The sequence below is a fragment of the Rhinatrema bivittatum genome, chromosome 1, assembly GCF_901001135.1.
Source record: "Rhinatrema bivittatum chromosome 1, aRhiBiv1.1, whole genome shotgun sequence".
Lineage (NCBI taxonomy): Eukaryota > Metazoa > Chordata > Amphibia > Gymnophiona > Rhinatrematidae > Rhinatrema > Rhinatrema bivittatum.
The window spans coordinates 364,879,362-364,941,975 of NC_042615.1; the positions used below are offsets into that span (position 1 = coordinate 364,879,362).

General features: G+C 43.4%; 1 protein-coding gene and 1 long non-coding RNA gene across 2 annotated transcripts; one reads left to right on the top strand and one right to left on the bottom strand.

The window, feature by feature from the left end:
- Positions 1 to 127: 127 nt before the first annotated feature.
- On the top strand, positions 128 to 3,763 carry LOC115096088. Its single transcript, XM_029610628.1, has one exon. The coding sequence runs from the start codon at positions 128 to 130 to the stop codon at positions 3,614 to 3,616; it is 3,489 nt and encodes a 1,162-aa protein (XP_029466488.1). The 3' UTR covers positions 3,617 to 3,763.
- A 28,166-nt stretch (positions 3,764 to 31,929) lies between these two features.
- Positions 31,930 to 51,894, bottom strand: LOC115091046. The gene is made up of 2 exons (XR_003856593.1): positions 51,419 to 51,894; positions 31,930 to 32,809 (listed from the first exon to the last, which is right to left on the bottom strand). It is a non-coding gene; the product is annotated as an uncharacterized LOC115091046 (long non-coding RNA).
- Between the last annotated feature and the right edge of the window lie 10,720 nt (positions 51,895 to 62,614).

Here is a 62,614-nt window from a genome sequence, read left to right on the forward strand (position 1 = left end):
TGGTGACGATATCGGGCGAAACTCATGACTAACCAGGGAAGCCCTGCCCTCCGATCCGTTGGTAGAAATAAAGGTTGGGTCTAAAACCTTCAAAGGATTACTAGATTCTGGAGCACAACGATCTGTCATGACTACTGCAATCGCTATTCCCACAGCACAAAGCATCTCCATTGTAGGGGCCTCCGGGAAACCACTGGCAGCCCCTATTCTTCAGAATCGACAGGTTCGAGTGGGAGGACAATTAGTATCCCACCGATTCCTCTATGTCCCTGGATGTCCAGTCCCACTAATTGGTAGAGATCTCCTTTGCAAATTAAGGGCCACTCTACAGTTTGAATCAAATGGTGAAATCAAAGCTTCCTTTGCAGACAACCCTGTTTCCCTTATTTGCCCTCTCCAGGAGGAATGGAGACTACATCTTCCCATAGTCGAACGAACCATCGAGCACCGATATGAGGAAGAGACCCCTCTCAATGTAAAACGAAGGTACCTGATGGATAGCGTACCTTCAGTATGGTCTGAAAACAATCCAGGAGGACTGGCAACCGAGGCTGACCCAGTCTGGATAGAACTGAAAGAAAATGCACAAGTCATTAACCAAGCCCAATATCCTATTCCCTACGTGGCCAGGCAGGGAATACAAATACATCTACAAAGACTATTTGACTTGGGTATCCTGCGACAAGTCCGGTCTGCCTGGAACACTCCCTTGCTACCAGTAAAGAAACCTGGTACTAATGACTATCGACCTGTACAAGATCTACGAAAAGTAAATAGCCAAGTGGCGGACTTGGTGGCCCTGGTACCCAACCCTTACTCCATTCTAGCTCAAGTCAACCCCAAATCAAAGTGGTACAGTGTAATTGATCTCAAAGATGCTTTCTTCTCCGTTCCGGTAGCAGAAGAATGTCAGAAGATCTTTGCCTTCACATGGGAAAATGCGCACACTGGAATAAAACAACAGTACACCTGGACTAGGTTGCCTCAAGGATTCAAACATTCTCCCACGCTTTTCGGGGAACAGCTGGCAAAAGATTTGAAAACTTACCAGAAAAAATATGGGCCAGTAATACAATACGTTGATGACTTACTGTTGTTCAGAGACACATATCTTGACTGTGCGAAAGCTACCCTTCACCTGTTACAGACATTGTATTCAAAAGGGTACCGGGCAAGCAAAAAGAAAGCCCAAATCTGTGAATTAGAAGTAGAGTACTTGGGTTTCCGAATCCGTGAAGGCACTCGATGCCTTGGAATCTCTCGTACAAATTCGATAAGGCATCAGCCTACACCAACCTGCAAAAAAGAACTGCGAGCATTTCTGGGAGCTACTGGATACTGCCGGCTTTGGATTGCTAACTATGCAGTTATTGCCCAACCCCTATACGACAAGCTGCGGGGTAAAGAAGCAGAATCTCAACCCTTCCAGTGGGAAGGACATGAACTGGTACACTTACAACAACTAAAAGAAGCCCTGATCTCACCCCCTGCTCTGGGGCTACCTGACGTAACTAAACCGTTTCATCTGTTTGTAGATGAGAAAAAAGGAATGGCCATTGGGGTCCTAACTCAAACCTTCGGATCATGGGAGAGACCTGTTGCCTATCTGTCAAAAGGAATGGACAATGTTGCCAAAGGATGGCCGGGTTGTCTTCGAAGCATCGCGGCTGCATGCATACTAATTCCAGAAGCAGTCAAGTTGACATTTGGACAAACTTTGCAAGTAACAACTCCTCATACTATTCAGGGACTGCTCGAAACACATGGACCAAAGTGGATGACCAACTCACGTCTTGTAAAGTACCAAGCCTTACTATGTGAAACTCCTGAAATTCAAATACAAGACAGTAAAAACTTAAACCCAGCCACTCTAATGCCAGCACCTGAACCAGTAAGCCATGATTGTGAAGAAGTCATGGCTACAGTACACTCCAGTCGACCTGATTTAAGAGATCAGCCTTGGCAAGGCGCATGGACCTTATTTACAGATGGAAGTAGTCAGGTAAAGGATGGAGTACGAGTGGCTGGCTATGCAGTAGTAACTGAAGATGATATCATTGAAGCTGGACCCTTGCCTTCAGGAACGTCTGCACAAAAAGCTGAATTAATTGCCCTTACTCGAGCTCTTCAGTTGGCAGAAGGGAAAACTGTAAATATTTATACAGACTCTAAATATGCCTTCTTAACCATCCAAGTACACGGAGCATTGTACAAGGAACGAGGATTTCTCAATGCCGAAGGAAAACAATTGGCAAATGCGCCAGAGATCCATGAACTGTTAAGGTCCGTATGGCTACCACACAAAGTGGCCGTAATGCATTGCAAAGCACACTCTGGAAAATCTGATCCTATCGCTCTGGGAAACCAGAAAGCTGATTCTGCCGCCAAAGCAGGAGCCCAAGACCCTTATCAAACAAAAATGACCATATGTCCCCTCTTGCAGTTTCCAACTGAAGTACCCACCTACTCAGCCGAAGAAAACGACTGGGCAAAAGCTGAAAATTTCCATCAACAGAATGGGTGGTGGATCATATCAGACGGACGGATATGGATACCTGATACTATTGCGTGGACAATAGTAAGAGAAGCACACTGTCATACACACCTGGGACGTGATTCATTGGCAAAACTACTGGCAAAAACATACTATATAAACCGAATCACACAATTGACTAAACATGCAATTAATCAATGTGTTACGTGTGCAAGAAATAATCCTCGCAATGGACCTGGTCCTGCACCGGGACACGTTCTCCGGGGAACTATACCATTTCAAGTCTGTCAAATTGATTTCACCCACATGACCCCTGCACAAGGTTACAAAGCCATGCTGGTGGCAGTATGCACCTACACCGGATGGATTGAAGCTGTGCCTACGCGAACAGAAACTGCAAAGGAAGTCGTTTCCCTCTTATTGAACCAAATCTTACCACGATATGGATTACCAAGGCAGATCAACTCAGACAACGGCCCAGCTTTTACAAGCGAGGCAACTCAACACCTCACCAAAATTTTGGGCCTCAAATGGCATCTCCATTGCACATGGAGACCTCAAAGTAGCGGGACTGTTGAACGAGCTAACAGAACTTTGAAAAGTCAATTAGCCAAGCTATGTCAAGAAACAAGAACCAAATGGCCCAAAATGCTACCATTGGCATTGCTTAACATCAGATGCACTCCACGACAATCAGGACTAACCCCTTATGAAATGATGTACGCAAGACCGCCACCGTTGCCCTCTTTCCCCGAATCCTTACAAGTCCAAGGGGAAATGTCACTCAGCAACCAAATGAAAGGACTCTACAATACTGTGGAAGCAATTCGCAAATATACCTGTGAGACAGAGCCACTAATCTTAATCAATCCTATCCATAAATTCCAGGTGGACGACTCTGTGTGGATCAAGGAATGGGACGAATCAGACTTCCTTAAACCTCGATGGAAGGGACCATTCACTGTGCTGTTAACCACACCCACCGCTCTCAAAGTATCCGGTTGTCCCACCTGGATCCACTGGACCCGAGTTAAACCAGCCACCGAAACTTGGCAGGTTTCCAAGACCGGTGACAGCACCCTACGCTTTACTAGAAATACAGCAAAGGTCAACCTACTATAGAAACTAATGCAGTCACAGAAATACTAATAACCTGTTTGTTTCTTTCTTCTCTCGCAGGCATCAAAAGCATATGATCTCAATGCTCTGGAAGTGGGTTATCAGTACCCTCCTGGTAACCGCTCTAACTATCATATGCCCTTCTAGCAGCGATTGGAAATGGTTCATCAGCATCATCTATATCATCATTTCTGCTCAACTATGGCTCATCTTTGCCATAATCCGAGAATCCTATGGCTACTAATGATCCTAATAGCTATAGTATCAACATCAGTTCAATCTTCGCTCAGCCAAAACTGTACAGAATGCATCAAGCAAGTCCGCACTACAACTGAAGACGGGTACCAGTTGGTATTCACAATCATTCATCAATCTCAGCCACCACCATTATGTATAAAAAAGCCTGCTTGTGCCTTAAACACCACTCAAGGACAACAGTCTTTCCATCGATGTATCCTTAACGGCAAGCTCATCTGTCATTCGCCTACCACACCCAAGTACTACAATATAACGCTAACCACCGGATTGCCAAAAGCTTATACTTCTGACATCGTACCAGCTGGAAAAGGAATTCTATACTACATCAATTCAACAAAGGTCCTAATTGGAGGACCGCCCATTGTCTCCATTGACTTTAACGCCTGTGATGCCATCGACAAACATCCAAGTGCAGTGCATTGTGGTTCTCCAGCATGGAAGAAAGCCTACACTTTCAATCACAAATATCTCTGTCCTTATGACCGTTCCAGTAATCCCTCCCGGTGGCTACCATGTGCCGGGGACAAAGAACTTTCCGGATGGAAACTGGTCTGTGACTATACTGGAGGAGGATATTCAGGATGCCCTGGAATGGGTCGACTAAGTAAGGGAGCGGGAAACCTCATTACTCTAGAATGGCCAGTCCGGTCTGAGGGATCCCCATGGCAAGATACTTGGGGTTTTGGAATTGATGGCACAGGAGGAGATCCCATGACATACCTTACCATCACTCAGCGACGAGAAAAGCCGCTCCCTATCATTCATCAAACCACTGTGGTGGGATATCAGTCCTTCTTCGATGAAATTTCTCAAATCAATGAGGAGTTGAAAAAGCATGCTATCTCCAACCAAGCAAAAAATATGTTCATCAACTTAGCTGAGAACATAGCTTTATCTCTGAAAATACAAAATTGCTTTGTATGTGGTGGCACCAATATTGGAGAACAATGGCCATGGGAGGCCAGGGAGATTTTTCAAGCTGATTTGAACACTATGAACACATCCACCACGTATAATCGAAATCACAATCCTTATGAATGGGCTCTACAGACGGATGTCATTGGAAGACAATGTTTGTCACGGCACTTCTCCAAGTCGTACAAAGTGCCCGTCGGTAACTCACCATGCACAGGAGTTCTCACAGTTGCCAGTAACACTCAATCATGGTGGCAAACAGAAAACCAGACCATACCCACACCATTCTGGACTGAGCCTACCTTAAACGCTACGTGGAAAGAAGCTGGCCAATTAACCACGTCATTCATAGCCCCAGACGGCTATTACTTCGTATGTGGACGACGGGCTTATGAACAACTACCTCCTCAATGGTACGGTACCTGCTTCCTAGCTACTATCCGCCCTAGCTTCTTCTTGCTCCCAGTCACAGCAGGAGAAACGCTAGGGGTGCCTGTCTATAGTCCAATGAAGCCAAGTAGGCGACGAAGACATAAGGTCTCTATCGGAGACTGGTCCGATCAAGAATGGCCACCCGAACGGATTATCGAATATTATGGTCCAGGAACATGGGCAGAGGATGGCTCTTTTGGATACAGAACGCCTGTATACATGAACAACCGTATCATCAGACTTCAAGCTGTTCTCGAGTTCCTCACCAATGATTCCGCTCTAGCCCTTAACATTCTTGCCAAACAGAATACCAAATTAATTACTGCTGTATACCAGAATCGATTAGCCCTGGATTACCTCCTTGCTCAGGAAGGTGGTGTATGTGGGAAATTTAACCTTTCCAATTGTTGTTTGCAGATCGATGATAAGAGTAAAGTCATCGAAGAAATCACAGACCGTATGGTGCGGTTGGCTCATGTTCCGGTACAATCCTGGTCCGGAGCCTTGGATTGGACAGCTTCATTACCTTCCTGGCTTACATCTATTCCTGGGTTCAGGGAACTTTTATTCCCTTTATTATTTTTCTTATTATCCTGTGCACTCCTCCCTATGTGTTTCCCTCTTTTCCTCAGGAGCCTTTCGTCTATGATGGAGAAGATCGCTGATCGACGAGCAGCAGCCCAAATTATGATGCTGAACCAGTACGCTTCAATTTCTTCGCTACCCTTCAGTGATTCTTCAGACTCAGAAGATGAATCTTCAGTTTACTATGACACTAATTTTTAATTTAAAACATACGGCCACCTTGTTTGCTCAGGTGAAGTCCGGCTACAAAGGGGGGTGGAGCCAATAGGGCCCATCCGTCTCAAACCGGTGAAGACACCATCGACCTGGCTAACAATTTAGGGCCCTACTCAGTATTATGGTACTAATTATTTTCTTGTCATTTCAGTTACTTCACATATGAAGGTGATACTTACGCCTTCTTACCGAAGTTGAAGTATCAAAGGGGGGAATGAAGGAGTTCAATTTTATGGACTATCGCTGTACGAAAAGATCGGAAGAACTATGTCTAATCATGCTGTAGTGAAACGCACAGCCATCTTGATTTACTAACATTTGCAACGCAAACGAACCCTAACACGTAATGACGTACTTACGCACTAACGTTTAGTGAACGTGACTCCATTTTGGATTCATATTTTGTATTGTATTAATACGAACGCCGTCGCAAATGTCTAACCCGTCAATTAAATGACGAAACAATAATCTGATCATAAGCTACACCTACTAGAGACCACGCTAGCTATTGCTTGTTCAGCAGTTTGTAAAATGATTGTTCAGCAAAACCAGAACGCATGTGCAAAAGATAAGAATTGTAAAGTGCATAAAAGTTTGCTCCTGAGGGGGCGTGGTATGCAGTTGTACTAAGCCGTTGTCTTAGCTGCATCTTGCTGGCAATAAAAGTCTATCTTTGCGGATCAGTTGTCTGGACCTCCTTACTGATTAAAACAGACGGTTACAATAATAGTTAGAGTAGTGTGACAGATATGCAAAACCAGAAAATTAGAAAATGGAACAGCCTGAGATCAGACAAATAATATGGAAAATGTTTTTTTGTTTTTTTTTTTGTTTTTTTTTAAATAAAGCAGCCCTCATCACTTTCCAGGAAAACCACAATGCAGTCATTAGAGAAACCATTGTCATGTACTGTGAATATGATATAATTTTCATTTGGCAAGCCCATGCTACAAGAACATGTAAATTCCTCTCTGCACCTTGGGGGAATTTATGCCACTCAGTCTTTCTTCCTTGCCCAGACCTTGCAAAACGCATGGCGATCCCCCACGAATGAAACATATCTTTATTTTACCGCTTAAACTACTTAGTCTTTACTCTGTTAATTATTTATATACTAGTTCACAAAGTCTGTAGCAATGTGAGTCCAAGGCTCATCTGGTACTGGTAAGGGAAACCCACAAATCAAACAAACAGGGACTTATGCGTTGTGGATTGCACATTCGTTGACAATGAATGCACATCCCTATTAATATGTATGCCTCCAGGAGAGAGCTGGGAAACACTGGGGTAGGGGAAAGAACTGAGCTGGGTACAACTGATTTTCCGCACTGGTGAGGTGTTTAGATGTCTAATCTTGAGCACCAACATTGTTGGCCTAAGTTTAACCAGCTAGAGTTAGCATTTCTTTCACCACACCTAATCGTCTAGGTTGTGGCTGAAAATTAGCTAAATTTAGATAAATTGGGAGCTCAGTATCTTTTGAAAATTAACTCTATAGATTATTCTACAAAAGGCTTTAAATGTAAAATTAACATGGTTAGCCACAGGTATCAAAAAAGCACTTGAGAGAGAATCTCTGTCATCTTTGAGACACCTGAATCAATTCAACAGCTGCATAAAGCCAGCAAACATAAACTGTTTTATTCTATGCATATTTTCACACTATTGTCCTAATCTAAGTTAAAATATCCTGATGACAACATAAAAACCACCTGGGGATTAGTTCTTTTTATTTTTGTGCTAGCAGATTCCTATTGCTGCTTTGGCCTTCTGTCTAAGCTGGAACCTGCTGCTACTTGAGGTACAGTGCCATGCTCCTTGATTCACAACTGCCAGGGGTGCTTCTCCTGCAAAATTCTTCTTGAAAGGGAACCAGTTTTTTTTCCATCTAGCATTTGCTGATTCAGTATTCTAGCCTTCACTTGCATTTGATTTTACTCGCTTTTAATTTCATTAATGAAATATCTGAATAAATCATCCTTGTTGTATCAGGCCTTCAATCAATTAACCGAAGCTTGTGGATTAAGCATCTGCCTGTTTGCATCCTGCCTGCTGAGTGATTGATGCGTAAACTTGGGAAAAAAGTGCCGTTCTGTGGCAGCAAGGCTTTTTTGGCTTTGCATATTCCACCTCACAATCCATTGTGTTTCAAGCAAGGATTAATTTATGCCATGTTTAAACTTAATCCATTGACAACATATATTTCCAACCCATCAATGACCCAGGTGTACAAAATGAATTTCTGTCAAGTGGCTCATCTAAACTCAGCCTACAACCAGTCACCAAACTGATTGTGCCATGGAGTCCAATGAAGCAGATTATCCATCTGTCTGTATCATAGAATACTATTTTGTTTTGTTTCAAATTATTTTTTTTAATCCGGTAAAACATGGCAACCTATACAAATCTGACTTCTGATCCATTTTTCAATATTTCCCTCCCTTCGGGACAGAAAGGGTGGTGCAGTGTAGTTAGCTTTGGTGCAATAGTTTCATTGTAATCCTACCCTCTACATTTTTCAAAAGACTAATGAAAGATACCTAAAATACATTTTTCCTCATTATTTCAAGTTTGGGAATGAATACAAATGCTGGGAATGTGAAGAATTTAATCATGGCTAATGTACCATTTCTATGGGCAAACGAAATTATAATGATGCTTCTTTAGAGAGCTAGCCAAAATCCTTGGTGGCAGTACAGTCTCTGAAGCAGGAGGCTGCATTACAAGCTTTGATCACAGTCCATTAGTAAAGCTATTCTTTAGAAGGGCTTTAAAAAAAAAAAGTATTTGAACTGTATAATATAGTATATCCTCCTACTATGGGAATGATAAATGATCCCATAGGAAGAAACCTGCTTATTATAATGTTCAGAGAGCCAGACTTTTTAAAAGACTTTAATTTTAAAATCACAAAGTGGCAGTCAATTGAAAAAGGGACACTGAACTGCAAAAATGTGTTTTATCAGATTTTCTTGTCTGATCTCATGACCATTTCACCCATTACATACCTTCCTGTGAACACTGTACCTGCACAATAAGACATAGGGTCTGAAACTGCATTAACTGAAGGTTTCAAAGATAAGTGGCAATTCTATTCCTGCTGCACGTTAAAAAAATATTATATATATATATATATAATGTATAATTGTATAATTGCCCTTAAAATTTAAAAAAATGCAGTAGAAGCTGTCTGTAAATTCATTATAGTCACATAAAAGGGTAATGCTTATTTCTTTATACAACAGCACATTATATACATAATTTATAAAACACACATAATGCATCCTGAAATCATCAATAAGAAGGGGGCAGCCTCCAGGAAGTCGGTCCTGGATGTGTTAAAGCTCGCTGTCTGCTCTCCTCAGTCCCTGGGTGGCTGAGCATGGGGTGTTTTAAGATCAGAGCCAGGGATGCAGCTCTCAAAAGGTTACAGGTTTATTTAGACATAGACAAAGGACAATCCTTCATATTGGTCCTTCTAGATCTTTCAGCAGCCTTTGATACCGTCAATCATTCTATTCTCTTAAACCAATTATCTACAATAGGAATTTCTGGATTGGCGCTCTCCTGGTTCAAATCGTTTCTCACTAACAGAGGTTATAAAGTTAAAATCCAAAATAAAGAATCATCACGTTTCGACTCGACCATTGGAGTCCCTCAAGGCTCCTCTTTATCCCCTACACTCTTTAATATTTACCTCATGCCTCTTTGTCAACTCCTCACCAACCTCAACTTAAATCACTTTCTTTATGCAGACGACATACAAATACTGATCCCCATCAAAGAATCTTACTCAAAAACACTTGATTTCTGGGAGTCCTGTCATCAAGAAATCAAAAACCTCCTCAACAGCCTAAATCTGGTACTTAACTCCAATAAAACAGAACTATTACTCATTTCTCCGGAGAACAACAATCCTTCAACTTGTCTCCCAACCAACCTACAAACTACTCAAGTAAGAGATCTAGGTGTTCTAATTGACAATAAACTAAACTTCAAAGCCCACATAAACAAAACAACCAAAGACTGCTTCTATAAGCTGCATGTTTTAAAAAGGATAAGACCCCTCTTCCACACCAAAGACTTCAGAACCATCCTCCAAGCTCTCATATTCTCCAAATTAGACTATTGTAACTCTACGTTACTTGGCCTCCCCTCCTCCTACACCAAACCGCTCCAAATGGTCCAAAATGCAGCAGCCAGACTACTAACTAACACCAGGAAGAGAGACCATATCTCCCCAGTCCTAAAAGACCTCCACTGGTTACCAATTCATTTCAGAGTAATTTACAAATCTATCACCTTAATATACAAAATCATTCACCATCACACTACAATTGACCTACAAATTCCTTTACGTCCACACATATCCACAAGACCGACCAGAGAAGCTTACAAAGGATGCCTCATTGTTCCACCTACCAAAACCACTAACCACAGTACCTTAAGACACCGAGCCTTCTCCACAGCAGGCCCACAATTATGGAACACTATCCCACAAGATCTCAGAAATGAGCCATGCCTACTAACTTTTAGGAAAAGACTTAAGACATGGCTGTTTAGGCAAGCCTTCCCGAACTCCACTTAACACGCCAACCATTAAAGACTCCACTCAGCAACTATATATTTCGGATTATGTATATATACTGTACTATTGTACTATATACTGTACTATTGTATATAATTAACCTCCTCTTTCTCTCTCTATTTTTCCTCCTCCCAGTTTACAGCCCCTGTTAATTGTAACTGCATCTCTTCATCACGTTTAGTTATGTTCTTGGTTTGTTCTTCACACCCCTGTTTCATGTAAACCGGCATGATGTGAACGCTTTCATGAATGCCGGTATAGAAAAACCTTAAATAAAATAAATAAATAAAATTTAACAGCTGCTGCAGTTCCAACACTTACAAAAGTACAGCCAGGATCCAGAGAGAAAAGCAGAGTTAGGGCAACAAAAATTCCTCGTTGAATGGCTCTATGGTTCAGAATAGAGTCTATTAGCCTTCAGGGAGTGAGGAGAAAATTTTTTATATAGGGGCTCTCTAGCCTGCAGGGTCTTCCTGGGCTCTATTTCTCCAGACTGCTCTTGATCTGGCTGTGGGCCTTCCTGACTCCTTCCTTTCCTGTGTTCTTATCCTGATAGGAGACAAGCTCTATAATCATCATTTTAGCACATGATCAGCACCTAAGCAGATTAAGGGAATAATTTTGTAACAGCCTGCGGCTGCAAAACGTGAATAAGTTACACTAGATGTCCATGCGTACATTCCCTTGTGAAAATTATCCCACTAAAACTACCTACACACAATTATATCTGCTGAATCGGGCTGAGACATTTGTTGGGAGAATTTTACATATACTTTTGAAAATGCAAACCCTTCCTGACACTGCCCTCTTGAAGGATTCTATTCAGTACAGGAAAACTTGTATGAAAGCATGAAAAGTATGTATAAGTTGACCCATACATTGAGCAGGCTATTTTGTAGAAGGCCATTTTTCTGCAGAAAATACTATTTATCTGCAGAAGTCCGTTTGAAAATTTCTCTCAAAGGAGGTAATTTCTAATTGCCCACATAGATTTAAAGTCAATTAACTGCAGAGTTTTTGTATCAGTTTTCAAAGGGAAAAATATGCTCATGCTACCTGCACGCTTTTCTACCTGCCAATTTGTGTAGATCTGAAAAGAATCATGCACATACTTTGGAAAATGTAAAAGGATAGATGGAAATGCTAATCCCTTTCCAGCTCCACTCCTGGGAATGACTCTGCTCATTAGTCTGTGTAACCCTCTCATGGAGACACACTTATCCAGTTGGGTTTTCAGGGTCTCCTGTTTATGCAAATGTATCATATGCATACTCATTACAGATATCCTAGAAAGCAGACTAGTTAAATTTGTCTCCAGGATAGGACTGGGAAACTCTGGTGTAAACTTATATCCAAACAGGGGATGCGTGTGCAGGAGGAGGACTTTAAACTGGAATCATTAGGGATGGGTCAACAAAATCCAGAGGTAAATAAAACATTGAATACTTGTATAGAAATGAAAGAAATGGAAAAAAAGTGGCTCATAGTATAAGAACACAAGACTAGTCATACCTGGTCAGACCAAGGATCCATCAAGCCCAGTAACCTGTTCCCAACAACCAACTGGCCTGGGAATGGAAGATTGCTCCCAGGCCCCCAGCTGGACCACCATGGAATTTGGGTGAGTCTTGGGGGAGGTGAGGAGGGTGGGGGGAGTTCTGCTGATGGGTGGGTCAGGGTTTCTTTTTATTAAACCACTTTTTAACCACCCCCTAAAAAATAAAATGCTAGGACAAACCACACAAAATGTCATGGGTTTTCCTATCATTTTTTTTGATTCCCAAAATGCAATCAAATAGGAACTGTCATCTTTATTTCCTATTTCATTGCAAACGACTGCACATCCCTAATCACAAATACCTGGCAAGATCCCAAGAATAAGAAGTGAATATCTGCAATTCCACCTTAATAATGGTTTATGGAGTTTTCTTCCAGGAACTTGTTCAAACCATTTTTAAATGCAGCTACACTAATAGCTTCCACCACATTCTCTGGCAACAAATTCCAAAGCTTTATTATATATTGAGTAAAAACAATATGTTCTCTTATTAGTTTTAAATGTATTAACAAGTAACTTCATTATGTATCCCCTAGTCTTTGTACTTTTTGAAAGAGTAAACAACTGATTAACGTTTACTCATTCCATTCCACTCATAATTATATAAACGTCTATCATATCTCACCTCAGCCATCTCTTCTCCTAACCTCTTTAGCCTTTCTTTATAGGAAAATCATTCTCTTTTATTATTTTGGTCACCCTTCTCTGTTTCTTTTCAAATTCTGCTATATCGTTTTTGAGAAGTGATGTCCAGAACTGCACACAATGCTAAGATGAGATCTCACCATGGAGCGATACAGAAGCATTATGATATTCTCTCTTTTAATCTCCATTCCTTTCCTAATAATCCCTTGCATTCTATTTGTTTTCTTGCTTTTGCACACTGAGGAGAAGATTTCAACATATTGTCAATGATGACACCTAGATCCTTTTCCTAAATAGTGATTCCTGTTGCACTGGAGGTGGACCCTTGGCCTGGTGCAGAATTGGTACGGCCCTCCAGTCGGACCCGGAGAGTGCCTGCCACCAGGTGGCGGAGCACAGGAGGAGACAGAGGCTAGCTGGAGCTTCACCAAAAGCAACCTGGGGTTCCCTCAGGTTGAGCTTTTGGTTACCCGGGCCGCCTGGTCTTAGGTGGGCCTCGCAGGGTCTCCTAGAGAGGAAGTGCAGAGGAGTGCCCTCCATGAACAAGGGTGTGCGGTCGATGTCCAAACCAGAATGTCCAGAGGTCACAGGAGACCAGAACAGAGAGTCAGAATGGATAGCGAGAATCAAGGCCAGCGTAACAGTTCAGAATGGTCAGCCGAAGCAGGGGTCAGTACCTGTAGTCAATCTGGAAGTAGTCAGATCAGACAGAGGTCAAGTTCCAGGCAGCGATCAAGAATAGTCAGAGTTCAGTCAGAAGTTGGTTCCAGGCGGCGATCAGCAGTAGTCAGTATTCAGATAGAATACTGACTACTAGGCAGAGATCAAGAGTAGTCAGAGAACAGGCAGAGGTCAGGTCCAGGCAGCAATCAAGAATAGTCAGTAGCAAGTAATGATCAGTACCGTGAGATCAGTCCGAAGGGTACTACCAGAGATGGAGAGACGAAGGAACAGAAGACGCTGGAACAGGAGACACAGGAGACACTGGAATGGGAGACACTGGAACAGGAGATGCTGGAACAAGAGACGCTGGAAGGCAAATTAGAGACACCGGAGTGTACGACCCAATTGCTAAGGCGAGGAAGTGGTGTCAGACTACTTTCTTTAATACAGCCATCAATCAGGGCGCGCCGCAGAGGTGGGATCCGCCCCAGCCCTTTAAGAGGCTGAGCAGTCTGCGCACGCGCGCCTAGGGGCGGGGCTGACACCACGGAGGACGCTGAGCCCCGCTGAGAGACCTGGACTGGAACCTGAGCGTGGGGGAGCCGGGGACGCCGCGAACTGGCTACGGCTGCGGCATAAAAGAGCCCAGAGCTCGTGGACGGATGAGAAAGGTGAGCAGGACTGGCCGCTGAGCAAATGCGGCCGGGAAGCGCAACAGTTCCTAATGTGGAAGTTTACATTGTGTAGCTATAGTTTGGGTTACTCTTCCCTAAGTGTATCACTTTGCACTTATCCACACTGACTTTCATTTACAATATTTATGTCCAGTCTCCCAGTTTTGCAAGATCCTCTTGCAATTTCTCAAAATCCTCTTGTGATTTAACATCTTTGAATAATTTTGTATCATCAGCAAATTTGATCACCTCGCTTGTTGTTCACATTTCCAGGTCATTTGTACATAAGAACTTAAGAACATAAGAAATTGCCATGCTGGGTCAGACCAAGGGTCCATCAAGCCCAGCATCCTGTTTCCAACAGAGGCCAAACCAGGCCACAAAAACCTGGCAATTACCCAAACACTAAGAAGATCCCATGCTACTGATGCAATTAATAGTAGTGGCCATTCCTTAAGTAAAATTGATTAATAGCCATTAATGGACTTCTCCTCCAAGAACTTATCCAAACCTTTTTTGAACCCAGCTACACTAACTACACTAACCACATCCTCTGGCAACAAATTCCAGAGTTTTATTGTGCGTTGAGTGAAAAATAATTTTCTCTGATTAGTCTTAAATGTGCTACTTGCTAACTTCATGGAATGCCCCCTAGTCCTTCTATTATTCGAAAGTGTAAATAACCGATTCACATCTACTCGTTCAAGACCCTTCATGATCTTAAAGACCTCTATCATATCCCCCCTCAGCCATCTCTTCTCCAAGCTGAACAGCCCTAACCTCTTCAGCATTTCCTCATAGGGGAGCTGTTCCATCCCTTTAATCATTTTGGTTGCCCTTCTCTGTACCTTCTCCATCGCAAATATATCTTTTTTTAGATGCAGCAACCAGAATTGTACACAGTATTCAAGGTGTGGTCTCACCATGGAGCGATATAGAGGCATTATGACATTTTCCATTTTATTAACCATTCCCTTCCTAATAATTCCTAACATTTTGTTTGCTTTTTTGACTGCTGCAACACACTGAGCCGACGATTTTAAATGATTATGCACTATGATGCCTAGATCTTTTTCCTGGGTGGTAGCTGCTAATATGGAACCTAACATCGTGTAACTACAGCAAGGGTTATTTTTCCCTATATGCAACAGCTTGCACTTGTTCACATTAAATTTCATCTGCCATTTGGATGCCCAATCTTCCAGTTTTGAAAGGTCCTCCTGTAATGTATCACAATCTACTTGTGATTTAACTACTCTGAATAGTTTTGTATCATCTGCAAATTCGATAACCTCACTCGTCGTATTCCTTTCCAGATCATTTATATATATATATTGAAAAGCACCGGTCCAAGTACAGATCCCTGAGGCACTCCACTGTTTACCCTTTTCCACTGAGAAAATTGACCATTTAATCCTACTCTCTGTTTCCTATCTTTTAACCAGTTTGTAATCTGTGTACCAGAACAGATCCCTGGGGCATTTCACTATGCACCTTTCTCTATTGGAAAAATGTACCATTTAGCCTTCTCTCTGCTTTCTATCTTTTAGCAGTTAGCAATCCACAATAGGACACTGCTCCCTATCCCGTGAAATTTTAATTTCCTAAGAAATCACTCATGAGAAATTTTGTGAAATGATTTCTGGAAATTCAGATTGGCTCATCTTTATCCATTATTTACACTGTCAAACAATGTAGCAAATTGGTGAAGCAAGTCTTTCCTTTGCCAAATCCATGTTGACATCGTCACATCAAACTATGCCTATCTATATGTTCAACAATTTTGTTCTTTATGATAGTTTCTATCATTTTTCCAAGCACGGACATCAGACTCACTGCTATGTAGTTTCCTGGATCACCCCTTAATCCCTTTTTAAAAATTGGTGTTTCATTGGCAACCTTCCAGTCTTCAGGTACCATAGACGATGGTAATGATAGTTTAGACATTTCTAATAGCAGGTCCTCAGTTCATTCAGCACTCTGGGATGTATAGCATCTGGTCCACGTGATTTGCAACTCTTTAGTTTGTCAATTTGCCCTAGTATATCTTCAAGGTTCACTGAGATTTGTTTCATTTCCTCTGAATCATCATCACTTGTGAATATCATTTCTGACTTAGGTATCTCTCTTATATCTTTCTCAGTGAATACCAAAGCATAGAAGTCATTTAGTTTCTCTGCTATGGCTTTGTCATCCCTAAGTATACCTTTTACCCCTTGATCATCTAATGGTCCAAATGACTCTCTCACAGGCTTTTTACCTTGAATTTACATGAAAACATTTTTATTAGTTTTTGCTTCCACGTCTAGCTTCTTTTCAAATTTTCTCTTTGCCTTTCTTATCTATGCTTTGCATTTAACTTGCCAGTGATTATGCTGTTTCCTGTTTTCTTCATGTGGATCCCTTTTTCATTTCTTGAAAGATGTTCTTTTAGCTATTATAGCCTCTGTATCCTTGCCTTTTAACCAGGCTAGCAATCATTTAGACTTCCTTACACCTTTTCTAATGCATGGAATACATCTGGTCTGGGCTTCAAAGATGGTATTTTTAAACAATGACCTTCATACATCGAGGAGAGAAGCTAACAGGGAATCACCAAAACATAGACCAACTAAATTCCCCAAACCCTGATATCAATGTATTTACAGCACAGCTATCATATTAGGCACTATCGGCTATTGCAACAGTACATTGTAGCTGCTTAACAACTAATAAAGAACAAGCCCCATTAGTAGATCATTGTAAAGAGTTTAAATGTTCATTTAATGACCTTTGTTGAGGCATTGATGAACAGATTTGAAGTTTTCCTAGAGTGAACAAGTCTGGATATTTTATCTCAACAGTGTTCATCCCTATGGACTTAATGCAACTAAGTGGTATTCAGTGATATAATGTTATTATGAGGAGAATATGCCAACTTCCTATAAATACCTGTCAATCAATGTTGCATCAGTTCCGGTGTTTGAAAGACATCAAGAGAAAGCAGTGCTGGTCGAAGCATTAGTGTAAGAATGAAATGCTGTTTGATAAATTGTGAGTGTTAAAGCTTAATGTTGTGATAAGGTGGTCTTTTTCGTGGTAACTAAAATGTTATTTTAATCACACAGAAATGTGGATGACTCCCTTCAAATGAATTACCCCTGATGCAGAAACTGAATGTTTCGAAACGTGGACCGTGTTGGGACTCACAATTAGATTGGAAGCATTCTTCATATAAGTTTAATTTGCAATATAAAATATAAAAAATGGACTTTTGCTCATGCCAGATGATTATCTGTAAGGCAAAGAAGGTGCAATAGCTGGTAGTGCACTGCCTAATATGATGGCTGTGCTATAAGTACATTGATATCAGTGTTTGGAGAACTTAGTTGGTCTATTTTTAAACAACGTCCATTCCTGATCTAAATTCTTAACCTTTGCAGTTGCTCCTATCAGTTTTTTTTCTAACCATTTTCCTCATTTTACCATAGTCAACTTTTTAAAAGTTAAAAACTTTTGCAGTAGATTTCTTTAGTACCCTCCCTCCAATTATTAAGTCAAATTTGATCATGCTGTGATCGCTATTGTCAAGTGGCTAAAACACTGTTACCTCTTGTATCAAATCCTATGTTCCATTAATGACTAGATCTAAAATATTTTCCCTTCTTGTTGGTTATTGTATCAGGTGCTCCATGAAGCAGTCATTTATTTAATCTAGGAACTTTACCCACCTAGAATGTCCTGATGTCATAGTCATCCAATCAGTCAGTACTGGGGTAACTGAAATTACCCATTATTACTGTGTTGCTGATTTTGTTAGCTTCCCTAATTTCTTTTAGCATTTCATTGTTTTTCTGGCCAGGTGGATAGTAATATACCACCATTGTTGTTCACACACAGGACATTGGCAAGCTGGTGCATGCAGGAGGCCTAGCCCACCTGTTGCACGGGATGAAAGGAGTGTGCCCTTGGACCTCGGCAAAATGTGAGAGGAGCTCCGAGGAAGCACCGAGCCAGGTGAGACGGAAACTAGTCTGGGTGGAAATCGGGAGCCCAGACCCCTGCCGACCTGCGCAGCGTCAGGGAGACCAACCATGCAAGGTTGGTCTCTGAGTAGTCCTCCGACCATGCCAAGCCCTTTTGGACCTACTGTTGGGTAACAGCAGAGGAGGCAGGCCAGACATGAGGTAGAGGTGGATGAGGACATCTGGCAAGCATAGGCACTGGAGACAGAAGTGCTGGAGGAGACAAAGACTCAGCCGTTGATGAAGACGAAGATTCTGGAGCAGACGAGGACAAAGACTCTGAAACAGACGAAGACAAAGACTCTGGAGCAGACAAAGATGAAGACTGTGGCAAGGCAAGGCAAGGCATGGCACGACAAGGCAAAGCAAGGCATGGCAAGGCAAGGCGAGCTAAAAACCAGGTAATTAAAACTCAGGATGGAGTGGAATCTGCTTAGCACGCTAACTCACTCAGCCTGAAAGGAGGATCCAGGGGCCAGGAAGGCCTTCAGGCTATCCACTCTGCACAATCTTCCGGAGGCTAGGCGAAGCCAGAGTCCAAGACATCAGAGGCCTCTAGACAAGATGTCTAGGGGATGGTTAAAACAACAGGTCCCACAATGAAGGCTCCCAATATCCCCATCGGACTCCCAGGACACTCATTGAAGGGCAGCAAGGAAGAGCGAGGCAAGGACATCAAGAGGACTCCGGACCATGGATGAGGAAAGGCAAAGAACATGGAGGATCCTCGGCCCCAATGAAAGGAGTTATCCCACTTAGCGCCCTACACACCCCAGCTGGGGTGGCACAGACCATTGGACCACTGCGAGCCCTACACCCCAGCCGGGGTGGTCACAGACCATGCAGGGATGGAATAGCACAGAGCCCTGGAAGATGCTATACAGGACGGACATCAGGACATCAAAACTGGACCATGGAACATCAGGACTGGGTCACGGAACATCAGGACTGGATCATGGAACATCAGGGCTGGATCATCAGGTCTTGGAACATCAGGACTGGATCACAGAACATCAGGACTGAGTCACAGAACAACAGGAACAGACGAGACATCAGCAGAGACCAGGAACATGGAAGACAAGGGATCTCAACACGAAGAAAGGAAATGCCAAGCAGGAGCAGGAAGCAGAGAAGTCCTATGGAGGACTAGCCCCTTGCAAAGGCAAGGAAGGAATGGAAGCAGGGCCCTTAAATAGGGCTGAAGAGGAGGAGATGCCCAGGGAGGAGTTCAGGTGGGGCCCAGGGTATATCTGGCCGCGGGCCCTTTAAATGAGGCAGAGAGACGCGGACTTGCCACTTAGGAGGAAGGGGCAGGACCTTGGACAGCCGCATCCCTGCGGCTGAACAGGAGCAGGAAGAACGGGCCACAGGGCAGGCCCTGACGTGGGAGTGGCAGCGTCCAGGCCACAGAGCAGACAGCTGGGAGCGGCTTCCCGCCGCAAGCAAGGCCGGGGACTATGGCCTTCGGGCCATGAAGTGGAGATGACATCAGCGGCTCCTGCCACTCTGGAACACCAGCAAGGCCCTGCCATACCGAAAAAGGAAGATGGCCTCCGGGCCAAGGAAGGACGTCGGCGGCGGCTACTGCCGCTCTGGGAGATCCAGGGACGACAGCAGCCTCTAGGCCATGAGGTAAGCACCTGCTAGCAGCTGGGCCTACGAGCAGGAGTGCAACAATTGATATTTTATTCTCCTTTTCATCTGGAATTTCTATCCATAAAGATTCACCATTTCATTTTGTTTCCTGCAGAATTTCTATCATGTTTTACTCAATGCCCTCTTTCACATATAGTGCCACCATTCCAACAATTTGATCCATCCTATCATTTTAATATAATTTGTACCCTATCACAATGTTCCATTGGTTATTCTCCTTCCACCAGGTATCTGAGATGCCAATTATATCTACCTATTCATCCAGTGGTATGCACTCTAACTCTCCAATCTTAATTTTTAAACTTTTAGCATTTGCATACTGACATTTCAAAGCATGCTTTTTGTTTGTATTAACAACCTGCTCATCAGTTGACAAGGGTAATTCAGAATCTTTCTATTCTTTACTTAAAGACACCTGGTCCACTTTGGCATTTATTGCAATGACTCTACTGGAATGCCCTAATTTTCCTGTTCTCTTTTTATCCTTCAAAGATATATTATTTATTTATTAAGTTTTATATACCATCATTAAGACAAGCCTGTTGTGCTGGAGGTTGACCCATGGCCTGGTGCAGGATTGGTATGGCCCTCTGGTCGGACCCAGAAAGCACCTGCCACCAGGAGGCGGAGCACACGAGGAGACAGAGGCTAGCTAGAGCTTTGCCAATAACAATCTAGAGTTTCCGCAGGTTGAGCCCTTGGGTTCCCGGACCGCCTGGACTTAGGTGGGCCTCAGAGGGTCTCCCGGAGAGGTAGCAGAGAGGTGTGCCCACCACGAGTAAGGGTGCACGGCTGATGCAGAGAGGATGGATCAGACCTGAACTGGAACCTCCGGAGACCTCAGGGAGGTAGCAGTTCAGGGAGGCTCTCCGGGCAGAACAGGCAGCGCCTATGGGTCTGGTCGGATGAAGGCCGTGGTCAGAGTCCAAGCAGGTTGGTCTGGTGGTCACAGAAGGCAAGAAGAGGGTGTCAGAGTGAAGCGCAAGTGTCAAAGCCAGGGTATCCATCCAGAAGTGGTCAGCCAAAGCACGGGTCAAATCCAAGGTCAGTCCGAGTGTAGTCAAGGCAAGCGAGGGTCAGTTCCAGGTGGCGGTCAACATGGACAGGTAGGCAGAGGTCAGTTCCAGGCAGCAGTCAACATGGTCAGAAGGCAAGCAAAGGTTAGGTCCAGGCAGCAGTCAGTCATAGTCAGGTAAGCAGAGGTCAGTACCAAGAATCAGTCTGAAGGGTACTACCAGGGAATGTGGAGCAGGAACAAGACAGACGCTGGAAGACATGGAGGACCATGGGAACACTGGGACACGGAGACGCTGAAACAAGGATTCACTGGAATAAGGAGATGCTGGAACAAGGAGACACTGGAACAAGGAGACACTGGAACACAGAATCAGGCACTGGAGCAAGGAACAGGCAAATTAGAAACACCGAGGTGTTGACCCAATTGCCAAGGCGAGGTTCTGGGGACAGGGCTTCACCTTATATACTGGGGCTGAGTGATGTCATCGGAATGCATCCGAGCCAGGTTTCCCGCACTTGGCCCTTTAAAAGTAGAGACATTACGCGCACCTAGGGGCAGGGCCGAGGAGATGGAAAATGCAGAGCCCCTACGGGAGCTCCATTGAGAGGCCTGTGGCATGGAAGACGCTGAGGACACCTGGGGAGATCATCGGGGACATCGGGAGCTAGCAGCTGCAGCAAGGCCAGAACTGGTGGAGGGCAGCGCGAGGTGAGCAGGCCTGACCATAACACGAATACGGCAACAAAGCCATCGCAACAGTTCACAAAATATAGCACAAAATACAATAACAAATGCAGTCATAAAACTCCTGTATATAAAATAACAACAATTATAAATAATGAATAAAATGTAAACAAAACAAAAACTAAGCCCTAAAATATACCTTAATAATAAAAAAGAAATAATAGGAAAATTAATGAGTTAATCACTTAAAAAATGCATTAATACTAAAAATAAAAAGGACTAAAAGGCATAAACATAAAGGAATAAAAGCTTTCTAATTCACTCTGTATATGCTTTGCTGAAAAGCTAGGTTTTTAATTCTCGCTTAAGCTTTTTAAAATTGACCTAGAGCCTCAGATTCGTTGGTAGTGTGTTTCAAAGTTTGGGTCCTGATAGTGACACCGCTCTCTCCCTAACTTGATTCAGATGTGCGGAATGAACAGAGGGTAAAGATAGTAAGCCCTTGTTGGCAGAACGCAGATTTCTTTGAGGAACATGCAGTCTAATAGCTGTATTTAGCCAGTCTACTTGCTCTCCATGAATGAGTTTATGCAAAATGCAGAGTGTTTTGAATTTAACCTGTGGGTAACCAGTGTAAGTCTATCAGGATAGGGGTGATATGGTCTCTTTTCCTTTTGCCAGTTAAAATTCTTGCCGCTGCATTTTTCAAGACCTGTAGAGGTTGACTGCAAGAGGCGGGGAGACGTAAAAGTAAGGAATTGCAATAGTCAGTGCTTGCAAAGATTAATGCTTGCAGGACTGTATGAAAATCATTTTGAAAAGGAAGCGGTTTCAGGCATTTCAGTATCATTAGTTTAGAGTAACCCTCCCCTACTTTCGTTGATATATGTTTTTTTAGACACAGTTCTGGATCAATTATGACTCCTAAATCCCTAATATGTTCAGCCAGTGTAAAAGTAGTATTATCTTGGAGAGTTATCAACCTTGAACTTCTGGGGGAAATTTTCCTTTCTAAAAAATTGATTTCAGTTTTTTCAATATTTAATACTAGCTTCATTTGTGTAATTGTTTGATCACTTTCAAATACATTGCCATCATTTCATAGGCTTTTTCAATGGTATCCTGGATTGGTAATAAGATCTGGATAGCATCTGCGTATAGGTAATGGGTTAGCCCGAGCCAGACAGTAGGTAATATAAGGGTAGCATATAGATGTTGAATAACGACGCTGATAAAGTTGGGGTGGAACCAGACTGCTGGCGCTAATCTTTAAAAAGGAGATAGAGCAGCTTTTAAACTAGAACAAAGGGGAAAGCCTACAGTCACTCAGCAGCGCATGGTTCAGAGAGAGGTATCTTCAAAGGATACTAATGATGCATTAGAATTAGGGCATCTCGACAGTGAGGTTCCAATAATAAGAAAAGTAGTCCAAGTACCTGTAACTAAAAACTCACCTGAGCTAAAAAATTCTAACATCCCTATCAATTAAAAAGCAGAACGAAAATACAAACAAAGAACAAACTTTGAAATGTTTGTATGCTAATGCCAGACGTCTAAGAAGTAAGATGGGAGAATTAGAATGTATAGCAGTGAATGATGACATAGACTTAATTGGCATCTCAGAGACATGGTGGAAGGAGGACAACCAATGGGACAGTGCTATGCCGGGGTACAAATTATATCACAATGTCAGAGAGGAGCACCCGGGAGGCGGTGTAGCGCTTTATGTCCGAGATAGCATAGAGTCCAACAGGATAAACATCCTGCATGAGACTAAGGGGTAGATTTTAAATACTTGCGCGAACAAAAGTACGCTGGATTTTATAAGATACGCGCGTAGCCACGCGTATCTTATAAAATCCGGGGTCGGCGCGCGCAAGGGGGTGCACATTTGTGCAACCTGCGCGCGCTGAGCCCAGCGCGCTCTGCCTGTTCCCTCCGAGGCCGCTCCAATTTCGGAGCGGCCTCGGAGGGAACTTTCCTTCGCCCTCCCCCCACCTTCCCCTCCCTTCCCCTACCTAACCCACCCCCCCGGCCCTATCTAAACCCCCCCCTTACCTTTGTCGGCAAAGTTACGCCTGCTAAAAGCAGGCGTAACTTTGCGCACATCGGCCGGCTGTCCCGCTCCGTGGTCCAGTCCCGGGGGCTGTTCCGGAGGCCGTGGCCATGCCCCCGGAACGCCCCCGGGCCGGAACCATGCCCACGTCGCCGCCCCCGAAATGCCGCGCCCCGCCCCCTAAACGCTGCATCATCCCGCCACGCCCCTGACAGGAAGCCCCGGGACTTACGCACATCCCGGGGCTCTGCGCGCGCCGGCGGCCTATGCAAAATAGGTGCGCCGGCGCACGAGGGCCCTGCGCGCCTAAATCTGGAAGGATTTAGGCGCGCAGGGGTTTTAAAATCCGCCCCTAAATGCACAATCAAATCTTTATGGGTAGAAGAAATCCCTTGTGTGTTGGGGAAGACTATAGTGATAGGAGTATACTACCATCCACCTGGTCAAGATGGTGAGACGAACAGTGAAATGCTAAGAGAAATTAGAGAAGCTAAGCAAATTGGTAGTGCAGTAATAATGGGAGACTTCAATTACCTATGATAAAAGTTTCTTGTTACAACGTGATTTAACAATTTTTATGTAGCGTTATTATCTTGTCATACCTTTATATGTATATATTGGACCTTCATACTACCCGCGGTTTGCAAGTATGTAACTTTTAATTTTTACTGCTATGGGTCTTTTTAATCATTGGTCCACTGAGTTTCAATTTTGCAGATTTTTCTTAGTTTTTTTAAATTGTTTTTATAAAAATCTGGAGAAAAGTACTTTCCTTGGCTGGCGCTATCGCGTTTCAGAATCCAAAGTCCGGAGTGTTGAGATGCAAGTCCGACGTGTCCACATTTCGCGGGCTGCTGCTTCAGGGACTGCACAATACAGTTAAGTATGTGAAAAATTCTCCGAAAAAAGAAAATGGTGGCAGGATCAAAAATTAAATTGGACCTCCTGTGAAAGTTGTGTGGAAGAAAAATTGAGACATTCCTGTTAAATCAGTATCTGGAGAATTTTTCACATAATGAACTGTATTGTGCAGTCCCTGAAGCAGCAGCCAGCGAAACGTGGACACGTCGGACTTGCATCTCAACACTCCGGACTTTGGATTCTGAAGCACGATAGTGCCAGCCAAGGGAAGTACTTTTCTCCAGATTTTTATAAAAACAATTTAAAAAAACTAAGAAAAATCTGCAAAATTGAAACTCAGTGGACCAATAATTAAAAAGACCCATAGCGGTAAAATTACAAGTTACATACTTGCAAACTGCGGGTAGTATGAAGGTCCAATATATACATATAAAGGTATGACAAGACAATAACGCTACATAAAAATTGTTAAAGGTTTGTTGTTATGTGATTTATCATAGGCTTATCTAGTTTCATTGTACTATGGACATATTGATACAGGTATATTGAGACTTCAATTACCCCAATATTGACTGGGTAAATGTATCATCAGGACATGCTAGAGAGATAAAGTTCCTGGATGGAATAAATGACAGCTTTATGGAGCAATTGGTTCAAGAACCGACAAGAGAGGGAACAATTTTAGATCTAATTCTCAGTGGAGCACAGGATTTGGTGAGAGAGGTAATGGTGGTGGGGCTGCTTGGCAATAGTGATCATAATATGATCAAATTTGAATTAATGATTGGAAGGGGGACAGTACGCAAATCTACGGCTCTCATGCTAAACTTTCAAAAGGGAAACTTTGATAAAATGAGAAAAATAGTTAGAAAAAAACTGAAAGGAGCACCTACAAAGGTAAAAAGTGTGCAAGAGGCATGGTCATTGTTAAAAATACCATTCATGAAGCACAGTCCAGATGTATTCTGCACATTAAGAAAGGTGGAAAGAAGGCAAAACGATTACCGGCATGGTTAAAAGGGGAGGTGAAAGAAGCTATTTTAGCCAAAAGATCTTCATTCAAAAATTAGAAGAAGGATCCAAAAGAAGAAAATAGGATAATGCATAAGCGTTGGCAAATTAAATGTAAGACATTAATAAGACAAGCTAAGAGAGAATTTGAAAGAAGTTGGCCATAGAAGCAAAAGCTCACAGTTGAAACTTTTTAAAATATATCCAAAGCAGAAAGCCTGTGAGTGAGTCAGTTGGACCATTGGATGATCGAGGGGTTAAAGGGGCACTTAGAGAAGATAAGGCCATCGTGGAAAGATTAAATGATTTCTTTGCTTTGGTGTTTACTGAAGAAGATGTTGGGGAAGTACCCGTACCGGAGAAGGTTTTCATGGGTAATGATTCAGATGGACTGAACCAAATCACGGTGAACCTGGAAGATGTGGTAGGCCTGACTGACAAACTGAAGAGTAGTAAATCACCTGGACCGGATAGATTCTGAAGGAACTCAAAAATGAAATTTCAGATCTATTAGTAAAAATTTGTAACCTATCATTAAAATCATCCATTGTACCTGAAGACTGGATGGTGGCTAATATAACCCCAATATTTAAAAAGGGCTCCAGGGGCAATCCTGGAAACTACAGACCAGTTAGCCTTTCAGTGACAGGTAAAATAGTGGAAAGTGTTCTAATCTTCAAAATCACAGAACATATAGAAAGACATGGTTTAATGGAACAAAGTCAGCATGGCTTTACCCAAGGCAAGTCTTGCCTCACAAATCTGCTTCACTTTTTTGAAGGAGTTAATAAACATGTAGATAAAGGTGAACTGATAGATGTAGTATATTTAGATTTTCAGAAGGTGTTTGGCAAAGTTCCTCATGAGAGGCTTCTAGGAAAACTAAAAAGTCATGGGATAGGTGGCAATGTCCTTTAGTGGATTACAGATTGGCTAAAAGCAGGAAACAGAGTAGGATTAAATAGAAAGTTTTCTCAGTGGAAGGGAGTGGGCAGTGGAGTGCCTCAGGGATCTGTACTGGGACACATACTTTTCAATATATTTATAAATGATCTGGAAAGAAATACGATGAGTGAGGTAATCAAATCTGCAGATGATACAAAATTGTTCAGAGTAGTTACATCACAAGCAGATTGTGATAAATTGCAGGAAGACCTTGTGAGACTGGAAAATTGGACATCCAAATGGCAGATGAAATTTAATATGGATAAGTGCAAGGTGATGAATATAGGGAAAAATAACCCATGCTATAGTTAAACAATGTTTGGTTCCATATTAGGAACTACCACCCAAGAAAGGCATCTAGGCGTCATAGTGGATAACACATTGAAATCATCGGTTCAGTGTGCTGCGGCAGTCAAAAAAGCAAACAGAATGTTGGGAATTATTAGAAAGGGAATGGTGAATAAAACGGAAGATGTCATAATGCCTCTATGGCTCCATGGTGAGACTGCACATTGAATACTGTGTATAATTCTGGTCGCCGCATCTCAAAAAAGATATAGTTGCAATGGAGAAGGTACAGAAGGGCGACCAAAATGATAAAGGGAATGGAACAGCTCCCCTATAATGAAAGACTAAAGAGGTTAGGACTTTTCAGCTTGGAGAAGAGACAGCTGAGGAGTGATTTGATAGAGGTGTTTAAAATAATGAGAGGTCTAGAACGGGTAAATGTGAATCGGTTATTTACACTTTCAGATAATAGAAAGACTAGGGGGCACTCCATGAATTTAGAAAGTTCTTTTAAATTCAACGCACAATTAAACTCTGGAATTTGTTGCTAGAGGATGTGGTTAGTGCAGTTAGTGTAGTTTGGTTTTTCAAAAAGGATTGGATAAGTTTTTGGAGGAGAAGTCCATTACCTAATATTAATTAAGTTGACTTAGAAAATAGCAACTGCTATTACTAGCAACAATAACATGGAATAGACTTAGTTTTTGGGTACTTGCCAGGTTCTTGTGGCCTGGATTGGCCACTGTTGGAGACAGGATGCTGGGCTTGATGGACCCTTGGTCTGACCCAGTATGGCATGTTCTTATGTTCTTCTTATGTTCTAAGTATTAGGGTGCAAGAGGTGAAGGTTCATTCACATGCGAGGGTCCTAGACTTTAGAAAAATGAACTTTTTTAAAATGGAAAAACATCTCAAGAAGTTATTAGATGGATGGGAAAATCCAGGGAATGCAGAAAAGCAGTGGGCAAAACTAAATGGAGATATCATAAGAGCAACAAATTATTTTGATAGGAAAGTAAATAAAGAAAAGAGGAAAAAGAAACTGCTATGGTTTTCTAAAGAAATAGCTAAAAAAGTAAGGGAGAAAAGGTTAACATTCATGAACTGTAAGAGATTGCAGAAAGAGGAAGACAGGTGACAATATCTGGAAAAACTAAGAAAAGCTGGAAAAGTAATCAAGAATTTTTTAGATATGTTAGTGATAGAAGGAAGTGTGAGACAGGGGTGAAAGGAAGGTATACGTAGAGGCTAATGAAGAAAAAGCAAAATTGCTTAAAATATATTTCTGTTCAGTGTTCACTGTGGAAGTGCCTGGAGCAGGACCTCATAAACAGCAAAATTTGAAATCCTCTACGCACGGGGAAAACGTGGGTTACACACGCGGCCGGGCCTTGTGCGCTGCATGCATTTTAGAAGAGGCCCAACCATGCACGTAACCCCTGTTACGTGCACAAGAGCCAGGCCTCTATCAAGAGGCGGTACTGGGGGTGAGGATGGGCAGTCCAGGGGTGGGGAGGGGCAGAGCTGGAGGCTGCTGGTACAGCGGCCATTTGCTGTTGTGCTGGGGGATTGTATTCTGGCAGCCTGCCAGTGTGCGCAATTTACGCCAGCTCAGGTGCTGGCGTAACTTCCAAAATAAAGAAAATTACACAAGGTATGGCCTTCAAAGGGGTCAGGAAAGAGAGGGGAAGAGGGAGGGAGGGTAGGTAGGGGGGAGGAAAGTTCCCTCCCAGTCCGCTCCTTAATTTGAACAGACTGGGAGGGAACTGGTGGAGGCCCGATCTCGTCGCCACACATAAACTGGGGAAATCTACCACCCTGCGTGCACTGACCCGGATTTTATAACATGCGTGCGTTAGCATGCACATTTTATAAAATCATGCGTTCATGTGTGTGTGCCGGTTAGCGTGAGCATTTTTTAAAAATCTATCCAAAAAATTAAAACAAAAAGACTGGAATTGAGATAAATCAATTTTCAAAACAGTATGTTCATGAGGAGCTAACTAAACTTAGACAGCCAAATTTTAAATCCTCCATTGCCGCTGTACCGGGGAAGGGACAAATGCATGCATGTTATAAAACATCCATGTCCATGTGCATGTGCTGGGAAGCGCGCACATGGACGCACACGCGTAAGTTTAAAAATTTACCCCAGAGTGAATAAGGTGATTTGGCCATATGGGATACATCTGAGGGTGCTAAAGGAGCAGAAAGGTCCTGGCAGCTCTGCTGGCTGACCTTTTCAATGCTTCTTTAGAATCAGAAGTAATTCCAGAAAACTGTAGACGGGTGGATGTGGTTGTTATTCATAAAAGTGGAAGAAAGGAGGAGGTTGGGAAATACAGACCGGTTAGTCTGACTTCTGTGATGAGTAAATTAATGGAATCACTGCTAAAACAGAGCATAGTTCCATTTTTGGAATGCACTGGTTTGTAAGAACTGAGGCACATGGTTTTACCAGAGGCAAATTTTGTCAGACAAATCTGATTAATTTCTTTGATTGGGTGACCAGCGGGCTCTAGATGTCATGTACTTGGATTTCAGCAAGGCCTTTGACACTTCTGCACAGCAGATATAAATAAATTGGGTGTCCTTGGTATGGATCCTAGAATGACTGACTAGGTTAGAAACTGCCTGAATGGGAGGCAAAAACGGTAGTAGTAAATGGAACTTTCTCTGAGGATCAGTCTTTGAACTGGTTCTTTTCAACATTATTGTGAATGATATAGCAAAAGAATTATTGAGAAAGGTTTGTCTTTTGGCTGATCATACCAAAATGTGCAACAGGGTGAAAATCCAGCAAAGTGTGGAAAAAATGAAGCAGAATCTAGCAAAGCTCGAGGAATGGCAGCTAAGATATAATGCTAAAAAATGCAGAGTAATGAATTTATGTATTTATATGCTGCCCATAGCGAGACCCTAGGTGATGTACAAGTCAACGTTCATAAAAGTTAAACAAATGACAAGCATAGATCCAGACAGAAAAGTAAAAATATCTAAATGAGGACAATAGCAGTGAGCTTCAACTGGTAATAAAGAAAACTTAACAGAAGGCATTTAAGATCCAAAAACCCAAGGGAGAGGTACAGTATTGGAGGAAAAATTCTTCTAAGCACAAAGGAAGAGCAGAATATGGAGGTGATTGTAACGTAAGGTGGTCAAACAGGTGCATAAAGTGATGGAAAAAGCCAGAACATAGGGAGAGGAATGGTCAGCAGAAAAAGGGAGGTGATATTGTATAGGTCCCTGTTGAGACCTCTTTGGAATACTGTGTACAATTCTGGAGACTACACCTTGAAAAGAATATAAACAGGATGGAGTCTGTCCAAAGGGTGGCTGCTAAAATAGTCAGTGATCTTTGTTCTAAAAAGGCAAGATAGGGGAGATCTGATAGTATCATTTAAATATATCAAAGGTTTCCATGCGAAAGAGGCGATCGGCACCATTTTGAATATTGGCAGCAGATCGCTTTTGCCCTCACTATGTCACAGAGGCCGACCGTCGGTATCTGTGACATAGTGAGGGCAAAGGCGATCGGCGCCATTTTGAGTACTGGCATCGGACGGCCGGCGTGCAGGAAGTTGCTCCTGGACCCCCGCTGGACTTTTGGCAAGTCTTGTGGGGGTCAGGAGGCCCCTCCAAGCTGGCCAAAAGTCCCTGGGGGTCTCGGAGCGACCTCCTGCACTCCGGCCGTCTGATGCCACTACTCAAAATGGCGCCGATAGCCTTTGCCCATACTATGTCACAGGGGCTACCGGTGCCATTGGTCAGCCCCTGCCACATGGTAGGAGCACAAGATGGCGCCGATGGCCATGTGACAGGTGCTGACCAATGGCACCGGTAGCCCCTGTGACAAAGGCTATCGGCGCCATGATGAAACCAGCACCGAGGTGTGAGTGCAGAGGATGGTTCTTGGACCCCCCGCTGGACCACCAGGGAGTTTTGGTAAGTCTTGGGGGGGGGGGGGGTCAGGAGGGTGGGGGGTTGTAGTTAATTTGAATTTTAGCCGGCACACGAATAGAAATCGCCATATTAACGCATCGGGGCGCCATACGGCCGAATGCAACGTATCTGTTCCCCGACGAATCTGAATCACGAATGCAACGTATGGCGTCCCTCTGCACATCCCTACCTATCCCTATTCTAGGCCCCTCCAAAAAATTATTTTACCTGCTGCGCCTGCCTAGGCACCCGTCCGGCACACGATCCTCTGACACAGCGGCAAATGGCTGCTATGCCGGAGGCTTCTGGCCCCACTCCGCCCCTTCCCCACCCCTTTTTCGAAGTCCCGGGACATACATGCATCCCGGGGCTTATGTGTGTCGCCGCATATAGGCCCGGCGCGCGTAGGCTTTTGAAAATCTGCCCCTAAATGAAACGAAATCTGAAATAAAAAAAATGGAAAACTGAACCAAATGAAGATTTTCCTCCTGTACATTCCTTGTAGCTGTATGTTAAGATATGGGAAGGGAGGGTTGCTGGTTCTTAATTATGTGGGGGTTATATGGGGGATCTTGTATGCTTATTTGCCTGAGATGGTAAAGGACAACTGAGGAAGCCAACAAAAGTTGTCCTGAATAAGGAGCTCTATGACTGGCAGCTGGGATATATCTTTAGCAGTGTAGACAGAAAGAAGTGTGCAGGCAGGATGAGCTACTTGGTCCTTTCTCGCCATCATCATCTACTATGTTACTACTATGTAAGCAATTCATGAGGGTGGACTTTTCTTTTAGGTTTTGGTTCTTACTGAAATTATTCTCCTAGTCTTCATTCAGAGCATAGTTAAAAGCCCTCTCATCACCTTGGCATTCTTAATAATTTAATTGGCTCTTTTAGATGATTGAACTCTTCTTTGACTGCTTCTCCTTATGATTGTTAAAATGTCATTCTATTTTCTGATTATTTACACAGAGATGGCAGAAACCTATTAGGTTTTCTTTTCCTTCAGTGAAGCACATATAAATATCGGGCATTTGTACAATGGACTGCAATTTCACTGGTTTTTCTATTTGTATATTGATTTTTAAAATGCTCTACAGCATCCTTTGAAAAGGAAAAATTATTTCACAAGATTATACTGAAGTATTTGGACCTGAAGAATCAAAAGTAGACCATGGGCCTTTAGGTGATTGGTCCAGTGTAGAAAGGGCAGCATACAGTAGGATAGTTCTGATTTATTATATGTGCTGCAATTATTTAAAGTAGTAATGCCTCTTGCTAAAAAAAAACAAAACTGCAGAGATAAGCCATACTCAAAGGTAATGCTGCAACAAAGATTTGTTTATATGCACAGGCAGGTCCTGGGTTATATACTTCTGGCTACATAAAAATACAACGTGGGCTTCAGTTTCATCACTCTCTGCCTGGGGCAAGGCTTTACCAGTTCTATAAATCCAGGCAAGGGTCCAACTACACAGTAAATCTTCACTTCTTTTTCCGAGGACAAACTGCACACCCTTTTTTATTATTTCAATACTTCTTCAAAATCTAATAATGGGAACAAGAACTCACGGGTCTACATCATGTCCACTCAGCTTGGCATCTGAGAATTGATGAGAAAATTGGGATATTTCCAGATGTCTTTCTTAAAGTCCCGAGGACCAACCAGGTTCTCCAGGGACAGGGCCGCTGACATACACCATGATCTGTCTGTAATCCCTGGGCTGAGGGGTCCTTACTGAGGAGTCCAAGGGCCAACATCAATTACAAGGGCTTAGAAAGTCCAAACTTCCTATAACTCCCACAAGCCCCCTGCTTTCCAGGATTCCCAGTCAGGGGAGGGGGGAGTGGAATAATCTCCATTGCCCTGAGCATTGCTTTAATGGTCTGTAAAAGGAGCAGTGATGAAGGGCTGTGAGAAGGACTTACCACCTGCCTCTCTGCCCCCAGGAACATCTCTCATCGCACTATCTGGTGCTGCTCCCGCTGATGTCATTGTGAGGCACCTGGACTTCGGCACATAAGGTGGCATCTTACAAGCACGTAGCTGCCAGTGCACAGCTGAAACCATGTGTCCAAATGGGCATGCCCCTGGGTGCAGATCTTTGATGCAGAGATTTTTCTTGACATGCTGAGTGTTTGAGCACTCTTCTTCTTATTGACATCTATTTGAGTTTCCTTTGAATATGATGACTTGACTCTGAAAGATAACAAAAGGAAAGGGAAATAGATGAGTTTCTACTGCATCTTCTCTTCCTTTACAATGAACTATTTCTCAGATGTTGTCCAGGAAAATAGAGCTATTTGATTCAGGGGAATTTTTCATTGCTGTTAATGCCAGATGGACAGCATTGAGCCAACAAGAAGTCGGAACATCTCTTAGCTCCAAGTGCCATTTACTTTCCATGGCACAAGAAATAGTATTTTGTATGCAGCAGCTATTGCTGGGACTGAGGATAGGGATAAAACAACCAAGCAAGAGGAATACTGGTGGAGGCAGACACTGGAAGATCCATGGGCATCTGCCTTGAAGAGATCATAAGAACATAAGAACATGCCATGCTGGGTCAGACCAAGGGTCCATCAAGCCCAGCATCCTGTTTTCAACAGTGACCAATCCAGGCCACAAGAACCTGGCAAGTACCCAAAAACTAAGTCTATTCCATGTTACTGTTGCTAGTAATAGCAGTGGCTAAGCTATTCTGTCTTAGTTCTAAGTTATATGTGAACCGAAAAGATGTGCAAACGGTTGTCGGTATACAAAAAAATTCTAAATAAATAAGTAAAATAAATAAGTCAACTTAATTAATAGCAGGTAATGGACTTCTCCTCTAAGAACTTATCCAAACCTTTTCTAAACACACCTATACTAACTGCACTAACCACTTCGTCAAACGTTGGCCTGGAGGATTTGTGGCAGGCCACAGTGATCCTTCAAAGAACTGTGAATAAGAATTGGACATTTTTTTCTTCTACTATGGATACAATGAAGGGAAAGTATTCTGCTACTCAAACTGCAATTGCTGCTGAAGATGTGAGGATCAAAGATCTAGAACCTCAATATTTTCTGTCTCAAGAATTTAAAATTTCTTCTGCAAAAGAGAGTACTGTTGTTAATAGATATTTAGAAAATTTTGAGAACAGGTGGAGTTTTCTTAATCTTCACTTGCTACATTTTCTACCATCCTCTTTGATTGGTCCTAAGGAGCTTGTTAAGAGAGATATGAAAGAAGTTTTATGTAGCTCAGAAGAATTTTTGCCCTCTTTATCAAAGGTTTATCATTTACCTTTTTTTTAAAAAAGTTGATAAAGTGTCAGAAGCTTCTCCTGTCTCTTCTGAAAACTTTAAATTAATTAACTGATTTTCTTGTATAATCTGATGTGGTGGTGAATGACTGTGCTACTCTTTTGATCACGTTTGTTTCTGAATCAAATCAAAATTTTATAATGAGGTTGTTCTTTAGTAATAAAGATGCCACATTTTGGGTCAGAAGGTAAGGGTTTTTCCTAATGTTTGTTTGCAGACTCAGAACAGAAGGAGACCTTTTCTTCAATTAGGTGATACTATGTCGAGTTTGGGGAAGGGAGAGTTTTTTCTTCCTTATTATGCTAAGGGCCAGATTTTTAAACTTATGCGCGGGCATAGATTTGTTCGCGCAACTCGGCGCGAACAAATCTACAACTGATTTTATAACATGTGCACGCTGCTGCGCGCATGTTCTAAAATCCAGGGTCGACGTGCACAAGGGGGTGCACACATGTGCACCTTGAGCGCGCCGAGCCTGAGCGGAGCCCCAATGGCTTTCCCCATTCCCTCCAAGGCTGCTCCGATGCCGGCTCCGAAGGAACTTTTTCTCCGCCCCCCCACCTTCCCCTATCTAACCCACCCCCCAGCCCTAACTAAATCCCCCCCCTACCTTTGTTGAAAAAGTTACGCCTGCCCAAGGCAGGCGTAACTTGCGCGCACCGGCTCGCCATCCCCCGGCACAGGCCGCTATGCCGCAGGATTTGGCCCTGCCCCCATACCGCCCCAAACCTCTGCCATGCCCCCGACCCCACCCACGGACCACCGCCCCACCCACGCCCATGGGCCGCCCATTTTTTAAAGCCCTGGGACATACGTGCAACCCAGGGCTTGTGCGCCGCCGAGCCTATGCAAGATAGGCTCTGCGCATGCAGGGGCAGCTTTTCGGGGGTTATGCGCATATGTTACATGCGTAACCCTTTGAAAATCTGCCCCTAAGTGTTTAGTTGGGTTACATGGTAGTAGAGATAAAATCTTTTTTGAACCTATTCATTTAAAACCAATTTTTAATAGTAGGAATGCTATGAATCATGCTTCTACCCCAGAGTATATTTTATTTGCAGCTCAGAACAGAAGGAGACCTTTTCTTCAATTAGGTGATACTATGTCGAGTTTGGGGGAGGGAGAGTTTTTTCTTCCTTATTATGCTAAGGGTTAGATTTTTAGACTTATGCGCGGGCATAGATTTGTTCGTGCATAGTTTTTATTTCTTGTTTTCTGTTTTTCTTATTTGTGTGTCTTTGTAGTTCTTTTCATACCCTTCAACTTTCTGGTCTTGAAAGAAGGCATAGCATTAATCTTTTCCTTTTTCCTTTTTTTGTTGTTTCTTATTATTAGGTTTATGCAATTCATTATTATCTTGCTAATATATGCTTGTTACGTACAAAATATGAAACAAAAAATAAAGGTACAGTAATAATCACACTGGACAAGGAATGTGGTTCCAACATAACAGTAACATCAGATGATAGTTGATTTTAAAATGGAACGAAGAACAATTTACAAGTCTATTGCATTCTCATTTTCAATAAATCTGTGATTTTGCACTGATGACATTAAGTGTTCTTTGTATTTTCATATCCAATCCCAATTTCAGGGGCTGTTTTGGAGCTTCCTCCCAAATTGGTGGATGTGACACTTATATTGATTTAGATGGCATAATTTAAAGTCCCATTTCTCACATCTTGATTGTGATGTCAAGAATAAATGTACTTCTTATCCAAACTCCTTCCAGAATATCCTGATGATATTGAAGTAGTTATTATCAGATTGGTGCTATAGTTCTTCTTTCTCTCTGATCTTCTCCTGCTCCCAGGAATACATGAAAATCCATTCCTTTCACGACCTCTGAAGAGTCACTGGATCTCTCTGGGTGAGATACTCCTCTGAAAAACTCCTCTCCCATTGATGGCAGCTACATTTCCTTGGCCAAGAGGAATTTAGTTAGCTGGCAAAAATAAAACCCAGCCTTCAAGATCCAAAGAAAAAGGAAGAAACACAAACTTCCTTCAACAAAAATGCCACATAAAACCAGAAGGAAATACTGGGGTCCATTTTCAGCCACTGTGCAGCTCGGCTAGATAACCTGATAAACATAACAGGATAACTAGCAGGGTATATTCAGTGGTGTGGTTGTACCACTGAATATACCCAGCTACCTTAAAGTTAGCCGGTTATGTCTACCCATGGAAACCCCCCCCCCCCCCCTTCTTACCTGGCTAAATTCTTGCCGGGTACCTAGTTACCCAACTAGAATGTAGTCTGATACGTGCTAAATATAGTCAGGTAAGCCATTTAGTCAGATAATTATAATGTTATCTGTCTAAATGGCTTTTGAATATGGGCCTCAACATTTCTTAAAATTGGGAAAAGGCAACCCTTCTGCTTTTTCATGCCCAAGTCTTAATCCCTAAGGCCCAAAAGCAAGAAAAAACAAAAACAGAAGCAGGAACAACTGCTCAGAAGTCTAACTAAAAATCCATACTATCTCTAGACATCTCCCCTTTTTATAGCCATAAGAACTTACATAAAAAAAAGCCCAGATGGGGAAGATGTAATCCACTTGGAATGCTTTGTCTCCACCTACCCTAATAATATGCTCTTCTTCGTAGAAACCCAGTAGGTTTCTTTACATATGCAAGGCTGTTTTACCTATATATAGTTAAGCCAATCTGTGTCTCAATATACAAAACTGACCGAGCAGATCCTGGCCTAACTGTTGGAGAGAAACCCACACTAGAATACTTATTTGTTGGTGATGATTCAGAAGAAATTGAAACAAATCCCTGTGAATCTGGAAAAGGTACTGAAGCAAACTGAAAAACTAAATAGTAGCAAATCTTCAGTACATGATGATATTCATCCTAGAGTTCTCAAGGAATTCAAATATGAAATTGTAAACCTCCAACTGATAATCTTTATCCTATCCTCTCTTACAGTGTATAAATAGTAGACAGTTTGTTCAGATGATGATGCTTGTCTGTATTGGGGCTGCTGAGTATGCATGTGTGGCCCTATCTCTGCACCTACTAACTCTCCTGGCACATATTGCTCCTGTAAGGTACCATCTGCAGTGCTTTCCTTTTGCTAGCTGAAGCCTTCAATGGGCCATGGTCTCAGTTGCATAGACCTCCAAGCCCTATAGCTTGGAGGATCTGCTGGCAGTCATGATCACAGCAGTGACTCAGAATTTAAGCATGCCCTACCCTGAGCTCCTTGCCTCATCTTAGGGTCAACTCTTCTCCTAGATGTGGCCTCCGTTGGTCCTAGTGCTTGTAATCTAGTACTTCTTCTGTGTTACTCTGTGTATTGGCCATGTTTGTGGCCTTCTGCTACTCTGTGTTTGCCTTGCTTTGTATTTTGTTTGCTTAGTTTGCTTGTCCTGTGTTTGGCCGTTATTGTGGTCTTTTGTTCTGTCTTGTATTTGTCCATTTACCTTGTTTCTTTTCCTTGTCCAATCTTATTTGAGGTGAACTTTCTGTTCTGTATTCTATTTATGGGCACCTTTCTGTTCCCTATTTGTTTTCTGTAGGCCTGCCCAGTTCTGTTGCTCTCCTCTAACCCTGTTTTTTCAATACACGTACAAGTTAAGACTTGCCAGCCACCAGAACCTAAGGGCTCAACCCGAAGGAGAGGTGGATGGTCCAGGCAGAAGACCCTGAACCTGATCAGCATGTTCCTGAGTTCATCCTGCTCCTGTCCTGGGGGTTACCCATAACTGACAGTAGTACCCTGACTGCTTCCTGCATGCATGCATACTGACTCCTCCTTACTCAATCTGATTGAGGTCTGAGCCAAATCCTACAATGGAAAGGCCATGTCATTTTGTTATGGCTTCTTTCAGCTGGTTTATTTATTTATTTATTTTTGATTTTTATATGCCGGTGTTCCTGTATGACATACAAATCACATCAGTTTACATTGAAACAGAGAAAAAGAATTCGCCCAGAGGCGGTACAAGGAACAAGGGGTACATAAAACTTGGATAGGGAAATAGTTACAGATATTTGTCACTGCACTTGAGAATGGAGGCTATGCAATGAGACACCAGTTTTAAAAATGGTGCCATGATGAAGCAGGAAACTACAGATTAGTGGGTCTGACAATGGTGAAGGGCAAAATGTTGGAAGTTATTGTTAAAAATGGAATTACCGTGCCTCCTATATGGAATATGATGCCTGAAGCCCTAAGACTCAGACTTTTAAAGCATTCCTTAAATCATTCTCGCTGGGACTAGCCTTTGCTTGAACTTTCGGATTATAATATCTACTGGTCTGCAAAATATTTTGATTACACTTACAGTGATTGCTTCTTTTATATTTAAGATTTGAATATTTTTTACTTTTGTTTTTGTTTAGTCTGTTCTAAGTGTGAGTTCAGTGTATTTATTTTAAGTATATATGGGCCTAGGCACAAGTGATTAATACATTTTAATAAAAAAAAATACAGCATATAGTAATATGGATAAATATGACTTAATGGAGAAGAGGCAGGATTCTTTGAGGGTCTAGAAAAGCACATGAAGAAGAATGAGCCAATTAAAAGATTATCTAGATTTTCATAAAGTGTGAGAGACTTCTCTGGAATTTAGAAGTCATGGAATAAAAAGCAACATACAACTGGTTAAAATATTAGAAACAAGGAGTAGGACTAAAAGCACAATTTTTGAAAAGGCTACATAAGAATATATGAACTGCTATACTGGCTCAGACCAGTGTCCATCAAGCCCAATATACTGTTTCTGAAAGTGGGAAATCCAGGTGTTAAGTACCTAACATGATCCCCTATAGTGGATATATTCTGAAAGGCAAAATATAATTCAAATAAATAAATAACACCCAAGGACAAGAGGTGGCTGTCTCCAAGTCTATCTAGCTAATAACAGTTTATGGACTTTTCCTCTAGGAACTTGTCAAAACATTTTTTAAACCCAGTTATTTTAACTGTCTTTATCACATCCTCTGGCAATAAATTCCAAAGCTTTTAATTGTGCATTAAACATTGGTGTTACATTGGTCACCCTCCAATCTTCAGAAAAATGGATGTCTTTAATGATAGATTGCAAATTACAAGAAATAGGTCTGCAATATCATTTTTGAGTTCTTTCAGAACTTTCAGGCTTTAGCTGGGAAAATAAGTAGATAACTGTCTAGATTTCCCTGGGTAAAACGTGTCCCCCTCACAGCAGCAAAAGTATTTGTGGGCTTTCACAAGGTTGCTAGTTGAGTTTAGAGAAGTGCAGGCTGTGAAAAACTTCAGGAAAGGGGTAAAAACACACCTTTTCAAGAAGCATATGGTATTATTTATTTATTTATTTGATTTATTTATAGAGTTTTAAATACCGTCATTCGGTTTTGCCATCATAATGGTTTACAAGTTTCGATGGAATAGAGTACATTTAGGAGTTAATATAGACATTATGATAAAAGATACAATTAAAGATATTGAAATGTTAAAAATGCCAGTTCACATGGTTGAGAGAGGTAAAACATAGAAACATAGAAATGACGGCAGAAGAAGACCAAACAGCCCATCCAGTCTGCCCAGCAAGCTATGTACTTTATCCATTTTTATTTCCCTTTTTCTCTCTCCCACCTGTTACTATTGGCTTCCAGTACCCTCCAGCCCTAATTCCCCTCCACCCCACCACCAATTTAGAGAGCAGCGCCATATCTGCATCCAAGTGACATCCAGCTCAATTAGGGGTAGCAACTGCTGTAACAAGCAGGCCATACCCTTGCCCCATACTCTTACCCACCCCTATTATTATTTTTTGTTTGTTTTTTTTATTTTTTTTGGAGATAGCAGCCCTCCATCCTTCCGCTCTGTGAAGGTGGAACAATAACTACTGGCCACTGGCATCCCACTCCGTGAATGCCTCTGTGGCTACTGCCGCTCCGTGCAGTGTTTGAATGCCTCTGTGGCTACTGCCGCTCCGTGCAGTGTTTTGCTGCCTCCACTTTATTCACGCCCTCTAGACTTGATGGATCCACAGTGTTTATCCCACGCCCCTTTGAAGTCCTTCACAGTTTTGGACTTCACCACTTCCTCCGGAAGGGCATTCCAAGCATCCACCACCCTTTCCGTGAAGAAATACTTCCTGACATTGGTTCTTAGTCTTCCTCCCTGGAGCCTCAGCTCGTGACCCCTGGTTCTGCTGATTTTTTTCTGGCGGAAAAGGTTTGTCGTCTTTGGATCGTTAAAGTTTTTTAAGTATCTGAAGGTCTGAATCATATCACCCCTGCTCCTCCTTTCCTCCAGGGTGTACATATTCAGATTCTTCAATCTCTCCTTGTATGACATCCGATGAAGACCCTCCACCTTTCTGGTCGCCCTTCTCTGTACCGCTTCCATCTTGTCTCTGTCTCTTTGTAGATACGGTCTCCAGAACTGAACACAGTACTCCGGGTGAGGCGTCACAAAGGACCTGTACAAGGGGATAATCACTTCCCTTTTCTTACTCTATATTCCTCTCTCTATGCAGCCCAGCATTCTTCTGGTTAAATATAAAAGTTATCATATTTGAGAGAGATAGATATGATGAGGTCCAGTAACATGGTATATAGTGAGGAGGATGCATAATTGTCATTAGGTGTTGTGGTAGGCTTTGGTGGACAGCCAGATTTTTAGTTGTTTCTTGAAGGTTTTTAAATTGGGTTGTAATCTTAGTTCGGTAGGGAGTGTGTTCCAAAGTTTGGAGCTTCTGAGGGATATAACTCTTTCTCGAGTTGAGATAAGTTGTGTGGTTCAAGCAGATGGAATTATCAGGAGGCCTTTGTTTGTTGAGCGGAGGTTTCATTATTATATATGTAGTTTGATAGCTGTATCTAGCCAGTCTGTTCCTCATGTATTAGTTTGTGTAGTATGGTCAGTATTTTGTAATCTATTCGGAATTTTATTGGGAGCCAATGTAGAGATATAAGAATGGGAGTAATATGTTCATGGTTTTTTGTTTCTGTTAGGATTCTGGTGGCTGTATTTTGTAAGATTTGGAGTGGACCACTAGGCCTTTTAGTAAGTCTTGGGGGGGGATCGGGATGGTGGTGGTGGTGGTGGGGAGGGGGGTTGTAATTAAGTAAATTTGAAGGGTTGGGTTGGGTTTGTTGTTTTTTTTTAAATAAATGTACCCCTACCCCCCGCACTAACCCGAAAAATGAATTTTTTCCGAGTTTCGGGAAAGGTCCATTTTGGGATTCGGGTCTCCCGAATTTCAATGAAATTGCCTAATTCATTCTAAATAAATGTACATCCCTATCCAGGCGGCTTTTAAAATCCGCTCAGCAGGCACTGGCCCAACTTGTCCACAAATCTCTTGGTTGTGGTGCAATCCAGGGCTTTTAAAATTCATCTTTATGTGCAGTGATGGGTATTTAAAAAAAGTCACTCATTTTCATCCACTTCTCAGTCACTGAACACAATACTCACTGCAACCAGGTTCACTTATTTATTTATTTATTTAAAAGTCTTTTATACCGATGTTAGTCGAAACATCACCTCGGTTTACATGGAACAAAAGCAACGGAAATTACAAGTAACAGGGGAAGGGTAAGGGGTACAAAAAACCATAAGGAGAGCAGAGAAGCATAGGAACAAACAACAAGTTAACTATAATGTCATAAGAACAAGGTCATAGTCAAATTCAGGTCATGATCCATCACAATTCAATATTCATCAAGGGTGTTGGGGAAAGGCTTGTTTGAATAGCCAGGTTTTGAGCTGGGCTCTGAATTTGGTGATGCAAGGTTCAAGTCTGAGGTGGGTTGGGAGTGAGTTCCAGTGCATAGGTCCAGCAATGGAGAGCGCCCGATCCCTTGTAGCTGTGAGGTGCGCCTTCTTTAGGGATGGCACATGGAGGGACCCTTTGTTAGTGATCCTTGTCGGCCGATTCGAGCAGGCAAATTGGAGGGGATCTGCCAGCCAGTTGGAGTGATGGGAATATAAGGCTTTATGTATAATGGTCAGGGATTTAAAGAGGATGCGGGAGGGAATAGGGAGCCAGTGTAGGTCCTTCAGTATGGGGGAAATGTGGTCGCATTTGTGAGCGTTGGAGAGGGTTCTGGCTACAGTGTTCTGTAGCATTTGGAGGGGCTTTAAGGAGGAGTAGGGTAGGCCAAGAAAGAGGGAGTTACAGTAATCCATCTTGGATGCCAGTGTAGCCTGGACGACAGTGCGGAAGTCACTAGCGTGAAGGAGAGGTTTCAGGTTTTTTAAGACTTTAAGTTTGAAGAAACCCTCTTTGAGTATGGCACTGATATGTTTTTTGAAGTTCAGTTGTTGGTCGATTAGGACCCCCAGGTTCCTTGCGCAGGGCTGTGCATGAGGAATCTTGATAGCAGAGTCAATTGAGAGTGCGGGATTAGTAGGGGGGGTGATGGGATATGAGGAGGAGTTCAGTTTTGGCAGTTTTTAGAGCGAGGTGGAGGTTGGTAAGTAAGGAGTTGATGGCAGCGAGATGGTTTCCCCAGGATTCAAGGGTGTCAGATAGGGAGCCTTGAATGGGTATGATGATTTGCACATCATCAGCGTAGAGAAAGAATTTGAGACCAAGTTCTGATAAGAGTTTGCACAAGGGGGTGAGGTAAATGTTAAAGAGGGTAGAAGAGAGGGAGGAGCCTTGGTGGACTCCTTGGGCAAGGGTGTAGTGAGAGGACTCAGCATTGCCTATTTTCATGGTGAATTTCCTATTGTCGAGGTAGGATGAGAACCACTTAAGGGCTGTGCCGGAAAGGCCAATGTCGGTTAGGCGGGCAAGGAGGTGGGTGTGATTTATGGTGTCAAAAGCTGCTGAAATGTCCAGTAGAGCAAGAAGGTAGCTGTGACCTTGATCCATTCCCCTGAGTAAGTGGTCAGTCAAGGAAAGTAAGAGGGTCTCAGTGTTGAGGTGTTTACGGAAGACAAATTGAGAGGGGTGGAGAAGGTTGTGAGTTTCAAGGAATTCTGTAAGTTGCGAGTTGACAACCTTCTCCATGATTTTTGAGATGAAAGAGAGATTGGAGATAGGGCGAAAGTTGGCAGGGTCCTTGGGGTCAAGTGCAGGTTTTTTGAGCAGTGGTTTGACCACAGCATGCTTGAGTGGGTCAGGGACAATGCCTGAGGAGAGCGAGCAATTGATAACATCTGCAATGGGTTTGGAAATGATGTCAGGTATGGTGAGGAGGGCTTTGGTGGGGATAGTGCCTGATGGATGAGTTGCAGGTTTCATCTTTTTGAGGATAGATGTGATTTCAGTAGATGAAACGAGTTCAAGGTCGTTAAAGGAGGACGAGGGTGGGTCAGTGCCTGTAGCAGCTGGGAGCGAGGAGGGAGTAGAGGGAAATCGGAGAAGGATGGTTGCGATTTTGTCATGAAAGTAGCATCCCAGTTCTTCACATTTGCTGCTGGCTTCGCTGTCAGGAATGGGGGGGGGGGGGGGATGTGTGTTTGGTAAGGGAAGAAACATAGGTGAAGAGGGCTTTGGGGTTATATTTGTAATCGTGGATTCTTAGGGCGTAGTAGTCTCGTTTGGCTTTAAGGGTGGCTAGCCTGTAGAGATGTAGTGAGGATTTGAATATGGATGCTTTTTGCGGGGATGGGTCTTTACGCCATGTGCGTTCTTTCTGCCTGAGCTCATGTTTCATTAGTTTGAGGTCTGGGGAGTACCATGGGTTTTGTTTTTTTTTCAGATAGTTTAGTTTTATGTGTGGTGATAGGGCACAGTTTGTTTGCGATATCTAAGGTGATGTGGCTCCAAGAGTCTAGGGCTGTGTTTGGAGTTGAGCAGTTAAGTTTCAGAGAAGAGCTGGCAAAGGCTGAAGTGAGGTCCTCACTGGGGCAGGATTTTCTGTAGGCAAAAGATGTGGTGGAGGGGGATTTGGATGGTTTGGGTATCTTTATAGAGATGGTGGATTTGACAATAGCGTGATCGGACCATGGGACAGGGGTACAGTGTGGTTTAGAGGGTAGGCTAATGCTGGAGTTGACAAAGAGGAGGTCCAGGGTGTGCCCTGCTTTGTGCGTGGGGGAGGTGATAACTTGGGTAAAGCCGATGGCTTCGAGTGTGCTGAGGATGGCTTCACATGAGGTGGAGCGGGGGGTGGCATCAACATGGAGGTTGAAATCCCCCAGGATAATGGCAGGGGCATCGCTGTTGATATTGTTGGAGATAAACTCTATAAGGGGGGAGGTGTTGTGTTCGAGAATGCTAGGGGGGGCATATACTAGGCAGACCTGGAGATTCTGAGATTTGAATAGCCCAATCTCTAATTTGTGTGGTGTGATGATTTTTACAGGTTTGAGATTCATGTGCTTTTTAGCAGCGAGGAGGAGACCACCGCCTCATTTCTTCGGTCTTGGGATGGAGAAAAAGTCATAGGTGTCAGAAGGGAGCTGATTGAGGAGGACAATATCAGAGTCCTTGAGCCAGGTTTCAGTGACGGCACATATGTCTGGCTTATGGTCATCTAATAGATCAGACAGTATGACAGTTTTCTTGGATAGGGACTGAGCATTCATAAGCATGATAGAAAGGGTGGTGAGACCGAGGAGCTGAGTAAAAGGGGAGACGAGGATAGGGAGGAGGAAGGATTTGCGCTTGGTGGACTGGGTGGTTAATAGGGGGTAATGTGTTCTGTGGGAGGGGTGATGGATGCGTGAGATAGGGAGGCTGGAAATGCAGGCCATGGTGGGGGGATAAGGAGGAACGGTCAGTGCTGTAGGCAGGGGGCAGATAGCAGGAGGAAATAAACAAACAGGGAGGTTGTGGTCACAAATAGTATATCGGGGTAAAGTGGAGACTGTAACAGTGAATTAATAGAGGTTGAAGCATATACAACGGTGTCAGAAGAGTCAAGAGCAGATATTAAAGGTACATACACTAACAGCAAGCTGTAAAAGATAGAAGTCACCTGAGGCATGTGAAGTTTTTGCTGAAAGTAGATTTGGGTACCTGCACTTGATAGAGCAGGTACCCAAATCACAGGAGGAAGTGTTCAACAACAAAAATTAATAATTTATTTTAGCTTAAAAAATAAGATCCAGGCCAATATTACAAAAATCATAAATAGCAAAAGAAAAATCATAAATAGCAAAACCCATAGTCTCTTTATCCATGTTGCAAATTCTTCCAAGACCTGATTTTGTTCACTGAATCCCTGTCTGACTCCTTCCCCATGGAGGGTAGGATAGTTATAGTCTTTCATTATCATGAAATTGAGGGAAAAAAACAAAAACCCTCTGTTTCCAAACTGTTACACAGATGATATTCAAAGCTTCAGATATATCTATCCACACTATATATTGGTTGCAAGATAGATTTGATGGAACTCCAGCCCTTCAGACAAGGAGAGGGGGTGGGGGTGGGGGGAAATAGCCCCTCTGTAGGAACCAGTCAAAAATACCAGCTCTCCAAAGCTGTCAAAAAAAGGTCAGCTAGGAGGCCTATCAAACATCACCTCAAAACTTCTTCCTCTCAATCTTCAGTCCTAGAAGGTCTAAGAGGATCTTCTCCTGAGCATGTTCAGCCAAGATTTAGATGGAGGCAGGACCTATGTCAAAGAAAGGGGGATGGCCCCCCAAAAAAGGAGGTCCCAGAATGTTTTATATAATTCTGAATTGGAGCCCATATGATATTTCAGGGATAAACAAGACCTCAGAATCACAGTTTTTTGTTTTACATCTTACCCCTTGCACTTTCAGCAGTCTCTGCCAACTTTACCTCTCTACAGATGGTCTTGTACAATTGGCACAAGAGCACTTGCTGGTTGGCCGGTAGGCTGTGACACCATAGAGGCAGTGATCTTGTCTGTCTCTCCAGGCCTTATCACACTACCACCATGCCATATCCAGGCCTAACTAGTCCCACTGGACAATGGATTTGAACTTGCATCTACAGTGCCACAATTCAGACCACAGCAATCTGAGTCAAAGTGTAACCGTCCATGAATTACAATTTCTTTTTAGCAAAGGATATGATTATTTTTATTCACCAAAGTTGGCAAATGACTTTTTGTCATACATTGTTCTAGATTTTGAATTAAGGTGAATAGAATAGAGCCCATATGCTTTTATCCAGAGAAACAGGTAATAGGTTACTGTGAAGTTTTCCACATTATAAATTTTAGGAAAAGTAATTGACATTTGATCATGATAAGATGATTAATTTGGTGTTTTACAGGAATCACTGACATAATGAGATGCTTAATTTTGACATTTATGGTCTGCTTTTGTAAAATTATTCAGGATCTCCAAAATAGGCAAAGTAATACATAATAATTTTTACTTTGAAGACATATATCCTTAGTTTGGTCTCTAAATTTTTCATCAGCATGATGAAAATGAAAATATGGCAGTTTAAACAGGAAATGCAGTTTGGTACTATGCTTCTGTCTTTTGCTCTCAGTGTCCAAAGGAAAATTTCACATTCCTGATAACATTGCATTTAAAAATGCAAGCAGTTTCATTTCATGACTGGCAAATGTAACAGTAGGTTTTATAAAATACTGCTATGTATCTGTTCATGCTGAATGACTACCAGGTTTCAGGGATTTGTAGCCAAGAGTATCTCTGTTGCAGAAATCTGTTAATAGTGGTATCGGCAAGAACGTGTTATATTAAGCTCTTCCTGCTAACAAAATGGCCCAAGCATGCTCTGTGTGTTTTGTCTGCTCTTATTCAAGATCATTCTGATGTCATGAAGGCAATTCTGCATATCTCAAATTGGATAATGAGGCTCATGCATAGTGAAATCTGACCAGTGTTACACAATTCACAATAAGACGCAGTCTTAAATAGTCACATACATACCGAAGGTGTACCCAGCTTGCTAATTATATTTTTTAAACAGGATATTTTTTTCTTCTAAGATGACAAATATTTTCCTCTCATAAATATTGGTGAATTGAGTCCTTGGTCTTCTTAATATTTTTGTTATTTTTAATCATACTGGAGTCCATTTTCAACGGCTGAGTATCTAGGCTAGTTAGCCGGATAAACATATCCGGCTAACTAGCAGGGTATATTCAGTGGTGCAGTTGCGCCGCTGAATAAAATTGCCTATTTTAAAGTTAGCCAGTTATGACTAACCGGCTAACTTTACGACAGCCTATTGCCTGACCAGAGTTAGCCAGTTAGGCTAGCTGGCTAAGTCCAAATATCGGAGTTAGCCTGTTAACTTACACGGCTAACTCCGCTCCTGCCCGGAACGCCTGCTGCTCGCTCACAGATCTCCCCCATAAGGGCTAAATATAGCTGGGTAAGCCATTTAGACAGATAACTATTACATTATCTGTTTAAATGGCTTTTGAATATAGACCTCACTATCTTTTAATATTACTGCCAATTATACACAGCTATTCTGATGCATTCTCATAACACACATACACTGTGAAGATATGCAGATTTCATTGAGGTAGGCAAGTCATCAAACTAACCATTATGCAAATATACACTCTACCATTTAAATATTTTTTTTATTTTTCAGTGACTATACATATTCTCAAAAAAATTACTTACTGTTGTTATGACCACTGTCTTCGGCAGGCTCAACTCACTTCATGTCATGCCTGGCTCTCCAATGCCGGTGCTCTCGTGGCGGTGGCCAGTCATCACCTCCACATTCCTCCCGGCTCTCCCCACTCCACGTGGCGGCCGGGACACCGCTGACCAGCGCCCCAATCCTGGGCCTCTCTTGACGCACACATGCGTGCGCTATCTGCCCTTCATTTAAAGGGCCTATGGCGGGAACTCCGGTGTGTCCCCGGCTGATGACATCACTGACCCAGAGTATTTAAGCTTCACCTCTAGCCGCCACTAACCGACTTGGCAACGAGTTTCATAGTTCCTTTTGGTGCCATATTCTCTTCAGGGACCGCATTCTTCCTGTCGTCGGACCTCTGCGCTTCTACTTCCGGGTTCCTCTCTCAGCTTCTCCCACTCCGTGGATCCTGGCTCAGCGCAACCTTACTGGACTCTCTCTCAGCGCTTCTCGCTCCTCGGGGCCAGGATCAGCACAACCTCATCTGGACTACTTCTCAGTGCTTCCTGATCCTCAGGGCCAGGATCAGCGCAGCCTTATCCGGACTCCTTCTCAGCACCTCCCGCTCTGTGGGCCCTGGTTCAGCGCACCCTAACTCGACTCTCTTTCTCAGCGTTTCCCGCTTTGCGGGTCCTGGCTCAGCGCAACCCTACCTTGACTCTCTCTCAGCGGTTCCCACTCCTCGGGGCCAGGTTCAGCGCCATTCTACCTGTGAGCTCCAACTACAGTACCCGCAGCTCCTGGGAATCCCCATGGTACTCCGCCTTGAGGACTTCTGCCTCAGTGCCATCTCTCTTCAGGAGTAGGCTCAGCCCATTACACCTACAGACTGAGCCTCGGTGCCCGCTCCTTGGGGTGTCCTTCTACTCTACTACTGCAGAGGGTCCTGTCATCAGCTTGCCATGCCCTGGGCTGTACTCCAGCACTGCTACCCTCCAGGCCCTGCTTCAGTGGGTTCCCCGCTTCAGCCTTTGTCCAGCGGACTACAGGTCGTGCCTCTTCATCTGCATCTCCTCATCTCAAGGCCACTCCCATGTGGTCCGGCTCTACACTCTTCAGAACTGCAGAGGTCTTGCACTCCCTGAGACTTTTTCTCCTCTTGACTCCTAGAGTCCTCCTGTCTCGAACTGTGCCTAAGCTCTCTGCATGCACTCGCCTACCCTCTCCGGGACCAGACACACAGGGGCGCTCCTAAGTCCTACTAGTCCCGGCACCCAAGGACTCAACCTGCGGGGAGCAAGGTTCGGCACAGGTGAAGTTCCAGCTTGCCTCTGTTCCTGGCCAGCCTTGCCTCCCGACGGTGGGGTTCTGTGGGGCCCAACCCCACAGGTAGCAACAACACCCCCCTCAGGCCAAGGGTTCACAATTCCTAACAACTGTATTTTTACTTTGAGTTATTTAAAAATCTTTGTAAGTTGCAATATCTTTTATCAGCTCAAAATCAAAATTCATAAAGGTTGACGTAAGAATAATTTCTAAAGACTTTGTTAAATCAAAACTATTCAGTTTGTAATAAATTCAAAACTCTTGTGTTTTCCTATCAACTAGGGGTCTTAAACTATGGGGAAAATGGTGAGTATATAGGCCTCTTTATTGTATTCCAGAGTGTTTCTGCAGTGTCTTTGTCAACTTCTTCTAGAGTATTGATAAATATTCTAATACTATGACCTCAAACAAACTAAATATTCTCTAGATTACTTCAGACAGCCATCATCTAAGGGAGAAGGGGCAAAGGGGAGGTGGATAGTGCAGTGCACAGGGTGCATCTTAAAGAGCGGCATAGACTGCACTGCCAGATGATAGACAATGGCAGTAAATGCCATTGGTGTCCCTGCGACAAAAAGAATGTTCAAGATAGTAAAAAGAATTTTGCCACTTGCATCTAAATGCTTGTATTTTGCAGCTACCTGAGTCCCCCAAGCACCTACAACATCATCATCTTTTCTCACAAGTACTGAGCATATAAGAGCCCGACAATTGTTTCTGACAACTTAATTGTTGAATCACTTTGTCAATGTGATTTGTAGCATTGTGAGAAAGAAGAATCATCTGAGTGCTTGCACTTAAAAATTGGTGCACACTAAATGGATTTAGTATGTTGTATTTTTGATTTAGTGTACACTAAATGGAAACAAATCTTTCCCCAAAATGAAAAAAAAACTAATAAAGCAAATTGGAAAAACTATAAATACAAAAAAACCCAGAAACATTTTTGGCTGCACATCCCTAAAGTTATTATTATGCTGAAACCAGGAATTGCCTGCACTACAGTCCTATATTTTAATGAAAGTAATTGCATATACATAGACATGATATCTACTTTCTGTTTTTTTTCATTTGTGACACCGGTTGTTATTTGGAAGCAGGGGAGAGGCATGCTGGGTGAGGTACTTCATGCTGTTTCAATGCAGGACACTTTATTCTTCAGCTACAGCATTTCAGCTTCATTCATGTAATAAACAGCTTCAGGTAGCCTGTGAATTGCTGATTACTTGACTTTGATACTATCTACTGATGCTCACTCAGGGTTTAATTGGGTCCAAGATGGCCAACAAGTCAGATGTGCTGAGGTCAATACCTTGAGCTGCCATCAATAACAAATCCTAGAAAATTGAGTCATGTTCAAGGCTAGGCCAAGATTAAAATCAGAAGGATAATTCACAGAGAACAAGTAGGGGCTGGCAGAGAAGGATACATGAATAAGCAGGAATCTGAAATAAACAGAAATAAGTGCAAATCCAAGTCAGGCAGTGCTAAAACTGCAACAGGAACAAACAGGAGCCAAAAAAAAAAAAAAAAAAGAAAGATCCAAGGTGAGGACCCAAGATGTGATACCAGCAAGAATTTGCAGTTGAACTAGGAAGTAAAATAATGTATCCAGCCATTAACAGGCATTAAACGTGGTGCTGCAAACCCTAGATCCCCAGTACAAGCCTGTGTGCCCCTGATAGTCATAAAGAGGACACTGCAAGTTTATCAGCTTGACCTTCTAGCATTTCAGACTAATCCTTTTCTAAATTATTTGATCTAGAATTTAAATGTAGCGCATACAATATCCCACTGCATTTTTGTTTTTCATCACTAAAATGAAGAAAGTTACAGTGATATCCTGCCATCTTAGAAAGTGTTAATCCATTATGTACCTTTGCTACCAGAAATCACAGTATCACTTGTAGAAATTGGAGAAATGATGGAGGAAGATTTAATGGTTATCCAACAGGAAAGAAAGGGGAGTTGCTGAGAATTCTGTGTTCCTCTAACAGTAACAGGGTAATAAAACAGAAAGAAGAAAAAGATAGAAAATGAGAATTTAAAGTGATGTTAGAAGTATAAGGCAACTAATGTTGTTGTGAGAAAACTCTATCAAGAAAAGGGTGTGAAATTCCCATAGGAATGCTATTAGTTTCTTGGAAGAATTGTGTTGAACTCTTATGAAGGTTCAGTATATTGGAACAAAATGCATTGATAATGCAGCACATTGCACAATACTGTAAGTTTGAATATATTTTTCTGTTCATTTATATTGGCATGCCTGCTTTCTTATTTAGTAGTTGGGTAGTTTCATAGGCCTTCCTACCATTTTGGAACAGTGCACCCGCCTCATGGCATGATAATTTATAGTTCAATTTTCTCATTACATTTTTCTGTTTTTCATCCTTGTTATTTTTGTTTTTTTGTTGCACTGAATCTCTCATAGCAAAGCTATCTGTTTCTTGGGAGAAATATGATTGGAAGATACTTGACAAGCTGTCAGGGAGAATCTAGTAATGAGGCAGAAGCAGTGAGAGTACTGCTCTGTGTGCTGGACCAAATAAAGAACCCAACGCTCCAAGAATCCTAAATGAAGTCTTAATTTTTCCACATATCATCAATCTTTAGAAGAAAATATAGATGATAGCATTGCGGTCAAGGAAGATTTATTGCATTGCCAGGTGAGCATGTATACCTGACTGAACAATGCACTGAATATCCAAGCATGTTTCTAGTAAACTTACCTTGAATATAAAGTTCTTCCTGCTTCTTCTGGATACTTCCACATTTTTGCCAATAGCAACTTAACAGACCTGAATCACCATTTTGTAGCACGTGAAGGTCTCAACTCACATCACCGATTGCACTGCTACTGCTGTCAGATTCAACCATTAAGAGTTTTTGACTTATACACTCCTCTGATGCTTAGTCCAAAGTATAGTCACAGTTTTCCAAAAATACTATTATTCCAGAGATATATGAGATCTTGATTTGTCAAGGCAGAATGAGAAAGAGTTTGGATTTACCAGGTTGGTTTAAATCAGCCCATAACATAATAATTAATTGACAGAGGTTCAAATTTAAAGAGAAATAGTTTGCTAGTCTCCAGGGCCGGCGGAAGCACTAGGCGCACTAGGCGATCGCCTAGGGCGCTGAGCATTAGGGGGCGCCGAGCCGCTGACGGCCAATGGCCGCCGGTGGACGTCATCCCAATGGCAGATACACACAGCAAGAAGATCGCAGGGCCGGGTAGTCGCGTCTAAACATGCTGGTGCTCCTCCTCCTTCCTGCCCGCGCGGCCCCGGAAGAAAAATGTTGCCGGAGCCGCGCGGGCAGGAAGGAGGAGAAGCAAGGAGGAGGAGCATCAGCCAATGCAGGAACTTCTCCTCCTTCCTGCCCGCGCGGCCCCGGAAGAAAAATGTTGCCGGAGCCGCGCGGGCAGGAAGGAGGAGGAGGAGCATCAGCCAATGCAGGAACTTCTCCTCCTTCCTGCCCGCGCGGCCCCGGAAGAAAAATGTTGCCGCAGCCGCGCGGGCAGGAAAGAGGAGGAGCATCAGCCGCGTGCCGGAAGGAGGAGGAGCATCTGCCACGTTCAGAAGAGGATCAGCGCGGCTCGAGAAGACCGGGGCCGCTGCAGAGCCCATTCTGCAGTGGCCCGTGAAGAGGAGGCCCAGAGGTGAGAGAGAGAGACTGAGGGTTTGTACAGTGTGTATGTGTGCGTGTATGAGATGAGTTGAGAGACTGTGTGTGTGTGTGGGAGTGAAGACCTGAATGTTTGCAGAGACAGCATGGGAGAGCCTTTGTGTGTGTGAGAGACAGCATGTGGTAGTGAGAGCCTGTGCTTGAGCAAGACAGCATGTGGGAGTGAGAGAGAGCCTGTGTGTGTGTGTGTGAGTCAGCATGTGACAGTGAGAGCCCGTGTGTAGGAATGATTGTATGAGAGAGAGCATGTGACAGTGAGAGCCTGTGCTTGAGCAGGACAGCATGTGGGAGTGAGAGAGAGCCTGTGTGTGTGAGTCAGCATGTGACAGTGAGAGCCTGTGTGTAGGAATGATTGTATGAGAGAGAGCATGTGACAGTGAGAACCTGTGCTTGAGCAAGACAGCATGTGGGAGTGAGAGTTAGACAGCATGTGCAAGAGAGAGACTGTGTATAAATGATTGTATGAGGGACAGCATGTGAGAATGAGTGCCTGTGTATGTGAGAGAGAGAAAGCATGTGAGAATGAGAACCTGACCGTGTGTTTGAGGGAAGCAGACAGATGGAGAGAAAATAAATATGTTATAAAAGGAATTGGCAAAAAAATAAGAAAGGGAAGGTGGAAAAAAAAAAGCCTGTGACCAACCGATTAGAAAACTAAGATCAGACAGCAAATGTAAAAAGAAATAAATTACTTTTTACTGATTGGAACATGTAATCTTTGGGAATGTGCAAGAGTAGCACTTTCTCTATGCGGATCTCACAATGTACGAGATCAGCATAGAGGAACTGGAAGCCCATGGGGCCTGCACAGAGGAGGCAGCAGAATGGGCTTCAGTGCCAATAGCAGCAATCAGCACCTCCGCAATAGCCATACAGCGGCAGTGACAGTGGCAGCAGAAGAATGAGAGAGGCTCTGAGGTTGCTGGCAAAAGAAAGAGAGGGGGTCTCTGCCTTTAGTGTGTGCATGTGTATGAATGGGAGTCTGCCTGGGGGTGTATGTGTGTGAATGCATGGGTGCCTGCCTGAGGGTGTGTCTGTGAATGAGAATGTATGGGTGTCTTCCTGGGGTTTGTATGTGTGAGAATAGGTGCCTGCCTGTTTGTGGTGTATGGGTGTGTGTGAGAATAAATTGGTGCCTGCCTGGGGGTCTGTGTGTGTGAGAATGAATGTGTGCATGCCTGGGGGATGGGGAGGGAGTGGTGTGAAAATGAATGGGAGCCTGCCTGGGGTTCAGTGTGAGAATGACTAGGAGCTTGCCTGTGTGTGTGTGTGAGAACGAGTGGGAGCTTGCCTGGGAGTGTGTGTTTGTGTGTATGTGAGGGAGCCAGTGAGAGTGAGAGCATGAGTGTGTATGAGAAAATCCAGGGGAGTAAGAGTTTGTGTGGGGGTGTGTGTGGAGGGGGAGAGAGTGCCTTAGAGCCTGAGTGTGTCAGTGTCTGTGAGAGCGAGAGGTTATGGTTGGGTATAAGAGCATGAATGTGTATGTATGTGACAGTGTATGTGTGAGAGAGAATGGACATGTGAGTATGTGTGAGAGAGAGAGGATAACCTCCTAATCCTCGACAATATCAGGGTGACTGGAAATCAAGAGCTCCCATGTATGGACAGCAGGGGCTTTTTAAAATCCTTATTAATTTTAATTATTGTGTGTTATTTGATATATGTACTGTTTTGAAATATTTTATTGGTGTTTGGGAAATTGTAAAAAATGTATATGATTTTAATTAATAGAAATTCTATTTATCAGTAGTTTTAAAATATTTTATTAGTATGGTTTTACTATTATAACTGATGCTTTGTTTCTTGATTTTATTTGTTTTATGAGGAATGGTGGTTCTGTTTTTCCATTATTAATACACAGAGTCTGGCTTCTTGGGGTTTCCATTCCAGTTTTTGTCTAATTTGTGCTCCTTTATTTTGTATTCTGTATTTGGTGAGGGTCTGTCTCTGCTCTGTGTGTGTGACCACGATGAGAGATTCTGCTAGCATGTAGTGTCTGTATAGGGATCTATAGCAATCGGGTTTGTTTTGTTTCCTCAGTAGGTGGTGTATTGTTATCCCAGGACCCAGTGTAATATTTACCCTTGCTTTTTCACAGGTAGGGTTATTATTGTTTGAATCCTTGGTGTTATTACTGTTATGTTATGATGGGATTGCAGTATAGATTTTGGGTGTCTCTTTTGCGGTGCTTTATGTTAGTTCACAATGTGTCTGGCAGTGGAAGGTGTTTGTGCTGCTGTTACTGTGAGGTGACACCAGAATTTGAAAATATCTTTTAGTATGATGAGCTGTAAGGGAAACATCCAAGCTCCATTGTTTGGGGGAATTTCAGTGGATGCACAGAGATACAGAACTGGAGGTGCAGGATTTGTATTGACATTCTGTCCCTTCCTATATATTCCAGACTTCATTCTCATAATCATATAGAATTAGTTGAATGAGGCTATCAAATAATTTTATAGTAGTTTTACTAGAAGTGTGAAACTGGCCAGCTTTTTAAAATAATGCAGAGGACCCTTTGGACTTTTTTTAACAACACTTTTTTTTATAACCAATTTTAAAGCAGGATCCATGCTATAGAGGTGGGTGTGATGAAGAAATGTCATTTTGGCTCCCCCCCCACCCAAAACAAATTCTTCTGTCTAGAGATGCCACTGATTTTCTGTGGCACACAAATGCATTGGCCCCTGGGCGCTGGAGACCCTTGGTGCGCCACTGGGTGCGAGCCATATGGGGCCGCAAGTGGTGGCAAAGAGGAGTGGAGATTTGGCGGGCCGCAAGCAGTGCCCAATCTGCTCGCGACCCAGAAAACCCCAGTCAGCGGGCGTGATTGAGAATGAGGTAGGAGTCGGGGCCGAGACCGGGGGGGGGGGGGGGGGCGCAAGGAAGAAGGCTCGCCTAGGGCGCCAAATCCCCTTGCACCGGCCCTGCTAGTCTCTAAGAAACAATATTGAGAATAATTTGTATTTCATTCCCCTCTATCCCTACTCCAAACATATGGGGACTGTGAGATTGATTAGAAGACCTTTGGTCATCTATTGATATGGAAGACAATTGAAAACATCACCATGAATTACCCCAATAGCAGTATTTTGTCTTATGGTTAGATTCTAACACATACTATGCAAAACTTTTTTTTTAATAAGCATTAAAGCTGAAATTTGTGATATATGATTCAACTGCCTGTCAAATACATATATAATTTCATGCATTGAACTTCACTTTAAGTTTGATTTCATTGATGCAGTAATGACAGAAACTCAACAAACTTGAATTTCACTCTAAGTAAATATACTTTTGACACACTGAAAAGCTCCATTCCTAGAATTAATATTAACAGTCACATAATGGCTCAGAAGATATTAAAATTTCCTGCTAAATATTTACAGTTCTTAATCTCTCTAAATATTCTATAGTTCACTACTACTTCTTCCAAACTTTGTAATCCCACAATGCCTCTAATTTGTAGGCCACTGTTTTTGATCACAAAGTTCACAAAGTGTATCTTATTACATTCGTTCTCAAATTGATTTTAATCACAAAGTGTATCTTATTTACGTTCGTTCAGTGCACCTGTTAGCTGTTCTGTGTACTATTGTTTCTCTTGTAAACCATTGTGAAGGCCAGTTCCAAACAACGGTATATAAAAACACTTAAAAATAAAAAAAAAATAAATAAAAGATTTTTATGAGGCTGTAAAAAATGGACCATCTACTGTTTAGTAGTTATTTATCTGCCACCCACATTACTAGCCATCATGTTCTTGAGTCTTATTTGTTTCCAAAGGCTAAATTTTCATGCTACTAAATTTGAAATAACTGTTTCATAATTGATGAAAGTAAGAACATAAGAACATAAGAACATGACATTTTAGTTTGCTTTTTTGTACTGATCTATATATTTTTCTTTTTGGTTTTTTTTGGGGGGGCATAGTGGGGTTTCATTGTGTAGTTTTCCTATTGTCTTCTCAATTGATATAGAATATTAGAACCAAGGTGTTATACCTGTCGGTTGCAGATGGCTGCGACCACGTGTACTGACCTCCTGCACTGCTCTCCTGCCCTCCCAAGGGCTGCTCACGGCTTGGGCCAGCATTCACCGTGGCGTTCCTCAGGACTCCTCATGGCGGCCTGGACACTGCCGCCAGCCTCCTCGACTTTGAGCCTTCCTAGGCGCGCACGTGTGCCACGGGCCCTCCTTTGAAGCCTCTTCGGCGGGAACCTCAGGGCGTCTCTAGTTGATGACATCATCAGACCATCATATTTAAACTCCACCTTCGCCCTCAGCTAGCCAACTTGGCAACAAGTTCCGTACGCCTTCGTGTTCCTGAGACTCGCTTCTGGCCTTGGACTTGGACCCTGACTGGTACCCGCTCCTCGGGGGCCAGTGCCGCATTGGGGACTTGCTCTCCTCGCCTACCCTGCTCCTCAGGCTGGCTCTGTGTCTCTTGGGTTCTACCTGAAAGGTCTCCCGTTCCTCAGGACTATCTCTGAGACATCTCAGCTGTCCATTAGTTCTACAGAGGGACTTCCTTGCTCCTCGGGGTAGCGCCCGCAACCTGAACAAGACTGTCCATGCCTCCCATTCCTTGGGACCACGCTTACGTTGAACAAGTGACTGCCAGGGCTTCTCTGCTCCTCGGGGCTATGCCCTCCGGCTTCCTAGGGACTTTACTCGCCTCCCCGCTCAACGGGTTCGCGCCTATGTATCTTATCGAGACTGCCAACATTTCCCCACTCCTCAGGGCGGAGCAACGTCATCATCAGAGGCTCAGTTCAGACTACCCCATCCTTTGGGTTGGCCTATGGTGTTACATCATCATCCTACGCTGTGCAGCTCCTCCCCTCAAGGTTGCCCTCCAGAGTACCTCTGATGGACCAAGCCTCACGCCCCCCACTCTGCGGTCTGTCTGGCACTCCTCTCCTCGGGGTCCCTGTTCAGGTATTTCCTCCAGTCTACTCTACACTAGGGATGTGCAGGCAAAAAGTTTTTGTTGAAACGTTGATATGTTGAAGGTGAGGGTTGATTCCGTTCAATATGAAAGTATGGAGAAATCCATAAGTTGTGGATCTGTCCATACGTTTCCCGGTTCCCTAAATAAAAATTTAAACCCCCCACCCTCCTTAATCCCCCCCCCAAGACTTACCAAAACTCCCTGGTGGTCCAGCGGGGAGTCTGGAAGCCATCCATGCACTCCTTTGCGATTTCCTCACGGCGCCGATAGCCTGTGTCATAGGGGCTGCCTGTGCCATTGGTCAGCCCCTGTCACATGGTCACGGCACCATCTTGTGCTTCTACCACGTGACAGGTAGGTCATGTGGCAGGAGGTAGCTCCGGGACCCCCGCTGGACCGAACCAAAACTTTTGGCCAGCTTGGGGAGGCCTCCTGACCCCCCCAAGCTGGCGAAAAGTTCCGGTTCGGTCCAGCGGGGGTCCGGGAGCGGAGGCGCGGAGGAGCACGGTCAGGAGGCCCCCCCCAAACCTGCCAAAAGTTCTGGTTCGGTCCAGCGGGGGTCCCGGAGCGACTTCCTGCCACATGACCTACCTGTCACGTGGTAGAAGCACAAGATGGCGCCGTGACCATGTGACAGGGGCTGACCAATGGCACAGGCAGCCCCTATGACACAGGCTATCGGCGCCGTGAGGAAATCGCAAAGGAATGCAGGGATGGTTTCCTGACTCCCCGCTAGACCACCAGGGAGTTTTGGTAAGTCTTGGGGGGGTCAGGAGGGTGGGGGGTTTAAGTGTTTATTTAGGTTCAACGTATTCAACATAGCTATGTTGAATAAGTTGGAAGTCGCGATGCGTTGCACATCAAACCTTTTTTTTCTCTTTTACAAAATATAAGTTGCGTTTTACATATGTTTTTTCGTGCATCCCGTAGTGTTAGCCATTCCCCATGTTCTTTTATATCCCTTGTTAACAATCCCCATATTTAAATGTTTAATGTATTTGACAAAGGTAACGCATAAGTTCCTGCAAATTTTGTTTAAATGTAAACCGATGTGATATGTAAAATCGAACACCGGTATATAAAAGTAAATACATAAATAAATAAATAAATGCGTTCAAAACGAATGCACACCCCTACTCTACACGGGGGTTCTCTCCTGGTACAGCGGGACCTCTCCATTGCCTCACCCAGAGCTCTCTGCTGTCTCTGACCTTACCTTCTGATGGTGCAGACCTATGGGGGTCCTTCCTACACATAATGACAACTTGCACCTTGGGCCAAGGGCACACATATCCACAAATCATAACACAAGAGCAGTAGAACTCCTTTATGGTTTGGAGGGGCATGCAAATTGCCCCCAACTCTGCACTCTGTTTATAATTTATGTAATTCTTCCTTAAATACATTCTTTGTGTAAGCCATATGAACCATAATTGATTTTTTTTATAATTATTTTTTTTAATAGAACAATGAGGCAGTGGGACAGGGGTTGAGAGCAAGGATGAGGGAAATAAATAAATACATAAATAAATAAATAAATAATTGAAAGACTGAAGAGAATAAAATCATGGTTGTGGAACTATGGGGAGGGACTGAAGAGTGAAAAGGGGGATGGGAAGAGAGAGGTGGAATGCTGAATGGGTGATACGAGAGGGTTGGGAGCAGGGGAAGAGAGTTAGTGCCAAGTGACAAAGAGAAATGAATAGGGGTAGAAAACAAACAGGAGATGGCTGAGGGGAGAGAAGAGAGACCTTCCCCTATACAAGAAAAATGATGAAGGTTCTGAAGCCCCAATTTAATACCCAACCCAGACAAGAAAAACAATAAAGGCTTGGCAACTCCAATATAATATTCTATTAAAGCTGCCAAGCCTTTGCCCTTTTTCTTGTAGGACATGGGTAGGGGTAAGGGCAAGATGGAGAGGGAGGGTTAGGAGCAGAGAGAAGAAAGAGAGTAAGAGATGGGTAAGAGCTTGGGAAAGAAGGAGGAGAAGAAGAAGGAAGTAGGCCAAAGAAAGAGGAAGAGATGTGGGCAAGGGGAGGGAGAAAGGGTGGGAGAGAAGGGAGAGGTTGGGCAGGGGTTGAGAGCAAGAGGAGGTGGAGGCAAGAGGAAAGAGAAGTGGCTGATGGCAGAAGAGATGGGTGCTGAAATGGAGAGAAGAAAGGGCTGGAATCAAGGAGAAGGGGCTTATGGCAGAGTAGAGTGAGGCGAGACCTGGGGACAGGAGAAAAGAATTATCCCCTCTCTCTCTTTCCCCTACCAGGCTTCATCTCTCCGCACTTCAGCAGTCCACTGCTCTCCTCCATCCTTCTCTCCCCTCAGTCTCTTTTCTCCTCATTTCCATCCTCTATTGCTCTTTTCCCCTGCCCCATCCTCTCCCCTCAGATTCTCTCCTCACCTTTGCTCTTTTCTACTGCCCCATCCCCCTCTTTTTCCCTGCCCCTTCCCCTTTTCTCTTTTGAGCCCTCCTCATCCTCCATCTCTCCTCCACTTCAACCCCTTTGCTCTTTCTACTCCCTGCTTGTACCCATTATCCTTTCACACCCCTGCCCATCTCTCCCACTCCCTTCAGCCTCCCTTTTCTTTTTCCCTGTTCCACCTCCTCTTCCATTCTCCTCCCTGATCCCAGCCCTCCCCCCTCTTGCTCTCACTCCTGCCCCTATCCTTTCCTCTTGCTCTGTTCTAGCTCTATCCCTCTGCTCTCCGAGCCTCCAGTCCTCCCCATAAACTTATCCTGTGATGCTCCCTACCACAGTTCCTCTAGAAGCACTCAACAAGAGCAGTGATGCAATACAGATAAGGACAGTGGCAGCAGCAAAAGGCAGGTCCTATGTCCGCAGCGGTAATGGCAAGGGAATGCAGGTTGGGTGGCCACAGTGGCAAGAGACAGCAGGCTTACGGAAGTGGGAGCTGAGACAGAAACTCAGGTCTGGTGATGGCGTTAAAGGAGGGCATGATCAGTGGCTGTAAAGCAAGTTAGATCTGCAAGGCACAAAGGGGTAGGCAGATACCGCAACAACAAACTGAAGAGATGGGTCTGGGATGGCGGCAAAAAAGGCCTAAACATGCAGATGCTCCACTTTAAGCTTGCTTGCAGCAGATGTTATGTCTCTAGCATTTAACTTCTGCCATGAGAAAGCTGCATAGAAAGGGAAGGTTCACAGTATTCTCTTAGAGGTTGATTTTAAAAGTGTTGTTTGTGCAAAAATGGCCGCATATGCACGTATGTGGGCCACCTGCGACCAATGTGGATTTTAAAAAGCTGCAAAGAGCACGTGTATGTAGAGATGTGATTTGGCCGAACCTTTTGGTTTGGCCTTTGTTATCGGCCCGCCCCGGAAAATTTTGTTTCCCGTGATTCGTGCCGATTTTTTTTGGCTGTCCCAAACTGAAACCCACCCCCACCCCAATCCTTAAGATTTAATTAATTACAATCCCCCAGCCTCCCGACCCCCCCCAAAATGTGCCTAATTTCCCTGTGGTCCAGCGGGGGTCCCAGGAGCAATCTCCCACTCTCGGGTCGTCAGCTGCCAGTAAACAAAATGGCGCCGGTGGCCCTTTGCCCTTACCATGTGACAAGGGATATCAGTGCCATTGGCTGGCCTCTGTCACATGGTAGGAGCAATGGACGGCCGGCACCATCTTAAAAAATGGTGCGGGCCATCCATTGCTCCTACCATGTGACAGGGGCCGGCTAATGGCACCGATAGCCCCTGTCACATGGTAAGGGCAAAGAGCCATTAAAATCGGGGGTCGGCGCGCAATGGGGTGCACAATTGTGAACCTTGCATGTGCCGAGCCGCGCTCACTTCCCCCGTTCCCTACAGGCCTCGGAGGGAACTTCCCTACCCCCCCACCACACCTTCCCTTCCCTTCCCCTACCTCCCCCGCCCTTTTCCCCCTACCTTTTTCTTTTTTTTACTTCTGTTTTAAAACTTACTTCAGCCCTGGGACTGAGGTAAGTTGCGCGGGCCAGCCGACTGCCAGTGCACAATCCCCGGCATAGCAGCAAATGGCTGCTGTGTCGGAGGTCTCTGACCCCAGCCCTGCCCCGGACCATCCCACCCCACCCCCAGACTGCCCTTTTAGTAAAGCCCCAGGACTTAGATGTGTCCCAGGGCTTTTCGTGCGTCGCCGGGCCTTTATAAAATAGGCCCGGCACGCGTAAACCCCTCTACGCGCATAAATCCTCTGGATTGAGTTCTGTAAGACTTTTTCAGATTTTGTAGTCCCACATTTAGCTGTATTGTTTAACTACTTGAGAATTGGTTTCAATCTAGGTAAAAAAAAAATTTAAATAAAAACTTTTATAGAAACTAAAAGGACCACTTGGATCCTTCGTATAGGCCGATCTCTCTTATAAATGCAGATGTGAAGCTGCTGGCTAAAGTACTGCAGGTTTGACTGGAGGATTTTCTCCCAGACCTCATTCAACCCAATCAAACTGGTTTTATTGAAGAGAGAGTATCAATTAACAGTACGAGATGTCTAAGTAACATCTTGAATATGCAGATAAAGCATTCAATCAGGTCTCATGGCCTTTTTCTGTTAGCTGCACTAAAACAGTTTAACTTTCCTGTGGATTTTATAGCTTGGATAAGGGCATTATATATACAAGGCCTACAGAAAAGTTATTTCAGGTGGAATGATCTCTGATCTCTTCTGTATAGAGAGGGGGATGAGGCAAGGGTGCCCGCTGTCCCTGCTGCTCTTTGACCTGGTGATTGAACTAGCTAAAGCAATTCGTAAATCTAACCATATATATAGTTTTCAGTTGGAAGGGTATAATCATAAAATAGCTTCATATGCAGATGATGCGTTTCTTTTATATAACTAATATTACTCGCTCATTAGAGGCTCTAAGGGAACTTCTAGATCACTATGGATCCTTATCGGGTAATATGGTTAATTACTCTAAATCTAAATTGATGTTGGTGGGAGATGGTGGGGGGGGGGGGGGTGTTAGGGGAGTGGATGGGTTTCAAAGAGCACAAAATGGATTCAGATACCTTGGTATATGGATCTCCAAGGATCTCTCAAAGTTATATAAAGAGGATTATGTTCCATTATTTAAAAAAGGCAAGGTTAATCTCATAAAAATGGATATCTTGCCTCGATTAATATATTTTTTCATGCACTTACTTGTGATATACCAGTAGATGCCTTTAGCCAATTGAGAAGTGGGGTAACAAGCTTTCTGTAGGGTAGTAGACCTCCAAGATTTAAAATATAGGGAATTGGTGAAACACAGAGATGTGGGAACATTAGGGCTCAAGGACTTTCA

Excerpts from the sequence above, each read along its gene's own strand:
- LOC115096088 (XM_029610628.1), top strand. The coding sequence starts at position 128 with ATGACTACTGCAATCGCTATTCCCACAGCACAAAGCATCTCCATTGTA.